Consider the following 72,089-nt stretch of genomic DNA (forward strand, 5'->3'; position numbering starts at 1 on the left):
GGGGTGTTGCACTTTCTGGGGCACTCTTTTACCTACCTGGACCCTCACAGCTGTCCCTGCAGCCGATTAGGAGCTGACGCGGGACGCTGTAAGGGAAGCCGCCATCTTGGGTGAGGCGCCGGGTTGCGGACCAGTTGGTTATTCCGCTCCGCCCTCGCCACTACTTAAACGCTGCTCTCTGAGCCCCCCCCCCCTTGATTTGTTGCTAATTGTGCCCTGAGGCGGAAGCCGGGGCATTAGGCCATTGTTTATGCTACTTGTTGCTCGATTTGCTGCTATTGCTAATTTTGCACAACTTCATTTTAAAATTGCTTTCAGGGGGTGTTGCACTTTCTGGGGCACTCTTTTACCTACCTGGACCCTCACAGCTGTCCCTGCAGCCGATTAGGAGCTGACGCGGGACGCTGTAAGGGAAGCCGCCATCTTGGGTGAGGCGCCGGGTTGCGGACCAGTTGGTTATTCCGCTCCGCCCTCGCCACTACTTAAACGCTGCTCTCCGAGCCCCCCCTTGATTTGTTGCTAATTGTGCCCTGAGGCGGAACCTGGGGCATTAGGCAATTGTTTATGCTACTTGTTGCTCGATTTGCTGCTATTGCTAATTTTGCACAACTTCATTTTAAAATTGCTTTTAGGGCGTGTTGCACTTTCTGGGGCACTCTTTACCTACCTGGACCCTCACAGCTGTCCCTGCAGCCGATTAGGAGCTGACGCGGGACGCTGTAAGGGAAGCCGCCATCTTGGGTGAGGCACCGGGTTGCGGACCAGTTGGTTATTCCGCTCCACCCTCTTCCGCCATTTATGGAGAAGATTTCAGTCCGCGCGGCGGGCGAGCCGAAGGCGCGCCAAAGGCGTGCCCTTCTGCGCCCGTCCGCGCCCAGAAGGGTCCAGGGGCCATATCCCCTGGCCAAATTGCTGATCCGTCCCTAAGACTCACTTATAGCGCTAACCTGCTGCGTTCCTACAGGCCCCATTGCAATGCGAACTGCTCTATGTTTAGTCTAACCAGCAAATCCTGCCAGTCCTGCTCAGGCTGCTAATTGTCACTTGATGTCCCTCAGCTATGTCGTAATTGTACACCTCAACCGCTGATTATCCCTGAAGCTTCATACAATTTCCATAGCATGAACTGTCGATCCTTACCCAAGCACAAACGTGAGATCTTTGACCTCTTAAATGATGAACAGCCTGACGCTCTCTTCATTACTGAATCGTGGCTTCACGATGGCTCTGGCCCAGACATCGCAGAAGCACTGCCGGCCAACTATGCCATTGTCAGGTGTGATAGGGTGGTAAAATTTGGAGGTGGCATTGCTATTATTTTTAAAAATATATATCAATGTCTACTGGATTGTATTGCCTTACACAACTGTGAAGCCGCATCTTTCAAGCTTGTTCTTCACTCCAAAACCTCGCTGACCGGCATTTTAATTTATCGCCCCTGTCAATGACTGGGCCTTTCACTTGTCTGAACTCATTGCTTCTTTTCTGACTAAATCCAGTACTCTCTTAGTTGTGGGTGACCTCAACATTCATTTAGACGATCCTAGCAATAGCACAGCCAGAACCCTGATTGCCGATTTTCAGGCTATGAATGTTACCCTTCATAATTTCGGACCCACACATAAAGGTGGTCACTTACTAGATCCCATTTTCTCAAATCTGCCTGACCTGAAATGTTACCCGGCTCTGCCTGTCCTTTGGTCAGATCACTATTTTTTCAGCTTCAGGATTACGTCCAGGATTACCTCAGCTCTGTACAAAGGTTTTCACGCGGAAAGTAGGAGGGCTTGGAAAAAATTGAACATCTGTTCTTTGAACAAGGTTCTAGCAGCTCACTTTCCCGCTGAACTGCTGGTGTCGACGGATGCGGAAACTGCAGCCTCAGTGATGGACTCCTGGTTAAAAAATGCTATCGACATTTGTCTCCCTACTTCTTTAAAGAAGGATACGCCTCACAAGACTCCAGGCCCTTGGTACACAGAGATGCTAAAAATGGAGAAATCTTTTTGCAAAAGGCTGGAGCGCATTTGGCGTAAAGACTATTCAAAGCTGGCAGCTTTTGCTTACAGAAGTGCTTTAAAAACTTACCACAAAGCTTGTGCCTCTACCAGGGCCAACTTTGTGGCGAAGTCCATAGCAGATGCCATTGACAAATCCAAAGTTTTGTTTGGCCTAGTCAAAAACCTTGCAGGGTCTCTCACTACAGTAAAAGCTCCCCCCCTATCGAGTCGTAGATGTGATGATATTGCCCAGTTCTTTATAAACAAGGTGGATAAGATTCACCAGGACATCTCCATTTGTAATCACGGAAATAATCCTATGGCTCACTCCACTCTCGTAAAGAAGGCCACTCGGCACGCGGCCCCTATCCTCTGCCCCTTACAAACCTGGCCCGACTTACAGCCTGATGGTCTCCATGAATTGCTCTGTAAAATAAAATCTGGTTCCCCTCTGGATCCCTTACCTATTGCCGTACTTAGGTCTCTTGACCCCCCGCAATTGTCAGCAATTTGCTCCACATTGAATCTATTGTTTAACACTGCCACAGTCCCTGCCATTTGGAAACACGCTATGGTCACACCACTTCTGAAAAAGCCATCTGCAGACCCCGAACTCCTTTCAAATTGCCGCCCCATCTCACTGTTACCTGCCTTTTCTAAGGTTCTTGAACGTCACATCCATCGCCACCTCACCCAGTTTGTGACCTCAAACAACTTACTTCACCCCTCGCAGTCAGGGTTCTGGTCAGGTTTCTCTATGGAAACAACTTTGCTGGGCATCACGGAGAACCTTCAGTCCCTGCTTGACAGAGGGGAGACTGCCACGCTGATACTACTTGATCTCAGCGCGGCATTCGATACCATCTCACACAAAATCCTCCTGGAAGCCTTAGCCACCATGGGCGTGGAAAGATCAGCCCTGGGCTGGCTGGCCTCCTTTCTTGCTGATCGCACTTTTCAAATTTCTTCCCAAGCCGCCACCTCCAATATCTATCCCTAGCCTCACGGTGTCCCTCAAGGTTCCATTCTTAGTCCCCTACTTTTCAATCGTTATGTCACCCCTTTGGCCCATATAGCAGACAGCGTCAGTCTTACCCTATTTACGTACACTGATGACTCGCAGATTGTTTTCTCACTCACTAAGTCTGACAAAGCTTCCACCTCTCCCCTTCTGGTTGGACTTGGAGAAATAGTCAAGTGGATGGACTATAACCTTCTCAAGTTGAATGGGGGTAAGACGGAGGTTCTTTTCCTGGGGCATAAACCTGACCTATGGACTTCAAGACATTGGCCTGTAGAACTTGGCCCTCTACCAGTACCTGTGGAACAGGTTCGAAATCTGGGTGTTGTTATTGATAGGAACCTGACAATGCAATGCCAAGTCAGCAAGGTATCATCCACATGTTTCACCATCTTACGCTGGTTGAGAAAGATCTTTTGGATGCTGCCAGAGGACACCCAGAGGTCGGTGGTGAATGCCTTGGTCACCTCCCGGTTGGACTATGGCAACATACTCTACCTGGGGGCGGCCAAGGCAGCCACGCGACGCCTACAGTTGGTGCAAAACGCTGCAGCTCGCCTTCTTAGCGGCTGCCGCAAAACCGACCACATATCTGGCTATCTTCGAGAGCTTCATTGGTTGAAGGTGGAAAACCGAGTAAAGTTCAAGGCGCTTACCTATATGCATAAGATCAGGCAGTAGGTGGCACCTAGTTATCTGCAGACCTTGGTGAAAGTGCATTCCCCTACCCGTTCCCTTCGTTCCTCTTCCCAAATTCTCTTCTCTGTGCCTAGGGTCAAACTCTCCAGGATGGGAGGCCATTCTTTTGCCTATTTGGGGCCTAAGCTATGGAATTCTCTCCCTCTGATCATTCGGTCGGAGGACAGCCACACTCGCTTTCGCAAAGCCGTTAAGACATGGCTTTTAGACCAATAACTGCATCGGCCTCTTCCATTTTCTATTAGTCTCACAATCTTAGCGCCGGGAAACCCTCTGGGGTAGCTGTCGCGCTATACAAACTCAAATAATAAATAAATAAATAAATCTAAATCTGCTTGCCAGTCCAGAAGAAATCTTGAAGAAGCTACAAGCAGGGGGAATCTCCTCTCCTCTATGCTGTACGTGCTTGTGCCCCTTCTCTGATCACTTGGGAGTGCCAGTTAACCGCTGAGGACCAGAGTGGCTGAGGCGGCACTCTGTACTATTGTGTAGCGGAGCATAGACACAGATTTCAGGAGATTCATCATCATTGTCAACATGTGTGAAACAAGGGGCAAGCACGGGCTGCAGCCAAATTAAGGATGTATACAGAAGGTTAGCATGATGCGGATATCATAGCTGAACTAACGACAGAGGACCAATTTGAGGGGGGTCTGAGATAGTCATTAACTCTTGTCTAATTTCTAAAATACATCAGGCATCCATCATTGAGGGTGGTGCTATGCTGGCTGATCAGCACAACAGCACTACCCTAGGAGACAGGGCCTTGAGTACCAGAAAAGGCAAGAAACCGACTGCAGAGGGATCCACAGCACCATCACCACCTTTTTCATCTAAAAATAATCAAGCACTATTATCCAAAGGCTAACAGCAATACTATTCCAGACTATTTTGTGAGCAATATAGAGAACTCTCAATAGATATTTCCCTAGTTGTTGCTTTACCCCTGTTGGTGCAATATGAGTAAATCGGATTTGACAGTTTAAACCAGAGCTCCATAGTTGATAAGGCCCTAATACCAATAACACAAGTTCCTGATTCAGCATGGGAAGCATTGGAAATGGCGAGATGTATGTCTATCGAGTCAAGGCATCACACAGAAACTGCCCCCAACCCACAAGTGGCAGTGTGGAATGGGCAGAAGTGCATCAGATTCATGTGTCCCTCATCTCACCCCAAAGGATGTTATTTATGTTTCAAGCAGATCAATGGATTAGCCAATTAAAGATATAATCAACCTAGAGGAGGCATCTTGCAGTTCGGTGTTGAAAAGATGTAAGTACACCTTAAGGCCCATATTATCCTGTTGAGCTTGGTGCATTTCTGTTTCTACTTCACTCATAGCAATTACTGCTGTATTTGAAAGAATTGGTTCTCCTAGTGGATCTTGACTCAGTGGAATAGAACGTAGACTGTCTTGAGAACTGTCTCTAGCAATCTCAGCTACAATAGTAGCTTCTTGTTAAATCTCTTCATTCAACATTTGTAGATAATTTAGAAAACCTGTGTATTCAATGCTACCTTTACATGCATTAAAAGAATCTTCATACGACTGAAACTCTCCAAGTAATTTCATTTCAGTATGCCAAGGCCTGAAGAGTTGCAGAAGTGCTCAATAGTAAAATTCCCTTTTGTCTGAAGTATCGCAACTCAGTTTCCTGTGATTAATTACATTTCCTTCACTATGTCTCACCAAACATCCATCAGAACCAATCACTGCGCATTTCTCTTCATTTATGTTCTCTGTAATATTTCTTTTAAAGCTGTAGTATTGCAGGACTTCATTGAGATATATGTTTTCAAGATAGGGACTTCTTTTAGGATACTACGTATTTAACATTATCTGTCCTTTCCGGTTCATTTAATGCTAATTATTCGATTTCTTGTATAGATTTAAGTACTCGATTTCGTGTTGCAGCAAGACCTAGACTAACCCAAATGATTCCTCTTGACTTTGAATATAAACATGCAGAGGTCAACCGATCCGAACATTAGTATGATCCAATCTCTCGATGGGACAGCATCTTCAAACTAAAGCTGTACAATTTCTTACTAAGAATCTTCTCTTGGGAGGAGGAGCTTTGCGCGCATCCGAGATGGCCGCGTGAGCACAGGGCTCCCGAGACCCTCGCCACCTCCCGCAGCTATCCTGAATTTTATCCTGATTATGATGACGGGTTATTGAAGACGCAACTCAGCTGATATAATAGCTGCTTCCAGAAATCTCGAATCGTCATGGTGCCCAGGCAGTAGTTGAACAACATCGGCCTGCGGGGCTCTGTCCACAACCTTGGAGTTAACTTTCGGTTTCGTTTTTGGTTCATTGGCCTCCTCTTATCTCAGGACTGCTCTGGTAGCCCGGGGTACAGCCTGCACTCCGCAACCCCACTGTGGGCCAACTGCTGAGTGTTTATGGTTGTGGTGATATCCCGCTGAAATTCGCTTTTGGAGAACCCGGTGGGTGAATTTTGTGGAGCCATTTTCACCAGGTCTCAAAGGCCCCTCCAGGGCGCCACATCTACTATGACGGGCAAACCCGATAGCGAGAAATGAAAGACCAAGACCATTCACCGGGTGGGCACTATTCAATCGAATGTTATGGATCGCTATACCCATCCTAAGGGGTCCCCCGGTGGTGCGAGCAGGTCTCTGAAAGTGGCAGGGGATGGCACAGCTGCGCCGGATGATTTGACTCTACAGGATGTCATGGGCGCCATTGCTAGTATGAAGACTTCCATTGGCCAGCAGTATGAGGCTCCGGCCCTCAAGCTCAACAGTGTGGCAATCGACGTCAACCTGATCAGGGTGGACTTATCAAAGACTAACGAGAAAGTCAAATCTTTAGACATGAGGACCTCCAGCCTTACGACTGATGTATCCGATTTGCAGAATGAGGTTCGCAACCTACGATCCTCCAATGATCTCTTTGCTCGTCGGCTGGAGGATTTTGAAAGTCGGGCCAGACGCAATAATATACGTATTATTGGGGTCCCTGAAAAATCGGAAGAACCAGCTGCAGATCTCCTCGTCGAGGACCTCATCCTAAATCACCTCGCCCCCAAAGGCCTGAGAAACTTCTTTGCTGTGGAACGTGCTCACAGAGTGCCGGGCGGGAAGCCGAAGCAGGGTGCCCCCCCACGGCCTATCATCACCCGAATGTTCAATTTCAGAGATAGAGACTCTATCCTGCAGGCATCAAGGGTGGGCGGCCCCACGAAGTTCGTAAATACAACTGTGAGCTTCTACCCAGACTTCACCCAGTTCGTTCAGAAGCAAAGGATGGGGTTTCAAGGGGTGAAGCGACGGCTGAGGGACTTGGGTATGAAATACGCGATGCTTTTCCCAACTCGGCTATGTGTTGAATACGAGGATCGGACGTTTTTCTTTGATCGCCCTGAGAGTGTGAGTGACTGGCTTGATGCACTGCCTACGCAGCGTGATCGCACGGAAAAATCTGGAGGAGCTGACGGTGGCCCGATGGAGCAGGAATGAGAAGTGGTTTTTGGTTTCCGGAATCTGACTATAACTGCAGCTGTGGTTCGATGACTTTTACATTTGTGTTATTTATGGTGGATACCCAGGGGTGGCGGGGGGAGTGAGACTCTTTCCTCCTCTGGGTTTCTTTTTGTATACTAGTTTAATGTTAGGGCGACAGGCACACTGCAAGTTGGGGTGGCTTTTGAGTCTAACGCAGGGGTGCAGGGTGGGGGGAGTTGTATCGGGTACTTTTCGGGGGGCGGGGGTGGGGGTTAGAGTGTGTTTCATGTTTTCTCAAGGCAACGTATTGTTCTATTTCTGGATCTGGGATTTTTGTTCGCTATGGGGTGGATTCTGCTTTCACTACCGGGATGGGGGGTAGGGGGTTGAAGTTACTATGTTGGAATGTTAATGGGTTGGGGGATAGGATAAAACGTGGGGTAGTGTTGCAACTATTGAGACGCCTCTCCCCTGATATAGTGTTGTTGCAAAAGACACATTTGATTGGAAACACATGCCATGCTATGAATCAACGAGGATATCGTCTTGTTGCGCACTCCAGATTCACTACTGGTTCTAGGGGGGGTGGGTATCCTAGTTAGGAGCTCCCTCCCCCTGGAGGTAGATGACATCATCCTCGATGACAGGGGGCGCTATGCTGCTCTCACTGGTAGGTGGGAGGGGAAGACTGTTTCATTGCTTTCTGTCTGTGTCCCACCTGGTCTGCAATCCACGACTTTCGCTGATTTGGGGAGAGTAGTTCTGGGACTTCCAGAAGGCATTCTGGTGATGGGTGGAGATTTTAATTCTGTTGTATCTGGCAGGGAAGACCGCTACCCCCCCCAGGGACCTCACGAGATCACAATCTTGGCTGAGCGGCTTTCTGGAGACGCTGGGACTGGTAGATTGTTGGAGGCTGCTGCATCCGGGACAGGCGCAATACACCTTCCACTCTGGTGCTCACGGTAGTCACTCCAGACTTGACTATGTCTTGATGCCAGCTGCACAGGCCTTGTCAGTTAGGGAAGTTAGGCACCTGTCTCGGGGTATTTCCGATCACTCCCCACTGTGGCTCTTGATGGACACGAGGTCGGGGGCTGAGGGTCGTGTGGCCCTGATTAATCCTTGGTATTTCTGTAACCCCAAAACCCGGGTTGAGTTGGTCAAGTCTCTGGATCAGTATTTCACTGAGAATGTGGGATCTGTGTCCTCACCTGTTTCACTGCGGGAGGCTTTCAAGACGGTCATTCGTGGACAGGCGCTATCATTAATCGCTTGTGCCAAGAAAAGCAAAAATAAAGCTGTGGTCCGCCTCGAGACCGAAATAGCTGAGCTGGAAGGGGATTTGGAGCTGGGTATCACACCTGATAAGGTTCATGTCCTCAGTCTTAAACATCTTGACTATAGGGAATTGGTAACAGACGCTGCTAGAGTTATGAGTAGAGATCAGCAGGGACGGCAGTATGATGTGGGAGACAAGGCTGGGAAACTGATCGCTTGGTTAGATAATCCAATCCAATCCAATCAGAAATTTGTATAGCGCACTATTCACCCAGAGGGTCTCAAGGCGCTTCGGGGAGAGGAGTTTGCTACTGATCGAACAACCAGGTCTTGAGTTGCTTCCTGAAGGAGAGGTGGTTCTGGGTACGACGGAGGTGGGAGGGCAGGGAATTCCAGGTCTTAGCCACCAGGTAGGAGAAGGATCTACCTCCCATGGTGGATCTTCGAATGCGTGGAATCGCGGCGAGGGCTTGGTTGGACGAACGCAGTTGGCGGGTGGGGGTGTAGAAGGTCAGGCGGTTGTTAAGGTATCTGGGTCCTAGGTCGTGGAGGGCCTTGTGTGCATGAGTGAGGAGACGGAACGTGATCCTCTTGCTGACGGGGAGCCAGTGCAGGTCTCTCAGGTGTCCGGATATGTGGTTGTGTCGAGGTATGTCCAGGATGAGTCGTGCGGAGGCGTTCTGAATGCGTTGAAGTCTTTCCTGCAGTTTGGCAGTGGTTCCGGTGTAGAGGGTGTTTCCGTAGTCCAGGCGGCTGGTGACAAGTGCTTGGGTGACCGTCTTCCTTGTTTCGATCTGGATCCATCGGAAGATCTTTCGGAGCATGCGTAGGATGTTAAAACATGATGATGAGACGGCGTTAACTTGTCTGGTCATCGAGAGGGAGGAGTCTAGGATGAAGCCCAGGTTTCGTGCATGGTCCGTTGGTGTGGGTGCGCTGCCTAGGGCCGGGGGCCACCAGGATTCGTCCCAGGCAGAGGGGGATGATCCCAGGATGAGGACTTCCGTCTTGTCTGAGTTCAGTTTTAGGCGGCTGTTCTTCATCCGCTCGGCTACTTCTTTCATCCCTTCGTGTAGGTTGGTTCTGGCGGTGGTTTGGTCTTTGGTGAGGGAGAGGATAAGCTGGGTGTCGTCGGCGTAGGAGATGATGTTGAGGTTGTGTTGGCGTGCGATGGATGCGAGGGGGTTCATGTAGACGTTGAAGAGAGTGGGGCTGAGCGATGAACCATGTGGTACGCCGCAGATGACTTCGGTGGCCTCTGATCTGAACGGGGAGAGGCGGACTCTCTGAGTTCTTCCGGCGAGGAACGAGATGATCCAGTCCAGTGCCTTATCTTGTATCCCGATGTTGCTGAGGCATTGAATTAAGGTTTGGTGACAGACCGTGTCGAACGCTGCGGAGAGGTCCAGGAGGATGAGGGCCACTGTTTCCCCATTGTCGAGTAGGGTTCGGATGTCGTCTGTGGCTGCGATGAGGGCGGTCTCGGTGCTGTGGTTGGCTCGGAAACCGGACTGTGAGGGGTCGAGGGAACCGTTGGACTCGAGGAAGGCGGCGAGCTGACTGTTGACGGTCTTCTCTATGACTTTGGGGGGGAAAGGGAGGAGCGAGATGGGGCGGTAGTTCTTAAGTTCGGTGGGGTCTGCTGAAGGTGTCTTCAGGAGGGCGCTGAGCTCGGCATGCTTCCAGCTTTCCGGGAAGGTGGCGGTGTTGAAGGAGCAGTTGATGATGTCCCGGAGTTGAGGGGCGATGACGGAGTCAACCTTGTTGAAGATGTGGTGGGGGCATGGGTCGGTTGGCGATCCGGAGTGGATGGTGTTCATCGTGCGGATGGTGTCTTCGGTGCTGATCGGGATCCAGGCGCGGAGGGAGGTGGTGGGGGGGTTCGATTCTGTGGGTGGGGGAGTGGTCTGGTCGCCGAAGCTGTTGTGTATGTCTGCGATCTTGCTGTGGAAAAACGAGGCAAGAGAGTCGCAGAGGTCTTGTGAGGGAATGATGTCGTTGTTGCCGGCGCTGGGGTTGGTGAGCTCTTTGACGATGCTGAAGAGTTCCTTGCTGTTGTGGGCATTATTGTCTAGACGCTCCCTGAATGCTGACTTCTTGGTGGTGCGGATCAGCTGGTGGTGTTTGCGGGTGGCGTGTTTGAGGCCGGTCATGTTGTCTGTGGTTGGGTTTCTTCGCCAGGCTTTCTCGAGGGCGCGGCAGTTCTTTTTGGAGTTCTTGAGGTCGTCGTTGAACCAGGAGGCTTTTTTGCTTCCTGGTTTGTTGGGACGGTTTTTCAGGGGTGCTAGGTCGTCAGCGCAGTTGGTGATCCACTGTGCGAGGTTGTTGGCTGCTTAATTGGGGTCCATTGATCTGGCAGGAAGGGTTCTGGTTTAGTGATGTGGTGAGCTGGGCGGTGGTAATTTTGTTCCAGCTTCTGCGGGGGACCTGTTGTGGGTGGTGGTGGGTCGTGGTCTTTCTGAAGCTGAAGTGGACGCAGCTGTGGTCTGTCCAGTGGAGTCCCGTGGAGTGGTTGAAGGAGTTGTGCTTGCTGGAGGAGAAGATTGGGTCGAGCGTGTGTCCGGCGTAGTGGGTGGGGGTGTTCACCAGTTGTTGGAGTCCGAGATTGGCGAGGTTGTCCAGCAGGGTGGTGGTGTTCCTGTTGTTGTTATTCTACAGGTGGAAGTTGAGGTCCCCTAGGAGAATGTAGTCATCGGAGGGGAGGGCGTGTGGGCTGACAAAGTCAGCGATGTCTTCGCTGAATTGTGTGCGGGGTCCTGGGGGTCTGTAAATGAGGGTGCCTCTGAGTGTGGTCTTGGGGTCGGTGTGTATCTGGAAGTGTAGGTGTTCGGCGGCTGTGAGGGTGTCGTCGGAGCTGGTCGTGATGCGGATGGTGTTCTTGTGGACGATGGCGATGCCTCCTCCTGTTTGATTGATGCGGTCCCTTCGGATGATCTTGTAACCGTCAGGGATGGCTATGGCGATGTCGGGTGCTGATGAGGCGTTCATCCAGGTTTCAGTGAGAAAGGCGACGTCCGGAGTTGTGGAGTCGAGTAGGTTCCATAGTTCAATGGCGTGTCTGTGGACCGAGCGGGTGTTGAGCAGGATGCACTTCAGGTGGTTGATGTTGGAGCTCCGCTTGGCGTGAGCGGATGCAGTGTAGGTCTTGATGCAGCAGAACTTGCAGAATTGGCAGGTGAAGGGTCCATGGGTGAGTCCTGGGTTGGCTCGGTAGCAGTCGGGGAGCCGGCCGGTGTTGAGTGCAGTGAGGGTGGCGGCGTCGTACGTTTGGCGGGTGGGATGGCCTCTGCGGGGTCCAGGGGGTCTGGTGCTGGGCGGTCCAGGCGCGGACGGGCGCAGACGGGCTTACCTTTGGCGCGCCTTCGGCGTGTTTAGTGCGTGCCCGCTGCGCGTATGCAACTCTGCCATAAGTGGAGAGTTGAGGGGGCGGAGCGAGGGAGGAGCAGCTAGGAGGCGGGAGCGGGGTGGCGAGTGGGGAGGGGATCGGTCCGGAGATGCTGGAGGGAGCAGGGGTGGGGCCGCGGGGGAGCAGCGGCAGGGAGCGGGAGGAGAGATGGGCTAAGGGCACAACAATGCAATAATAATGGCACAGGCGAGATCGGGGGCACAACCAAGGAGGTCGCTGGCACAAATACCAAAACAATGCAATAATAATGGCACAGAATGCAGGAGATACAGTGCGAATACGATATCAGGCACACCAAGGCAATATGGATACGATACCAGGCACAATGGCACAGAATGCAGGAGATACAGTGCGAATAGGATATCAGGCACACCAAGGCACACCAAGGAGGGCCGCGCGGCGGGTGGAGCGACCGGTTCTGACCAGGTCAGGACGGTCACAGCTCCTCGCCTCGCGGGTATTGCCTTATGTTGTCAGTGGGAGGGAGGAGCAGCTGGGAGGCGGGAGCGGGGTGGCAAGTGGGGAAGGGATCGATCCGGAGATGCTGGAGGGAGCGGGGGTGGGGCCGCGGGGCAGCAGCGGCAGGGAGCGGGGAGGAGAGACGGGCTAAGGGCACAACAATGCAATAATAATGGCACAGGCGATATCGGGGGCACAACCAAGGAGGTCGCTGGCACAAATACCAAAACAATGCAATAATAATGGCACAGAATGCAGGAGATACAGTGCGAATACGATAGCAGGCACACCAAGGCAATATGGATACGATACCAGGCACAATGGCACAGAATGCAGGAGATACAGTGCGAATACGATATCAGGCACACCAAGGCACACCAAGGAGGGCCGCGCAGCGGGTGGAGCGCCTGTGATTGAGGGAACTGATGGAGTGCGAGTGACTGACCCTGTTGAGATCGTTGAGTGTTTTGCTGAACATTTTCGTGAAGTGTATTCCCCGGTTTCCGATAGACCTGAGGAAGATTCACATCAACTATTATGAGACATTACGTTGCCTTGCTTATCGGATTCGGACAGGGACCTGATGGACGCAGCACTTTCAGTTGACGAGGTGGCCCTCGCTATTCGATCCGTCCGTTCGGGAAAAGCTATGGGCCCAAATGGTCTCCCCATTGAGCTTCACAAGCTGCGTCCTGACACAATGGCGCCGTATCTTTGTGATATGTTTCTGGAATCGCGAGACATCAGCTCCCTCCCCCGTGATCAGCGACTTGCCACCATCGTGGTGATTCACAAGGAAGGGAAGCCGCGGGATCACTGCGCTTCTTATAGGCCTATTTCGCTGCTAAATGTTGAGCCCAAGATCCTCGCAAAGTTGCTCGCTAACCGCTTGATAAAAGTCATCGGTGACCTGATCCATCCGGATCAGTCTGGTTTCATTCCACATCGTAATACAGCATTGAACTTGCGGCGCATGCATGGCGTTCTCGCGAGAGCAGCGTCACTGCGGGAACCGGCCATCTTGGCTTCCTTGGATGCTACAATGGCCTTTGATACAGTGGAATGGCCGTATCTTTGGGCCACCCTTGCAAAGTTTGGTTTTGGTCCCGGTTTCATTGGTCGGGTGAAACTTTTGTATTCAGAACCATTAGCCCAGATTGTGGTGAACGGTCGAGTTTCTGAGTCCTTTGTTCTTGGGAGGGGCACGTGGCAGGGATGTCCATTGTCCCCGCTTCTTTTTGCCCTCGCCTTGGAACCTCTTGCGGCTTGGCTGCGGTGGGAGCCATCGATGAAGAGTATCCGTTGGACCCCAGACTTTGAGGATCGAATATCACTCTATGCAGACGACATCTTGTTGTATCTCACGTCACCTCGGAAGTCGCTGATTGTACTGTTTGATGTTCTGAACTTGTTCGGGAGGAACTCCGGCCTTGTGATTAATTGAACTAAGTCCTGTGTCTATGTACTCTCTGGTGACGCTCCTTCTTTGCCCCGAGGTTGCGACATGCAGGTGATGAAGATGGGATTCAAGTATTTGGGGGTCTTTATTACATTAGACCCCGGGGTCCGTTATGATCGTAATCTGGTCCTCCGCTCCAACGGTTAAAATCTGACGTTGTGGCCTGGCGTAAACTGCCATTGTCCCCCCTCGGGCGTGCAGCCCTTTTTAAAATGATGTCCTTGCCGTGGTTTTTATACGCGCTTCAGAATACGTTTGATGTCATTCCGGCGAGCTATTTCCGGGAGGTGGAGAGTCTGCAGAGGCGGCTGATATGGGACGGGCGTTCGCGTATCGCCCTCGCCAAACTGACGCTTCCCTGGTACGACGGCGGTATCACACTTCTGGATATTAGGAGATACTTTTGGGCCTCTCAGATGGGGGCTATTAATCATACAATGTACGGTCTTGCGTTAAATCCTGCATTTGAAATGGATAGGTGGCTGCTACCGGGTGGTGAATATAACAGGGCGATCTATTCCAGAACTGCAGGACGGATACTTTCGGGACCCACTAAGATAGCGGTTCGAGTGTGGCAATGTGCGAATGCGGCAATGGGATGGAGTGATCGACTGACCCGGGCGACTCCGCTCTATGCGTCTGACAGACTGGGCGGCTTGTGGCAGACGAAAGGTTTCGAGAAATGGGATATGATCGGTATTTGTAGGGTGAGTTATCTCTGGGCTAAGGGTAGGATTAAGACCTTTGAGGAGTTGAAGGTAGAATATGAGCTGAGTGATAAGGAGTTCTTCCGTTATTTACAGATTCGCCGCGCGTTAAGTTCGGTTTTTCCTGAAGGTACTGTTATCCCGGAATCATCTCCACTCGAAGATCGGGTGCTTGACAGATATGTTCCCGACAGCACTATTTCTTTGATATATAAGAAATTGATTAACGATCGAGTTGACCTGTTGGCGCACCTTAGAGAGGTCTGGACCAGTGACGGTCTAGAGTTGGATGACGAGGACTGGCAATCGGCGATATACTCGCCTAAGGAGGTGGCGATTCCGGCCCGTCTCCGACTCGTACAGCTTAAGATCCTGCATCGGATTTATGTGACTGGCCCTCGACTGATTCGTATGGGTTATGCTGTGGATGGGTTGTGTAAGCGTGGATGCGGTTTACTTGGTACGTTCCTTCACATAATTTGGGAGTGTCCGGAAGTGGCAGTCTTCTGGAGTCGAGTGCATGCAGTGATGGAGGAGGTCAAGAGTGTTGCGCTGTTGCCTGAAGCCAGGCGTTGTTTGTTGAATGTTTGGGGACCAACTGATTGTGATGTTGCGCAGACCCAGTGGGCGACCCTTGGGAATATCGTTGCCAAGAGAGATATCGCGCAGCTGTGGGGTTCCAGGAGACCGCCCACGGTCTCAGCATGGAAGGAGAACATGGACTGGTGTATGTTTAGAGAGAAGACGGTGTATGTGGCGCGTGGCAGACCTAAGAAGTGGGGAAAAATCTGGGACCAATGGAACTCCTACCGGGGTGATATATGTACGCCTCCTCTCACTGATATCCAGGATGTTCCTCTTTCCCCCTGACCCGACATTCCTAGTGTTGTTTAAACCTCAATGTGTTGTGACTCTGATTTCCCCTCTGCCCCCCCCTTCGCATTGATGATTTGTATCAAATTGTAATGCACTTTTCTTCCTCCCTGAACGCAGGTCCAGCTGTATTGCTTTTTATTTGCCTTGTTTGTTTATGTTTTATTAATAATAAAAAGAGTTTTAAAAAAAAAGAATCTTCTCTTGGGAAATTCCTTCTCATATTTCTTTCAACTCTGTCTTTTCCGATTTTGTTATGTATGACGTAATATATCGAGCAACAGCAATGGGGTTATCTGCAACATAGTGGATATCCATATTTGCATTAAACATCGAAAAAATCACTGGATTATAATCATTAATGTACTTTGATTGTTCATTTTTTTTTTTAATTGTAAGTATTTTGGAGATTTTCTAGTGCTAGTTTGCCTCACTGCTGACATGAAACTGTTGACTCTTCCTTTGGATATTACTGGATGTGGAAATCCAAAACGACATTTGGTATAAAACTTTTCCTTTGATTTGTATTTCCTCCGACAGTATTTGCCACATCGATGAGTTTGAAATCGTAAAACGTGTTGTCTTAAGGTATTTTCTTTTCTTGTTTTTTGGTATAGCACATGTAACACAGTCCTAAATAAAAGATACAGCAGTCTCAGCGGAATCAGTTCCAAACTTAGGTGCATCTTTGATCCATAAAAGCATATGTATATGAGGAGCATCTCTAACTTTGTACTCCTTTCTCCCCAAAAAAATCTATTACTTCTCCATTAGGTGGGTTGTTTTTATTGCAGATAAAAGAAACCATAGCTTTAAACCTATTATTAAAATATCTGCACACATTTACTGGATCCAAGGAACACAGCTTTCCAGCTGTTTTGAATTCAATGTTTTTAATATTTGAATTTGATTCTAGAAGAACTTCAAGTAAATCGTTCAATGCATATTCAGCAAAGCTTAGCGTGACAAACCATGTAGGGATTCCTAAGTTCCCTAGCATACATTTAAGTTCTCCATGATGACAATACCAATACTCATTAGTACCACGTTGACATGCCATCAAATGAAGTAATTGAGATCCTAAATGATCATCTCTCTGTTCTACTTTGTCCATGAATTCCTTTGCAGAAACATGTTTAAGATGAGCTCCTGTTTTTAATATGTGGTTCACTGCATATGAAAGTCCAGACAAGTCACTTTCAAACAAAAGATAAAATATATATGGAATTCATTGTCAAAATCTTGGATCTTCTAAGTATAATCTTGTTGTGCGATATTCTGATGCTGGAATCTGTACTGGTCGTTCGTCATATCATCCACCTTTTTCAGTAGGGAAGTGCTGTGGAAAACAACGAGCTTCCAAACTTCTTTCCCAAACACTCATGGGAGTTCCCTTTACTTTCTTCATTTGGAATAATTCAATTGTATTTACAATCACTTCCTTTGAATGTAAAGGTGTACACTATAATGTTCATACATTTCTTCAATTTTGGAGATGAGTACTTTTACAATTTGGCCACTTGAAATTTCACTATCATCAACTAAATCGATTTCTTCTTCTTCCACATTGATTTTTGTGAGATATAGCGTAGCCTTTTGCACTTTGCTGACGTCTACTAATTCTTGCCATATTTTCCGACTCTTAGTAGGAACACCATTAACTAGAATAACTACAGCTTCAGTGTCCTCTTTCTCTACACCAATAGTTTCAAGATTTTTTTAAAAATCTAAAGGTGAAGGCACCACTCTTCCTTTTAATCCTCTTTGTAACTCTGATGGAGGCAGCTTACCTGTTTTAGGCTCCACACGAATGATAGCTTGAAAGGGGTGCACAGATTGAATCAGAATGGACTCATACGTGTTCAAATCTACCAGTTCTATGGGAATAGTGACCAACTCTAGGTTATTATGTACAGCTCTAGCTGGCATTTTGTTCTCGTCTAATTTGGCATAACAATATTTTCAAATACGTTGATCACTACCCAACTCAAAGCAATCTTCCACCAACAAATAAGCTCCAAATCCCTTCCACTTATCATTGTTTTCTTTTTCACTTTTAAAACACAGATCAACATTCCTAGTTTGATTTCTATAGTGAGTTGGTCGACAAAAAATACAAACATAGTTTGGTCTTTCACAACAAATTACCTTAAACTTTGTAATTTCTTCTTCAAACTTCTCAGTACTACTATCTTCCATGCCTTCTTCAGCACCTACACCTATCAAACTCTCACTTTCTCTACACTGTTTTTCAGGACCAAAAGAACGAAACTCTATTTTATCACAATCTTTTTTTTACATCTGATACTGACCCATGCAAAAGAGCAATGTTTACGTCACTTAAAATTATTGCAGGACTTTTTACATAGTACAATCTTCTTACTAACTTCCGCATTTGAGAGTGATATACTGCTAAAATGATGAAAAACACTGACACACTTTTCTAGAAAGACAAGCCAGAGAATGACCTTGCACACCAGTATTTTTTCTCACTTTACAGGGATCTAGTCCTTGCAAAATCTTAATCTTTTGTTTCTTACTTTTTTTTAGTATACTCTCGTGAGAATTTTGGTAAAATATCAATAGTCTCCGGTCTTATACTACAAATACTACTACAATCCCACAAATACACTGGAGCTTGTGTACATCTCCCTTTGACTTATTCAGCTACCTCTTCTTCTACATCTCCGGGAACCATCTTTTCTTTTTCAATTGTACAACCATTCTTCACTTCATAAGCACACCCACTGGTATCAACTGCGTGAACTAATGTATTGTTTTGAAAATAGCTCTCTTCATTAAAACTAGGTTCTAAACGAGAAGAGTGCTTCCATTCACCCGAAAGAAATTTGCAAAAGTTAGTTCTGTTGATTATTCTTTTCCATTTACATTTGTCATTCATAGAATGAATTGGTTTATCCAAAGTTTGCATTCTTTTAAGAACTAATATTAACAATCTTCTTTTCCATTCAAAAGCCTTTTCAACTTTACTTTCGATCTCATGATTCTTTTTATAAAATGCAGATCTTCTTTATATTTTTTCAAATGTCTTAGTACATTTTTTTTTTTGAAAATTTTTATTGAAGGTATTTGCAGTCCCTTAAATCAGATACAAAAAGTATAAATCTCACAGAAGTACACTATCATTCTTTCCAATATAACATATTATTGCAGAAAGTTACTTGAAATACAGTCCCCAAATCTGTTCGAACTTTTTTATCCCCCCAACCCGTTTTGCATACATTTGTTCGCATTTCATGACCCTTTTCATTTTATCAAACCACTCCTGAAACACCGAACTTGTGATGAACGCCAGTTCTGCAATAATAGTGATCTAGCAACTGCCATTACAATATAAACCAATTTTGCCAAATAAATTGAAAGTTTACAATCAGGATCGAAGCCAAACAATAGTATTTTTACGTTGCATGGAATTGAAATCGCATAATAGGTTTTTGGAAAAACAAAAATTTCATCCCAAAAAGACTTAATTTTTGGACAGTAAGTCATAATGTGAGACCAATTTGCTGGGTCACATTGAAAGCATCTAAAACAATTGGCAGACGTATTATCATACATTTTGGCAACAATTGCAGGAGTGCGGTACAAAAGCCATTTGCTAAAAAATAACATTCTATGCCAGTTGGCGCCACGTAATGAACCAAAGTAAAAATTATTAATAGTTTTCCATATATCGATAGATAACACTAAATTTTCCTGTGTATGCCATTTTCGTATAGCTTTAGAGCTCAACTCTTCCTACCGACTCAGTGCCAAGCAATGTTTCCATTCCCCAGGTTTCTTTATGACGACATTTACAAAGACATCTTCTGCCAATGGAGAAGAAATACTAATATAACTGGGGTCTAGTTGCGCCAGAGTTTTGTAGTTTGCAGTGTAGGACCCGATTAACAAAAAGTTGCCAGGAATCAAACGTGTCATTGCATCGACAGCTAACCAGGACCCATTCCCCATAAAATCGGCTAACGTTTTAAACCCTGCGCGGCCCCAGTTTACAATAACTATGGGTTCAATTTTGATCCTTAGAAAGGCGAAAGCACCAATTAGGGGAGTTGTTAAGTTGAAGAGGGGGAGGGAATATCTCTTAAGCATGGCATTTCGTCGTTTAAAAAACCAATTCAGGGTCTTGTATCGAACAAATTTAGGTGATTTGAGCACAAGAAGGCGGGATGGGATCTGAACTTCTAAACATATTAACTCAAGGAAAAAAATTATAAATAAGCCCACACCACGGATTGTATTTTTAAATCTATCTAAGTACTGCGCAAAGTATGCGTAATAATAATCTTTTAAATTTGGTAATGAGAGGCCTCCATATTCAGTTTCTTCGTATAAAGTCCGTATGTCAATTCTAGGCTTTTTTTTGCCCAGACAAATGCGGAAAACATAGATTCTACTCTGGAGAAAAAGAGCCAGGCAAAAAGACTGAAATGGTGGAAAATAAAAAGTAAAAAAGGGGAAGTATTGACATTTTAATCAGAGCAATTCGACCGAGAATAGATAACGGTAATGAATCCCAACGAGCAAACATTAAGTGGACCTTTCGAAGCAAGGGGACAAAATTAAGTGTATATAAATCCTGAATTGCAGGAGAAAATAAGATCCCCAAGTATCTTTTAGGTTTTGAATTAATACAGCCATACAGATCTGGATGTAATACTGGGTCTGCTCCCCCATAAACCAGAATTTCGGTCTTTTTTTTATTAATTCGATAGCCCCCTAAAGCCTCAAATTCTTCAAAAATCTGAAGAGCCTGTGTCTGTGATTGAAGATCCGGTTGAATTAATAACATAATGTCATCCACGTATAATTTTATCTTAGCCATAGAAATGACCGGGGGAACTATCTCTACACAATTTCGAATAGCTACAGCAAGTGGTTCAATGAAAAAGGCGAAAAGAATAGGAGACAAAGGGCAATCTTGCCTAGTTCCCCGCTGAACTAAAATTGAACCCGCTGAAAGTTTATTAATGATTATATTAGCTGTGGCACCAGTGTACAGATTCTGTATTAAATTAATGATTTGTTGTGGGATCCCAAAATTTTTCAAAATAATAAAAAGTGTGTCCCAAACCACCAAATCAAAAGCTTTTTCAGCATCTAATAGTAGAACTAAAGCCTGTATCCCCCGTGACTCAAAGTAATCTAGTGCCTCAATCAAAAAATGTGTATTTGTAAATAATTGCCTTCCTATAATGAACCCGTTTTGATCGGGGTGAATCAAATCCGCCGTGATATTATTAAAACGAAGTGAAAATAATTTGGTAGCAATTTTATAATCCGAGTTTAATAACGTGATCGGTCTGTATGAGTTAGGGTCCTTAGGTTCTTTCCCCTTTTAAAAAAAACTAACAACCGTACCTTCATGAAAAGATTCGGGAACTTGTCCACCATCGAGCATAGAATTTAATAATAACAGAAACAGATCACCAAAGGAACTAAAAAAAAACTTGAAAAACTCAGCAGGAAAGCCATCAGGGCCGCAGGCCTTACCCAATGGAAGATCCTTTACAACTAATTTCAATTCCTCCCTGGAAAATGGACTTTGCATAATTAGTTGATCTTCTAAAGATAGACTGGGAAGTACATGTCTCCCCAGAAAATCAGACAAATTTTGATGGTCGATGGAATACTGTGTACCATAGATTTTATGATAGTGGGAGAACATTATTGAACTTATTTCTGCCTGATCAGATGTCTCAATATGAGTAACTGGACTTTTTAACGAATGAATCATATTCGTAGCAGCTTGTTCTTTCACCTGCCAGGCTAAAAATGTCCCCGTAAAGTTACTTTCTTCATAGACTTTTTGAGATTGTCTACGAAAAACCTCTTCGCTGTAGGAAAAATAATGGGCACTAAGGGGCCGATTAGGATCGCGGACGGACTCAAGTCCCTCAGGAGGAGGGAACGTCCGCAGGGGCTGCGGCGTTCCCTCCGAGCAGATTAGGATGTGACAGCCAGGGTGGTGGTCACATCCTCTATCTTTCACATTGCGGCGGGTGCAGCTTCAAGCTGCACCCACCGCAAGGTTAAAAATGCATGCATTGCATTTGCATGCACAAAGCGGCAGACACCGCACAGAGCCTGCTGCTGTGTGCACGCAAATGCAGGGGGGTACCATAGGTACCCCCATGTGCATTCCCCCTTCGCCCAGGGGGCCCGCAACAGGCCCCCGAAGTGAAAGTCCGTATGCTCTTCCATGGCGGAAAAGCGGCCGCGAAAAAGCATGTTTTTACCACCATCCTAATATGCCTGGCGGTGTCTGATAGACACCGCCAGCCATGTTAGAGCTTTTCCGCCGCGGTCGGAAGGCGACCGCGGCCGAAAAGTTGCGGATGGACTTCCTGACCCCCAGCCATCCTAATCTGGCGGAGGGTCTTTGAAAGCTCCGCAGAGGTTTTTCCGCATCTTCTGGGCCGGTGGACACTTCCGCCGGCCCGGAGGATGCGGAAAAACCGCAATCCTAATCGGCCCCTAAGTACCCGCTTAGCTTCACTAAGTTGTTTCTGAACATTACAAGTTGGATTGCAGTATCGTTGTGTTGTTAGGTCCTGAATTTTTTGTAACAGAGAATTCCTAATATTTTTAACGGCGAGCCACTCAACCGCATCTTTGCTTATGACTATACCCCGAATAAAAGCCTTCAGGGAGTCCCAAATAATATGTATAGGGGCGGTACCTGTGTTTTGGACAATGAAATCTGTAATCTCTACTTTGAGTGCAGTAACCCAGTTTATCTCCTGTAAATATACTTTATTAAAGATCCATCGTTTAGGAATTTTAATATTGTCTCCCACAACAAAATAATTTTCTGAGAAAAAAAATTAAGCTGTCTGGAGGCCAGAAAAAAATCAATACGGGAGGATGATTTAAACCTGCCCGACCAACAAGTAAAATCAGTTTCCGTGTATTTTTCAAGTGCCATGGGTCACATAAATCGAATATTGACATGTAATTTAACATAGTCCTAAGGGATGTAGGTTTAGACTGTCTCTTGGCGGATGTAGTAGAGTCTAAAATAGGGTTCATAAGTATATTAAAATTGGCACCTATAACAATATCCCCTCCCACCAATAACAAAGACTGAAACATAGCGTCATAAATCTGAGGATTATCCTCTATAGGAGCGTAAAAGCTGACAAAGGTAATAGGCCTTTGTCAATTTTTGAAGCAACACGAAGCCCAACACCAACGACCTAGACCATCCTGTTCCGTCTGAATAATATCAACCTCCAAGTTTTTATTCAAAAAAAGAGCGGCTCCTCGTTGTGAACTAATGGCGCACGAAAAACCCCGGAACTGAGCCCATGTTTTGAACATCGTAAAATCCTCCTTTTTAGAAGCGGAGAGATGAGTCTCCTGCAACATTATAACAGCGGGATTCTCAGTCCTAATCCATGACTCTATAGCTCGCATTTTTTTCCTATTATTGAGGCCATTGACATTAAACGAAATTAATTTCAGCCCCCCATTAATAGACATAATACATAATACAATACATCAAACATTACGACATCCTTAATAGCACAGTACCAACTTTTCCATAGACATCTGAAATCCTTACGAAATACTCTTTCACCAAAAACATTCCTACTGCAAAAAACTTCCATATTTTCACCTTTTTTATCTGAACCTCCCATATCCCCACCCCAGACTTCACCTGTGGCCATCTTTCTGCTGCCCTCATCCACGCCGGCCACTGAGGACTTAGTATATTTTGTACTACTCTACTTTTTCACATTCGATTTCTAATATTATGAAACTCTTTCATTCTTTTTCCCACATTTATTGTTACCTCATTTGGTAAGTTTCCATTAATTTGTCCTTTTTAAATTTCATTTGTCTTCTTTCTAATAGTAATCTTTCTATTTTCAGCATTTGTAAAACTTTTCTAGTTCTTGAAAGTCTTTTAATAAAATCTGTTGTTATCTTACCACAATCCTTTTTTTTTGCCCCATGTTGTAGTTTATCTAATTCCTGCTGTTGTCTTTTCTTTAAATATTACTGTTTCTTTTCTTCTTTCTCTTTTTGGCTTTTTTTGTCATGGCACAGCTTTCTTAATAATAAAGAATAATATCTGAAAAGAAAAATACAAAAATTGTTTACTGTTGTTAAAATAATTACATAGTAATATTCTTGTCTATTACTTAAGAAACACATTCTATTTAAAAGCTACAAACAAATGCATACATGTTTTTGGGAATATGGTCACAATTACAAATCAGCTGAAAAATAAGTGAAGAGAGGTGCAGAAAAAACAAATGCAGTAGCAATGTCTGAATGATTACAGTACTAAATCATTCAAGGAGAGCAACTGTAGTGCTTGGGGGAATATGTAACTACACGACTTATACATTTAGTGATCCCATAAGTGCATAGATAGTGCCTAAATGATTGCATCAGTGCAGCAGTAATGCCTGAGTGATTACAGCACTGCATATGTAGTGCCTGCATCATTCTAAGAGTGCATGACGAGTTCTTGGGTGTTTTTATAACTGCATTAGAGTTGGGCCTAGCAAATACTATACATATTGATAAAAGCACACATACATATGTCTCTACATTTTGAAATCATCATCCTATCTAAAAGAAATATGTATACAATATTTCTGAAATATAGCAAATCTTAGAAACTGAGACATGTACTAGATCTGGCTAAGTGATTCCAAAACACCATGGGTAGTGCTTGGGTGAATCTATGAATGGATGGGTAGTCCCTGGATAATTGCAGACGAAGATGGATAGAGACTAGCTAATTTCATGAGTGCCAACATACACAATGACAGCATGGATACGTGTATGAAAAGCAGCTGAAGGGATAGGTGAGTCATTGAGTACTGCCTAGGTGAATAGATGAATGTAACAGAAAGGCATGGGTGATTCGACAACTGCAAAGGTACTGTTTAGGTTATTACATGACTGCATAGGTCCAGCCTGCCCGATTGCATGACTGTAGGGAAAGTACATAACTATAACCTGGGTGATTACATGCCTGCAGGGCGGCTATCTGGGGGACTACTGAAGTACATAACAAGAGAGTGGGTGCTTTTATAAGTTCATGAGTACCACCTGGATGATTACTGAACTTTCTAAGATACTGCCTGACTGATTACAGGAGTGCAAAGGTAGTGACGGGATGTTTTAAAAAAGTACATGAGTACTGGCTGAATGATTACACAAGTACAAGAAAAGTGCATATGTGATTGAACGAGTACAAGGGGATTAAAGGACTACATGTGTAACACGTCAGCATTTGCATGACTGCAGGGATAATGTCTGTGGATTTACATGACTACATAGAAAGTGACTGGGTGATTTTATAAGTGCAGGTGTAATTCATGGGTGGTTTCAGTACTACTGAGGTAGAGCCTGGATAAATAGGAGTCTGGGAAACCAGTGCCTGGGTGATTTCACAACAGCATGACTGCTGGTTGTGTGATTACATGAGTGCAAAGGTAGTGCCTCCATGAATCAAGGAGTGCAGCAGTAGTGGCTGGGGTATTATATAACTACATGACTTATACATTAGTGATTCCATAAGTGCATAGATAGTGCCTGAATGATTGCATCAGTGCAGCAGGAATACCTTAGTGATTACAGCACTGCATATGTAATGCCTGCATCATTCTAAGAGTGCTTGACACGTTTTTTTATAACTGCATGCGAGTTGGGCCTAGCCAAATACTAAGCAGCAGACTATTACATGACTCAACTATAAGACTGTCTAGATTATTAAAACAACAAACTTACAAATTCAAGAAAACCTGTAAAAATATGCAGCATCTTTCAACTATACCTTTCAACAGGCTACAAATAAAGAAGCCTAATTAATAACACTTTCTATTAACATCATTGAAACCACACATTTGTCCTCCATATTCACAAATCTATGTAACAATTATGTGGCATCATTCAAGTATTCCTTTCTACAGACTAGAAAAAAGAAGCCTAATTAGCAACACCTTATATGAGCATGCTTAAAAGTACACTTTTGTACTGCATCTTCACCTTTCTATTTAAAATTATGCGGCATCAATCAACTATACCTTTCTCCAGAGTAGGAAAAAAGAAGCCTAATTATTAACAACTTTTATGAGCATCTTTCAAAGCAGACGTTTGTGCTGCATCTACACCTTAGTATCTAAAATTATGCTGCATCATTCAACTATACATTTGTACAGACTACAAAAAAAGAAGCCTGATTAATACCACCTTATATCAGCATCTTTGAAACCACATGTTTGTGCTGCATCTTCACCATTCTATCTAAAATTATGTGGCATAATTCAACTATACCTTTGTACAGACTAGAAAAAAAGATGCCTAATTGACAATACCTTAAATAAGCGTCTTTCAAACCACAATTTTGTGCTGCATCTTCAGCATTCTATCTAAAAATATGCAGCATCATTCTACTATACATTTATACAGACCACATGAAAGAAGTCTAATTAAGAACAGCTTATGTAAGCATATTTCAAACCACACTTTTATGCTGCATCTTCACCATTCTACTAGTACTCACACTCTTGACCCTAACACATAAAAAGCAACAACAGGTCTTTTTTATACAACATGCAACTTAAGTTAATGATTAATGTTTTACCTTTAAAAATAAAGCTAACACATAATACACCTCACTAATTTATAACTTACCTTCCACATTGATTTGTAGAACATGAAATATCAGATACTCAGAAAGGATGTTCTTTTGCACACAATCAATATAATGCACTGCTCTCAGCAAGGCAAAAACAATAATGGCAAAGTTTCCCTCTCTTTCTCCACAGATATACATGTAAGTAACAAATCACATTGCTTCCCAGATTATTTCAAACTCAAAAACACATTTCTATTAGTTACACATATCAACACTTACCAACGGACTTCTAAAAGAACCCAAACTATTTCTACAATATTTTGGAGCCACGATTCCACCGTGCAGCAAAGCGATGGAACCGCGAATCCATACGGGAACTCAAAAATATATTACAAATACATTTTCCATTTTTTTTATTAACACACCACTTCTAAAGATAGCACTGACTTGGGAAATCTCACTATAATAACATATTACTTTTATATTATTAACAAATTCACATTTTAAAGCCACAGTTAACTTTCAACCCTACCCCCATTCTGCTTAATGCCTGTTTCCATAGTAACAGTTCATGGAACATTCAACTGAACTCACAGGTCACAAGTTCAGCATATTTTCAAGTTCACCACACAATGTTGCAAGTACAAACAGCAAGTGTGGTTGACTTTCCAAAAAATGAGCTTATCCTATCTAAAGTGCCTTTCAAAAATGTTTTTGCTAACCAATAAAAAGCTTTTTAAAGACAGTAACATGCACCCTATTTTTGAATGTACAATGCTCTTAAACAGCCAATCAATTCTCTACTTTTTAAAAACAGCGTTTTGTCCACCATTTTACATAACTCTCATTCTACCAACTGAATTCCTCAACTACAGAAATCTTTTAATTACTTCCAGACGCTTCAAGATGCTCACAGTATGGATTGTTGGGCACAGGTACACAAGGTATGCTGAACACAGAGTTATTTACAAAGACCTAGCTTTGCAAAATGTGGACATTACATGGATTGCACAAAGAGAATTAAAGTGGCACCAATTGATGCCTTTGGTAAAAATTTCTTTGCATCTCCAACCCCCTGACCTCATCTTTGTCCACTGTGGTGGCAATGACCAAGGCACATTGACTGTTGTAGGTCTGGAAATGCAAATGAAGGACACCATTGCACAATTGATGTTGCTTTTACCTCAAACTGTCTTTGTATACTCTAACGTCTGCCAAATACAGAAATGGAAGTGGTCAAATCAATTCTGTCCACAGATTGAGAAAGCCAGAACAAATGTCAATAAAGCTGTTTCTGCTCATCTAAGAGACCATAGGATGGTCTCCACACATAAAAACAATCTCCATTTTGATATGAAGGGCATCTACAAGAGTGATGGAGTGCACTTTACAGACCATGGAAACAGAGTCTTTCTCAGCAACCTAAAGCTCTGCATCCGCACTTACATGCAGTTACAACACACTCCCAATAAACACAAGGGCTCTTTTTAGAACCAGCCTATAACCCAACAGTGAATCTTAACTATTAAAAACATACATATTTTTGTCTTTGTACTATGTTACTTGAAGTTGCGAACCCATCGCGTTTACACTGGAGGCTCTGCTGGAAGCGATGGAATCGCGAATTCAAAAACGCGAATCCATAAAAAAATGCCCCTCTTTTAAATACTATAATTCTGCCCTGGGGACCCCATCCCCCAAGGCATGTTATTGGGTACCATGGGGGGAGCCCCAATGCCCCCACAGTGCCAGCCGCTACCTGCCTCCTGCACGAGTTTGCTTTTGGACAAGGGGAGCTGCTGACATGCAGCTTTCCTTGCCCAAAACCACTCTGTTTTGGTTTTTGGAGGTGAGAGAAGATGTCCTGCTCTCGCCTCCAAAAACCAAAGCAAGTTTGCTACGACAGGGCAGGAGCCGAGCTGGCCCTGGGCGGTGGCGGTCCCCAGGGCCATAAAGGGCTCCAGGAGGGGGGCCCGCAGCCCCACTCCCTCATTTCTAATGACCGGGGTAGTGGTGGTCCCCGGGGCTGCGGGGGTCCGTAAGGGATCCCCAAATTTCAATATTTAGTGCCCCGGGAGGTCCCTGCTATATAATTTGGAATTGCCCCTGGAACCTGGCCCACCCAGGGGCTCAACAATTATGAAGCGTGGTCGTATTCTTTTTACCCAGACCTCTTTTCTTGTTTTTTAATGTTGTTTTCACTGTTTTCTTGTGACTCGGTAACCAAGTCAGATAATGGTTACCAACACTTCCTGGTATGGAGTGTTGGCAGCCAATCAAAATGAAGCTCTCAGTGCTCAGATATATGAAGTTTGAACGGAATTACGCCAAATTTGGCAAAGAGGTAGTCCTCAGTTCAGGCTTGTGCCTTTTGCTTATATGGTGTCAATCTGTTCAGTAGTTCCTGAGAAAATTACAGTTAAAGGCATTTTTATACCTATGGGCGAGGTGGATCCGCGGAGTGTGCGAGGATTGTCATCGTACCATAAGCGCACCCTTCCAATCACGCGCTGAATGATAATTGGCTGTCAAGTGGTTGTCAACATTCGAAACCAGGAACTATTGGCAGCCATTTTGTGCCTCGGTAGAAGCGAGGCTGAGGAAGTCAGTGGAATATGTGTGCAGGGTAGAAACAATTTTACCCTCTAGACCTGCTTAGGGGGTCTCAGAAGGACCCCCAGGGCCCCCAATTGTTTTTTTAAAACCCGTCAGGTGCATATAGGGTGCACGTACTGTGCCGTAAAATAAATAAAATACAACAGAATTTTTTTTTTATAATTAGTCCCCGGGGGGGATAAATACAGAGGGCAAAATTATTAAATTTCATGGGGGCCCAGAGGGGCCCCCCAGCCTCGGGGATCATCACCCCTGGGGCTAAAAATAACAAAAATGGTGGGGGGAGGGGTCGAAGGTCCTCAAAGCCGCGGAGACCACCACCCCTGGGGCTTTATGTATTGTGGGAGGGAGAATGCATGGCCTCCCTCCTGGAGCACTCGAGGGTCCCGTTACCTCCCCGGGGCTACAAAAAAAAGGTTGGGGAGCTGCAATGTCTCCAAAGCCCCAGGGACCACTACCACCGGGGCTTTATGTATTGTGGGAGGGCCGGCTCCTGCAGTGTCCTGGGGTGTCCATCCCACTCTCCCATAGCAAGGAAATCTGTTCTCTCTTTCAAAATCTAAATCAGATTGCTTTTCCAAATGGGGAGCTGCATGTTAGTACCTCCCCATGTGGAAAAGTAATGCCGGCTCCCAAACACGTAAAAGTTGTGCACCAAAGGAGCTGGAGTCACGCATCCTACAGATTATGAATCGTGCATGGGGAAATGCTAACTTGCATGTGGAAATGCAATCTGGTTTGGATTTTGAAAGTGGAACAGATTTCAATGCTGTGTCTTTCAAAATGCGAACTAAGTTTGCAATGGGAGGGCGGAAACAGCAGTGTCCCGGGGGTAGGCACCCCGGACACTTCAGGAGCTGGCCCTGGGTGTGGCGGTCCCCAGGGCCCTTGAGGGCTCCAGGTGGAGGGCCACGCAGCCTGCCGCCCACAATACACAAATCCCCGGGAGGGTGGTGGTTCCTGGGGCTTGAGGGGCGCCGTTGCGGCCCACACACTTCTAGTTTTGCAGGGGGGCCATGGACGCAAAAGTGGCGCAAGGGGGTTGTAATCTGGTACACAGTGTTCTGTTTTACTTTGCTTTCCTTTCTGTAATGTAGAGGATCCAGGGTATATATAACGGTTTCTGTACAGTCAGTACCTTTTAACCCTACCCACAAATGGCTTTCTGCCTGTTACCATAGTAACAGTTCATGGAACACTTACGTGAGCACAGAGGTTAGAAATTCACTACACTATGTTGCTAATGGAAAAAGTTACTGTGCTGGAGTTTTAAAACTTTTCCATAGGAACTGTTAGTCATAGCTATAGACTCTGGTAAAGATCTGGTAAAGAGTTAGCCTCAGAATTATACTTCAAATTATCAATATCATTTCTATTGGGGAGACGTATATACTTTTTTAAAATTAACTTTTATTGAAACAACGATAAATAACTGGAAACATAACTTAAAGATAACAATATATTAAATAACTAGAAACAGAACTTTAACAAAACAATATAATAAACAAAATATGATATGGACTGCAAAAGAAGTACTGTAGGTAATCTGCAAAACGAAAATGAAAAGTAGTGTTTAAAATTAGATCGATGTGACTAAATGAGGCCAAACATTACAAGTCAAGGTAACACTTGGCGATATTTCCTTATTTTTAGGTATGCAGTGTGCCTGATACATTTCACTTGTCTTATAGGCCCATGTTCAAGAGGTGTCTGTATGAAAGTGCCTACTGCATCAGATTTACACTATAGATCAACAGGTCTTTAAAATGATTCAGAGATGAGACAGAATTAGGTGAGAGATCAAGTCATGCAGGACAATATTCTTTGGGGCTTATTAACAAGACCTGCGCCACTTTTGTGTTACTTTTCTCATGTTGAAAGTGACGCAAAATTAACGCAAGGGGCTTGTAAATAAGCTATTTTACTTCTAATGCATTTAATCAGAGGAATTGTATATCTAGGCCGCTCTGCTTACCTTGTGTAAAAACTGTGACCAACAGAGTTCACAACTTGAACTCAGCTTTGGTTCTACACGTCAGAGTAGATAGCAGCATCCATAACTTTAAAAGAGAAAGATAAACAATGTGAGAGAGAGTGAGAGAGAGAAAGAAAGAAAAAACCACATTAAAAGTGTGAGAGAGAGAAAGTTATAGATGGAGCAGTTAATACTGGAGAAAATACTCGTAGCTCACCTTTTGCCTCCGTTGTGTGTCCAAGCACGTGCTGGTTCATAGTGCACCCTCCAGCTTAGTGATCTGGAAGATAGTATATAGAGTTAGTAATAGCATAGTACATACAACTGAACATGTATATTTTTGGTTTATTTATTTGGACACTCGGGATACTATATAGCAACAAGTGCCACTGTAATGAGGTGTCTGTGTGCTGTTTTTTCCAAAGTAGTATATCCCATGCATTCCCACTGCATAGCGGTGAGGTCTCAATATTGGGTATCTAGACTGTTGCACCCCATTGACTCGCAGAGTCCGGAGGTGAGTGTTTTTCTTGGGAAGTCACAGGCAGATTTAGAAGCTCCTTGCGCCACTTTTCCTATGTTAAAAGTGACACAAAAGTGGCGCAATGGGCTCGTACATCTGCCCCTCAAACTGTTGTTACCTATCTATTCTCACTGCCCAGAGGTAATTGTACATTCCTACGCAGTGAAGCTGCTCCACACTATCCACTCTCTCCTTTCATAGATGACTTGTCATTGTTTTGGAAACAAGCTTCTTTGCTCACCTTGTGCCATTGGCCTAATTCAAATAGGGCACACTACGTGTCGAAGCAGCCTTCTCAGAAGTTGTTATGATGGCCACGCATCATCGCAGAATCCTCAAACACTGAGTGTTAGAGGTGTTGGGGGGACGCCAATTTGTGAAACACAACCTGTAAGATAAAAAGGTAATTAACATTGTGTGTCATTTTTTTATCAAAGGAGAGAGGAAGTGAGAGAGCGACTGCAAAGAATATTCACAGCTTACCTTTTTGTCAGTGGTGTGTTTTTCACCACGTGCCGGGACATAAGGCACCCTGAAGCTCTACATCTAAAAGATAGTAAAAGAAAGATGTTATGATTGGTATTTGTAACTATCTTAATGTGGAGTTGAATAACATTGCCCTTTCACACACAGTCCCTCTCGCATTTAAAAACAACTATCTGTATAGTTTATATACCTAGATGTTTGACCGATTATAAAAACGTTCCTGCTATTGGAAAAAAATATATATACATGCAATAAGATACACTATATAGGACTGCATATGCCTAAATCGCTGCGTTGCTTTTTTGTATTCAGTCTGCTGCACCCCGTCAACTTCCTCCGATTCGCACCTAGGTCTCATTGCTCACCTTTTTGTGGACAGGACACCTTCTACATCAATCAGTCCCGCTCTGCCACCAAGAAATCTGACATATGGTGCTGAGTCTTGATATCGGTATGGCTATCGACATACTCGTGCACCCATCATCATCATTACAGGTTCTTCACCCGCTCAGTCCTTCCGGTACCACTAAATCAGTAACCAAAGAGGTCAGGCATGTGGTGGTGGGCCCCTTGATCAGTGGTTTGGGCCTACATGAGGTGTCTGAACCACCAGGACGGACCATCACAGCGCTTACGATGGGAGCAACTCTAAAGTGGCGTACAGCACATGCGCCCCGTCTTTTTTTATAGGTATGGTCACGTGTGTAGTGACGGATACGCTGGATGGGTGTGGTGTAGGTGTATACCAGCCATGAGGGGTGTGTGTGTGCCATTCTGACAACTAGACCTTGATCTAAGAAATCACTACAATGGAAATCTGGGCAATGTTGCATTTTTGTTTTTTCCTGGAAGCGTAAGTGGTTTTGGCTGGCCTGACGTATGCCAGTGCTGCGCCAGGCTCTGAACCATGATCCCGGAGCTATGGGCATGATTCCGTTGTTAGCTGTATGATGTATGTATGTATGTATAGGCATTTATATAGCGCACTACTTACCCGTAGGGTCCCAAGGCGCTTCGACCGCTGCGAAACCCTTCCTGGTTTCCCTGAGAGATGGTCCCTTAATGGGTATCTCCAGGGTGAGACCAGGCATCCCCGGCGGTCTGGTGGGGCCGTTAGTGAAGATGAGGCAAGCTAATGCCCAGAGTTGCCGAGTGTGATCGCTGATCAGAGTGGGAACCGAGGCGAGAGAATTATCGAGTCCGCTGACCCTGGTCCAGAAACCTGCCGCGCCGGGAATCGAACCCTGGTCCCGGGCCGTCCTCTGCTCTCGGGTCTGCCGCCTCTAACCAGTGAGCCACACTACTTCACAAGTAAAATGAAAGTGAAATGAATGAAAATTCAAGTGATTCGGGTGTCCGTTTTGTAGTGCTGACGTCACCCGGGTCTTAAGAGCAAATGTGTCATTATATCTGTAAAGTTCCACAAATTGGCCAACATGGAAGGTACGGGGTATCACTGACTCTATATTCGTTCTTTGTTGCATTCATAAAAGATGGTGGACATGACGTATTTCTTCGATTATGAATGTTTATTGTACATTCAGTGGAGTGTTGTAGCTGTAGTAATACAGGGCTGTGAAAGCTTTAAGTTGTAGCTTTTGGCACATGAAGGGCACCTAATATATATACGTATGTGGTCATTCAGGTAGATTGTATAACTTGATGCTGGAAATCAGTGTTCAAGTCTCGGAGTTGTGTCCACATCCTGTTATTGTAAAGTAATGACGTTATGTACGCGTGCCTGAAAATGTATTGTAAATACGGTGCTCATGTAAATAGCTACTATAGATTTGGGTTGATTTTGCGCTATATAAATATGTTTAAAAAAAAAAGAAGGAATAGCCCACACTGACTGTCACAGGTAAGATGGTTGCATATGCTATTTATAACACAATATAATGTGGTAGGGCGGAGGAGCAGCATTTTACAAACACAATAAATACACAGACACAGATAGATAGTTGAAGTGGATACAGGCACGTGTGTTCAACTCCATTTTATTACGTTGTTGTTGGTAACAAGTAGAATAGTAATCATGATATCATATAAGAATATTTATTCATAAATGGTTTATGACTTCTGCTGTACAAAGGAAGGAGCATTGTATGTGAAATAATACACAGAAGATTCTATCATAAAGGGTTCATGAGTGCACTGAGGTAGGGGTGGTTTGTGCGAAGCCTGCGATGATGCATGGTCCAGGCAGACCGCACTGGTAAAAATGTGTTTTGACTATTGAATTTTGCCTTAAGAAGGGCACGTGGCAACTATTTACGGTGTACTGAGTTAGTGGTACGTCTGGTGTTTATCATGTGCTCACCCTGCGATTATACGTGGTCTGAGGGGGCTGTACTGAAATCATTCACTGTTGCATACTGGACTATATGAACTTTGAGGGGGGGGAAAGCTAGCATCAATGGTGATCAATTGCTGTGCAAACTAGGTGTACTGATTGCTCCCCATAACAAATGAAAGATTCCACTTCACAAAGTGCATTGTAACGTTTACAAATTGGGGACGTATGTCTGGTAGTGATGTTGAAGATGATATCCCAGAGGTACTTGATATTGCTGGTGGTGGAGGTACATTTTGACGCAATTTTCTACATTCTTTGTTATCATAGTTCACAGACTGCAATGATTGAAGGAGCTTGCGAATACTAGCAGTGCAACAGCACTACTTTTTTCTCTGCTTTAAATAAATCGAGGTTGAATTTAATGCTGTCTGTAGTGTAGATGAAAAGGTAAATTCAAGTTGTGAACCCTACTGTGCACAGTGTACATGGAAGCTAGTAGTCAGTACAGTTATAGAACAATGATTTTTTTCCACTTTTTTTAACAAAATCTGAATACATAGAGTATAATTGTCTCTGCATTAAATAAATCAAGGTTGAATTTCCTACTGTCTATATTGTAGATGCAAAGGTGAATTCAAATTGTAAACCCTGCTGTCCGCATTGTACATCTTAGGGTGGAGTGCATCATCTGCAATTCTGATTGAAGTGGAAGATAGAACATCTATGCAGCGTGCATTTTATTATTCAACTAAATGTATAGGTGATATAAAATAAGTTTTTCAAGGAAGCATAATAAAGGGATATTGTGTAGGGTTTGTTAGGTCTTATACTTAGTTTGGTTTAAACTGAGTTAGTGGTATCTAAAACAAGAAAGTTCTGTGGAGCCTGCGATGATGCGTGGTCCGGGCAGGCTGTACTGATAGTAATGATTTTTGTGGTGTGAATGGTGCCTTAGTAAGGCCACATGATTATCATTTTTGGTGCACTGAGTTACTAGTACTTTTGGTGCTTAGCGTGTACATATTCTGCGATGATGAGTGGTCTGGGGGGAGGGGGGCACAGTAATTGGAGTAATGTCTTTTCTCGATTGAATTCTGCATGAATTCCACTTAAAAATAATAGTATGCCTCATTGCTGACATAAAACTGTTCACTCTTCTTTCCGATGATTTATGATGCAATGAGTTAGTAGTATCTTTGGCACTGACCTTGTACGTACCCTGCGATAATGTGTAATGCAGGGGGGCTGTACTGGGAGCAATGTTTTTGCCTAGTGATTTCTGCTTTAATAAGGCTATGGGGAAATGACTTGTGGTGCTGTGGTTTAGTGGTAATGCAGGGGGGGCTGTACTGGAAGCAATGTTTTCTGACTAGTGAATTCTGCTTTAATAACGCTAAAGGGAAATGTCTTGTGGTGCAGTGATTTAGTGGTACCGAAATAACTCAGCGTGTGTGTACCCTGTGATGATTCATGGTTCATGGGGTCGCAGTGGTATAATGTCTCTTGTCTACTGGAATGCGTTATGTACAATCGTCATTCTATCTGAAAAAATCTGAACACATATAGTACAATTGTCTATGCATTAAATTAATCAAGGTTGAATTCCTTATTGTCCGTAGTATACATGCAAAGGTGACTTCAGGTTGTGAACCCTGCTGTCTGCAGAGTACATTGAAGGCTGTAGTTGACACAGACAACGAGCAATGCTTTTTTTGTCACATACTTTAACAAAATCTGACAACACAGTAGTATTTTTCTGCCTTAAATATATTGAGACTGAATTTTATGTTGTCTGTAGTGCTTATGTGCCACTGGTATCAAGCAGTAAACTCTTTTGATAGCAGTGTACATTTGAAAACAGAACTCACTACAGTCATTGAGGAATGTTTCTTGTGGCATCCTTTAACAAAATAGTCTTTGCCTTACATAAAACAAGGATATCTTGAATGCTGTCCGTAGTGTAGATGGAAAGCTGAATTCAAGTTGTGAACCCTGTTGTACGCACTGTAGATTGAAGGCAGTAGTCGACACAAACATTGATGAATGGGTTTTTGTCACAGTTGACAGAATCTGAGGACACAGTGCCTTAAATAAATCGAGACTGATTTAAATGTTGTCTGTAGTGCTGGTGCGCTTCTGGTATCAAGTAGTGAACTCTGTAGATCTCAGTGTAAATTTCAAGGCAGTACCCAGTTCAGACATTGAGGCATGTTTTTTGGCGCATCATTTAAAAAAAAGTCTCTGTCTTACATAAATCAAGCCTAATTTCAATGCTGTCCGTAGTGTTGATGCAAAGCTGAATTCAAGTTGTGAACCCTGCTGTCCGCAGTGTACATTGAAGGCTGTAGTCAGCACAGTTATAGATGAATGTTTTTGTCACATCCTTTTACAAAATCAGAAGACATAGAGTTCAATTTTCTCTACCTTAAATAAAGCAAGGCTGGATTCAATGCTGTCCGTAGTGTTGATGAAAAACTGAATTCAAGTTGTGAACCCTGCTGTCCGCAATGTACATTGAAGGCTGTAGTCAGCACAGTTATAGATGAATGCTTTTTGTCACATCGTTTTACAAAATCGGAAGACATAGAGTTCAATTGTCTCTACCTTTAATAAAGCAAGGCTGGATTCAATGCTGTCCATAGTGTTGATGCAAAGCTGAATTCAAGTTGTGAACCCTGCTGTCCGCAGTGTAGAGCGAAGGCTGTAGTCAGCACAGTTATAGACAAATGCTTTTTGTCACATACTGTTACAAAATCGGAAGACATAGATTCCAATTGTCTCTACCTTAAATAAATCAATGTTGGATTCAACGCTGTCCGTAGTGCAGATGCAAAGCTGATTTTAAGTTGTGCACCCTGCTGTCCGCAATGGAGATCAAAGGCAGTAGACGATAGAGACATAAGTCTGCGGGTGCTATGGCGTTGAGTTCGGAATGGGCCTGTATCGAGGAGGCACGTGGTCATGGCGGCAGCCACGTGGCAGGGTGAGGACCTTCGCTGCGGCAGAGTCTCTTGTCTTTGCAGAAGTGAACCACACCCAAGGTGTAGCCTAATTATTTATAGTCTACATTGACGTTGTTTACGTTGGACTAGCCCACTCCGCTTCTGTTTCAAAGGGGGGAGTGAACACAGCTACATAAACAAAATATTCTCCAGTGTCTGAGATAATATAGTTGCGTCCATTAATCAGTACACTACACGTATCAATGGCATATGTACACACTGAAAAGATTTTGATTTCTGTAGTGAATTGTGTATAGTATTTCACCTGTAGTCTTAGCGTTGTGTACATTATTGTTGATCTCCGAGTTCTTGCCCTTATACATACTTGTTTGCCACATCTTTGTACATTGAGCTAGCGGACTGTTGAGGGGATATATTATTTTTGAAATGTTTGTTGTCCTGTTTTACGCTGCCTTTGAGGTAGTAGCGTGGAGGGGTCCATGGGGGTGGTTGTAGTGGTAGTGGCACTGAGTATTGTGATTTTTTTGGGTGTCATAAGTGTATAATTAGAACCTCTATTACATATTGCTCTTTAAACATGGGTGTGAGTTGGATGTAATTCACGCAGTATATATTCGACGTTCTTACAGTAGTAAAATGTTGATGTTAAGTTGTTAGTGGTAAGTGGAACTATTGCCTGATTTTTTAGGTAGCATTGCAGATTTGTTTTCATGTTGAAAATATGGGGAAGTGGTCAACATTATAAGTAGGAATTGTCATTTAAAAAAAAAAAATTAATTCACTGAAAAACCATATGTTTCAAGCAGGTTATAGTTAGGAATTAGCATTTAAAAAACCTTAGAAATTCACTGAAAAAAACATAGGTTTAGGGGTGTTATAGTTAGCTGTACATTTTACTCATACAAAACCATTGAAATTCCTCCGTTATAGTTAGTTGTACTAACTAAAACTCGCGCGCCCGCAATCCACTGGTGATGATGTCACATATTACATCACTCATGACATGGTCAGTGACATCACTCATGACATCACTGATGACATCTCAAATAACATCACTGATGACATCATCCAGTGAATGTGTGTCTTTCTGAAAAAATAAATATTTTTTTATATGTATATCTAAAGGTCCATGGAAGAATGAATGGGTAAATACGTGTCTAAATGGATGATTTTTTGGTAAAATTGATTGTGTAACTGACTTATTAAGTGTATCTTAGTGAATAGATGTATTAGCGAGTAATGTTTAAATATTTAAATATCTGTATCAGTGTCTCACTTTGTGTATAAGTGCCTGCATGGGTTGTTGAATAGCTAAATGAGTGTGTATATGGGTTATTAGTTGTTTTTTTGAGTATCAGTATGAGTGTCTGAATAGTTTGGTGGGGGATATTACTTAGCGTAAAGGTGCATGAATGAGTGACTCACTGTTTGTATGTGTTTTGAAGACAGCATGTGTGCAGGACCGTATGGGTGGATGACTGTGTGTATGGGTGTGTTAGTGTCTTTATGAGTAACTACATATGTTTTAAACTAGTATATGTGAGTATTGATGTATATAGGTGAGTATATGTGAGAGTGAGAGTTCCTGTATAAATAAGTATGTGTTTCTATAAGTTATTTTTTAAGAGAGTAAGCATGTGTACATTTCTGTAGAAGTAAGTGTAGTGGTGTGTGTATAGCTGTATATGCAAGTAAATGGATTGATAGTTTATTTCCATGTGTGAGTATGTGTGTAAGTTACTCTATGGATGAGTATTGGTGTGTAACAAGATGTATAGGTGTTTAAGGAACATATGATGAGTGAGTACATGTATGAGTGACTATATAGAACTGTTGGTGAATGAGTGGATGTGTACGTAGATGTTGGAATTACTGAAAAGGTTGTTGTAACTGGTATTGGTATCTCCATATTTTAAAAATTTAGTTTCTATTTTTGAATGTGTCTATCAAAGGTTATATTACGCTGAGAAGAGGTCTGCCACTGTTTCACAAGGATGATGTTATCAGTGATGTCATGAGTGATGTCATTTGAGATGTCATCAGTGATGTCATGAGTGATGTCACTGACCATGTCATGAGTGATGTAATATGTGACGTCATCAGCAGTGCATTGCGGGCGCGCGAGTTATAGTTAGCTGAACTAACTATAACAGGGGAATTTCAAAGGTTTTGTATGAGTGAAATGTCCAGCTAACTATAACATGTGTGAAACCTATGGTTTTTGCAATGGATTTGCAAGGTTTTTTAAATGCTAATTCCTAACTATATCGTGTGTGAAACCTATGGTTTTTTCAGTGAATTTCAAAGGTTTTGTAAATGATAATTATTAAATGTATTAATTATTATATTTCTTTCTTTCTTTTTATACTAATTTCTTACATTTGTAATATAAATATTTATATATATTTTATTTTTTAATTTTAATTCATATTCTAAATGTAAAATAATAACAAAACTAAATTGAAAAAATATTTGTTTTATTAATAATTTTTTTCCCAATATATTAAAATTGAATTCTATATAATTCCTTTTTTATAGTTTTTTTGGGGTAATCGTACCGTACGCGTACGGTAACGGAATTACACTAAATTTGGCAGAGGGGTAGAGTTCAGTTTGCAGATTGTGCTTTTTGGTAAATGGTGTAAATCTGTATAGTAGTTCCTGAGAAAACCCCTATAGACTATGCATGTAGTGTTCTATGCACCAGGAAACTTGTCTTTTATGCCTTCAATTCCCCAATATGTATCCTTACACTTCCACAACACTATCACACTTCTTTTTCAGTATTGTAGTGACCATACAGCACTATGTGCTTATCTATACACTGTTCTAAAAGAATCCATTCACTACATTAAAACACTAATCAGCAGATGTACAATAAGTGGTACATCCCCAGAGATATGCCAGTTATTGTGTACTGTGATATCACCTCCTTCTGGCGCAGGGCTTTTTTAATGTGATGCACCTTCCAGATGTGTCACATTGTAAATACTACACACCATGGCACATCTTTTGCACCACCAATGCATCACAAAAGTGACGCAACGGCTGTGTTAAAAGAGGCACAAGGGGGTTGTAAATCCATCCATAACACATAGAAATTCATCCAAGCAGTTTCACCAGCAGTGCAAATTGAAGCATAGACTTGTAACATATTTATGTGCATATGTTACATTCGAGTGCTTCAGAGGTACTACAGTATACTATAGGTAAACTGCTTATAGATTTATGCTGTAGCAGTTCCTTATAGCTCTGCACTTTCACATTCACCATGCACTAGTAATGTATTCATTCATTCATTTATGAACTACACATTCATTCTGAAATATAGTTCTTTCTTTGACCAGGACACAAGAGGGAGGAATCGCGGATTGCGAAAGCATCCACTTTTCCCTTCAAATTACATCAAACAAATCCCTCTCTGGTATTTTTATATACCGCCCGCCCGGAAGCCTAGGAAATTTCATAGGCTCATTGCTGGAGACTACAATTACTTCTTGCACCGAGACATCCAATTTTATGCTACTAGGAGATCTCAATCTCCATTTTGATGATCGCACTGATAAAACCGCTAACGACCTAATATCAGAACTGAAGGCATTTGACCTTGATTTAAAAAACTCTGAGGCGACGCATGACAAAGGACATCTTTTAGATCCTATTTTTACCAATATCCCTAGAATAAAAATCTCACCCTCACTCCCACTCAAATGGACCGATCACTCTCTCATTCCGTTCACATGGCAAGCCAACTCAGATACCCCCCAAGTTCAAGTATTTAGATCCCAGGAGAGAATATAGTCCAAACTCTCATTTGAGAACTGGACTCAGGAATTAATACAATCTGCCCCTCTTGCGGACCCTGACCCTGTGAAAGCAGACGCTAACTTTACTAGGTGGCTAACCACCACTCTTGACTCAGTAGCACCCAAGAAAAATCTAAAGAAAAAAAGCAAAATCTTCAAATCCCCATGGTACTCTCAAGAATTGAGGAACTTAAGAAAAATATGTAAAAACCTGGAACGGAAATGGAGGAAGGATTGGGACCCCCTCAACAAAGAGAAATACAAAATAGCCATGAGGGCCTATAAATCCGCCCGGAAAACTGCCCAAGCCTCTTTCTTTGAAGAGAAAATTAAATTCGCCTCCAACTCGTCCCGGGAGACTTATAAAATAGTAAAGGAGTTACTTAAAATACCTGACCCCCCTTCAACACAAGAATTTACGGTCACCAGATGCAATCAAATAGCAGCTTTCTTTGAGAGCAAAATAACAAATATTTTACAATCCCTCCCGCCAAAATCTGACAGCAATACCCTTACGGCTTCTACTGACACAACTATAGGACCCACCCTGGACAGTTTTAACATGATTTCTAATGAAGACTTCCAGAAGGCCCTAACTGGCTTGAAAAGTGGATCCCCGAATGATCCAGCCCCTATTCACATCATTCAACAGGTGGGACCTACTATCTCCTATCTGGCCACTGATCTTATCAATGCCTCATTTAACCAAGGAGTGGTTCCCCCTAATTGGAAACACGCAATAGTTAAAGCTCTGCAGAAGAAACCAGGATTGGACCCCCATGATTTGTCTAACCTTCGACCAATCTCTCTTCTGCCAGGTTTGAGTAAGATTGCCGAGAAGGCCGTCAATCAACAACTTTCGGCCTTCCTAGAAACCAACAATCTGCTTCGCCCCTCTTAAACAGGTTTCCGCCCGGGTCAGGGGACCGAAACCGCTCTTTTGACAGTAGTCGAAGAAGCTAGATGCATCTTGGATTCAGGAGGATCGGTTTTACTGATCATTCTGGATCTAAGCGCTGCATTCGACACCGTAGATCACAGGACCCTGATCCAGCGACTCCTTAATTTGGGGGTGAGAGATACCGCATTATGCTGGCTCACATCCTTCCTAAAGGATAGAACCTTTCAGGTTTGTGAAGGAAATGTGCGATCCAAGCTTCTCCCCCTCCAGTGTGGGGTTCCCCAGGGCTCTTCATTGAGCCCTACATTATTTAACCTTTATATGGCCCCCCTGGAGGATGTGGTCATCCCCTTTGGGATCAAGGCCGTCACATACGCTGACGACACCCAGATGGTCGTCTCATTCTCATTAGAAAGAGACAAACTTAGAAATCTGCATGACTGTCTTGTAGGAATCCATAGCTGGATGTGTGACTCAAGACTTAAATTAAATGGCTCAAAAACAGAGCTCATGCTTCTGGGTCATCAATTAACATCTTTTCCCATCGCGATGTGGCCACCATGTCTAGGAGCCCTTCCACAACCCAAGACGGAACTCAAAAGCTTGGGGTTCTGGTTGGAGCAAGACCTCTCTCTGCAAACTCAGGCCAAAAAGACTGCTGGTACATGTGTGGGCCTACTCCGCTCAGCTAGGAAGATTCTCCCTCTCCTCCCCTCACAGTCCCAAAAATTGCTCATTCAAGGGCTCATCTTGACTAGATTAGATTACAGCAACGCCCTCTTCATGGCCGCCCCAGAATCCACTGTCAACATCCTCCAGCGAACTCAAAACGCAGCAGCGAGGCTACTTACAGGCACCGCTCGCAGAGCATCAGCAAAACCAGCGCTTAGAGCTCTCCATTGGTTGCCGATCCGTGAAAGATTCAAATTTAAGGCCCTATGTATTACTCACAGATCACTGCAGGGTAAAGGTCCCCCTATGCTGAGGACTATGCTCTATCCCTACAAACCCGCCAGGTCCCTGCGCTCATCTCAAGGCAACTTGGCCACTGTGCACAGAGTCAAGAAGGCCCGTAGGGGAGGGCGACGGTTTTCGGTCACAGCTGCAACCTTGTGGAACTCTCTTCCAACTCGGATGCGCTCGGAACCTAACCATATGAAATTTCGTAGATTGCTGAAGACCTACCTTTTCCCGCAATAACTCATAATCCCCCCTTCTCCCTTCCGCTTCTCCTCAGTTATCCATTGCACTCACAGCGCTGGGACGCTTCCGGGCAGCCATGCGCTTTATAAATCCTTTTACATTACATTTTACATTACATTACATTACCAGTGAAGGTAGCTCTAAAAAGAACTGTTTTTTTTGTGTTTTTAGTTTTCTACTTTTTTGTGTTTTAAAAACTAAGAAAATGGAACTGGAACCCAAAAAGTGTCCAACAGGAACAAAAGAATGAAAAAAAAACTAATGTGGAGGACAGCGATGCTCCTGCTTCCTGATTTTTATCAGGTCAATAGACTGTTACCCATAACACAAAAGTTTATCGCAATAAATGCATAGAATTTGAACTTCACCAAAATCAGGATCAATATGTGGGTGTGGACTGCTTCTTGAAAATGCTGCTGCAGCAGTTGATGTGCTTGGTGCAGTAGCAGGTGGGTTGTCCTGCATCCTCCGTGTTGCAGCTCGTGCAAAGTTGTTGGGGTGCAAGTTCTTCACGTGTCACACCATATTTGCTGTGCCAAAGGAGGACTTTTTGGATGGATCACCCCTTGAAATTTTACAGGTTACTTTTGGAGCATTAACCTTTTTTTGCCCTTCCAAATTAGAGCTTCTTCTTTGGAGGTTCTTCAGGAATGAAATCTCCCTCTGAAGAATGACTGGAAGATGAGTCCATTGCTGTTATTATGGTGATCTTCCTTCTATTTGACAGGATTCTCAGAAGAGATGCTTCCTCTTAGAAAGTCAAAGTAGAATGATTAAAATGGGCCGGAACTTTCAACAGTTGGAATAGGAAGTGCTATGAACCAATCAAATCTCTTCTTTTAAAGTCACATGGCTTTGCGAACGCTTACGGTGGGCTTACGGTGCTCTTACGATGCGAGTACGCATGACATTCCACTGCGATTTGTGTAATTGCTTTTAAAAGTAATATACGATTGTTAAATGTTTAAAAAAACAATTTTCAGAATTACCCTAGATAATGTGTTCTGTTAGTATGTACATTAAATACATAAATATATGTTTTTAAACAATTAAAAACATTCACGCCTTTCGCGTACGGGGCGCCGTACATGACGTCACACGGAAGCTTTGATGCGACGCGTAACGTCAAAGCGTATTCGTAGCGTATGCATGGGTACGTGCTTAGTATGATTAGCAGTACAAAGTATGGTGCGATCATCTTCTCAGTGTCAAATCAGAGCACAGGGTGCGCTATGAGAATGGATACAAGTGGTCACTCATTGCAGATCCGATTCTGGGCCTGCCTCTGCGCACATGATAAACCCGCCCCGTTTGTCTCTGTTGTTAATTGTTGGTGCACACACTCACTCTTGCACATGCACGGTGCACGCCCGTCCACACTCCCCAGATGTCACCACCTAGATTTCTTGCTATTACTAAGCCTGGAAGCCAATACATTAGCCAATGGGAGGACCCCCAGGGCCGTCATTCTTGTAGAGTGCGAAAACGCTACCAATGGCGGCCCTGGGCTTGGTTCGGTCAGCCCCTGCGGTTCCCATATTATGCGGGCACTGACGTGCCTGTGCTGCGGTGACAGACAGACTGTCATCTTCGTTGATTGTACTACGAACTGTTTGCTCGAGCGGAGGAGGACTCGTGACACTCGACGTGGTGTCACTGCTGCTGCCACCCAGCCAGGCCACCATAGGTGCAGTACCGGCGGCACCCACATCCCAGCCCACCCCAGGCCCAGCCAAAGCATCAGCCTTTGAAGACAAGACAAGAGACGACAGAAGCAAAGGTAGGAGAAGCCGCTGTAAATTGTACCTGCATGATAGTATTTTTTTTTACTGCATCACGTGGCCCTCCCAGCTCTGTTTTGCTTCATTTTTGCGTGCCACATGCTTTGTGCTTCACAGTATTTGCTCCCTCCTAATCCTCCCGTGACTTTTAATATTTATTGCTGCCTCACGTGGCCTTCCCAGGCCTCTATTCTTATTGATCGTAATTGGTTGATCAGAATATTTCCTTCTGCGTCACGGGGCCCTCCTAGGCCATTTTTAAATGAATTGTGCGTGCATGAATTTCTGTGTCGTATTTTTGAACGGTGTCACCTGATTTAACCTGTATTGTTATAAATTGTGCGTTCATAATAGTATTATTTGTTTTACTGCGTTACATGGCCCTCCCAGCTCTGTTTTGCTTTATTTTTGTGCGCCACATGCTTTGAGCTTCTTCGTATTTGTTGTCTCCTAATTCTCCTGTGACTTTTAATATTTATTACTGCCTCATGTGGCCTTCCCTGGTCTCTATTTTTATTGATAGTACTTGGATGCGTCAGCGGGCACTTCTAGGCCTTTTCTTTAATTAATTATGCGTGCATGAATTTCTATGTCGTATTTCTAAAGTGTGTCACGTGCTTTCGTGTCTGTTCTTATAAATTTGACGTGCTTGATGGTATTTTTTTCTATGTCATGTGGCCCTCTCAGCTCTGTTTTGCTTCATTTTTGTGAGGTACATGCTTTGTGGTTCATCGTATTTGCTCCCTCCTAATTCTCCCATGACTTTTAACATTTATTACTGCCTCACGTGGGCTTCCCAGGCCTCTATTCTTATTAATCGTACTTGGATGATCCTAATATTTAATTTCTTCTGCGTCACGGGGCCCTCCTAGGCCTTTCTTTAATAAATTATGCGTGCATGAGTTTCTGTGTCGTATTATTGAAGTCTGCAACATGCTATCGTGTCTGTTCTCACAAATTTTACGTGCTTGATGGTATTTTTTTCTGCGTTAAGTGGCCCTCCCAGCTCTGTTTTGCTTTATTTTTGTGGGATACATGCTTTGTGGTTCATCGTATTTGCTCCCTCATAATTCTCCCATGACTTTTAATATTTATTGTTGCATCACGTGGCCCTCACAGGCCTCTATTCTTTTAAATCGTGCGTGCATGGTTGTAATAGTTATTGCTGCGTCACATGGCCCTCCCAGACCTCTTTTCTTATAAATCGTGCGGGCCATAACCCCAAAGTTAATGTACGTTTTCTCTCGCTCAGGAAATTGCTTCCTCGCATGTAATGGTAGGTATTTCCTCTCCCTCACTTAAAGTTTGTGGGCGGATTGAGCTGTGAAGACTGAGTGACAGTTGTTTTAGTAATTGTGTATTCAGACACCTTTATAGTTATTTATGTCTTTGTAATTGAATGTGAGCACGTAAAATGTGTTCTTTACATCTATCATGGAATTCTCTTCATTTTTTTCCAGTTTATCTTTATTTGAAATAGAAATGGATGCCACTAAGTACCAAGAGGTTCTGGATTATGTAAGCCGTAATGTGTATCCTGATGGTTTCACTAAAGTCCAGAAGTATGGATCGAGCGTGAAAGGTAATCTATTAAAGGGTACCTTTTTTATGGTAATGGGACATCATTTAGATGTGTGGTGTAATAATGTTCCAGTTACCTAGCCATAAATATTAATTCTTAGTGTTTAGCAATCTCAGCAACAGTATCATCCTGTATATTGCTGGGAAAATATTGCTCTTCTGCTTTTCGGGTAAATATTCATTTCTATATGTGACTTTTCAGTGTTACAGGTGCAAAGGAATATTGAAAGTTAGTGATTCTTTGAATTAATGTTTAAGAGTAGAATCGAGTAACGTTTAGAGGACTATGACAAATGTAAGATGTTTTTCAAAGGAAGTTGGTTTATTTTGAATATATATTGCATTGATATTCACGTTTTCGAATAGTTGTAAGTCTAAACGTATGTATTTGGGTTCTAATGTAAAGTTATTCATCATTGCATTTTTAACTCTACAGGTACTGTTTGAGAAAATAGACATTGTTCTTTGCCCGACAAATACTGGCTGTCATTGGATACTTCTGGTAAGTGCAAGTTTTTCAACATTTATCAGTCCGTTTTCAAAGTTATTGGTTGAAAATATGACTGGTTGTAATAGTTTAAACTGTCTACATTTTTTTTCAAATATTTTAAAGGCTAATATTTTTAAATAATTTTGTAATGTATCTAGAGTACACATCTGTACCATAAAATGTAGACACTCCATACTAAAAATCTTATTTCTATAATGCTTTTTTATAGATTTTGAAACCTTTAACCAAGACAATAATCATTCATGATTCACTGAGTAACAAAATTCAGACCTATCAAGAGTTTTTATTAAATTGAAGGTAACTTTTCCCTAAAAAAATGTCCGTTATCTCTTTATTATTTCTTATATTGCATAAATATAAAATTGTCAATATGATTTCTCTTTATGAAATTAAAAAAAGCTAAATATTTAACAGAACCATTCATATGTCTCTAAAGGGTTTTCCTACAGTAATTGAAACATCCCGACTAGACCAATGACAGTTAGTCATAGAATGTAATCAAAAACAACAGGACAGCTACAATTGTGGTATTTTTTGCATGCTGGTAATGATACTTCCATTATGTTTTTTTAAAATCTTAATATCTTAAAGATACATTACTTTATCTTAATAGCTTACTTCTTTACAATACTCTTAAATAACAAAGAGGGTTTTCAGGGATAACATTTATGAACATCTACCGAACGAATCTATAGTGCCCGTCCAAGGCAGCTATTGCTATTCGCATATGATTTTGTCTGACCACTACTATGGTCCTAACACGGTTGTTCTGAAACCTATGATTGCTTTTCAACCCCAATCCTAATGCAAATTTTTTTTATTGTTATTTTTATTATGTTTGTGAGTTTTCAATTATGTTCGTTGTCTAGCCATTACAATTTCTTTTGAACAGTTGTGACAGTCTCATTTCTTTGATTTGAAAACACTTGGAAACATGTACAATATATTGCAAATTAAGTTTTCAATGGTGAGCATTGCTATTATAATGCACTAATGTACATCTTTTTACATTTAGAGTCTGTTGAAAAGTATTGTGGTGTCTGCAATCAAAAAGCTTCAGCCAAGTCAAGTCAAATGATCTTTATTCGGAATAAAAACATCCATAAAAGTACATACAAAAAACAATAAAAACAATATGATACAATAATGACATCTGGAAAACAGTCTAAGAACAGTCAAACATAATCAAATTTCAATTTCATATCTACACGCAAATTTGTCCCTTCATATTATAATAAAAACAGCTTTATACACAATTTAAAAATATGCAACTAAAAGATTCTCTAAAGCGCATAGAAAGAAGTGCAGTGTGCAATTATTCTACCTCAATATTTAAAGTGGCTCGTGATCTGACGGCAGCTTTAAGGAAGCAGCTCACCCTGAATATAACTTCATCTGATCCCAGTAGTAAAAAAGACCTCAATGCTAATTTAAAATTAGTCAATTCATGTTTTCTACAATAAGGCATTAAATAATGGACGGAAAGTTTTTTATAAAAACCACAAAAGAACAAGAAATGCATAAGGCTCTGTTTCATATTAGGGTTACATGGACAATTTAGAGTTTCTAGATGTTTATTGTAACCCAAAGGGAAATTTAGTAAATTTACTATACTCCCATCTCGGAAACGAAACAGTAAACCCCTATTCCACCTGCCAAGGTGCAGACGTAAGTACCTATATGGTGGGCCAGGATGTTTAATGTGGGGTTCAGAATAGCCCATATATTTTGTAACAGTGCATTTAGTCAAGTTCTTCCTTTCCCGCTCCTCTCTATACAAATCATATAGTGCCCTAAGAATAATGGTCTTATGGGAACGATTTATTAAACTTGGTATAGTAAACAGAGAACCCTGCCCTACACTTTCAAGGCAATCTTTTACCGCTTTTAACCATGGTATACAGAGTGCCCTATCGCATTTTAAGCAATCTAAAATTATTTCGCGGGTCAGGATGGCAGCCGGGTTATTCCATATCCTTAGCCAGAAGAGTGCTGGTCTGGATCTTACAAAGTCCTCTATGTGTGAGATGTTTAATTCGTTATGGCACACATAGTTAGGGGAACAAATGACCCCACCCAGCACCTTCCGGCAGAACCTATTTTCTTCCATTTGGATATGGGAGCAGTTTGTGTAACCCCAGACCTCGGCGCCATAAGTGCCAGTTGGCATGCATTGGGTTTGATAGATCTTAACTAGTGGTGTAATTACGTCTGCGTAGTTGGGTTGTCTCAAAGAGATAACACAATTTATGGCTTTACCCAACTTATTCCTAGCATAAGATACATGTGCATGCCACGAACCAGTGTTTGAAAATAGCAACCCCAAATAGGGGAAAGTACTGGTACTTTTCAAGACATTTGACCCTGATTCAATCTCGGCAATTTTATAATTTTTAGGGCCACAACTCATGATTAAGGATTTTTTAAAATTAGTTGTCAGGCCTAAATCGGCCATAAAAAGAACAAATCCTGAAATTAGAGTGTGGAGTGCCTTGGGGGTGCGGCCCATCAGGACCGCATCATCAGCGTAAAGAAGGGTAGGTATAGGGACTCCATTTACGTAGGGTACATCTTTTGTTAAAATACTCAGAGAGCCGCTTAAATTATTAATATACAAAATAAACAGGAGGGGGGCCAGCACACACCCTTGTCTGACCCCCCTACCAATGCTGATATCGTCAGAAACTTCACCAGATTGATTTATACGCACACGTGCTTTTAAATCACGATGTAAAAAAGCTAAAAAGTGGACCAAATAATCATCTAAACCATACTCAAGGAGGGTGGACCATAGGCGGGAACGATTAACAAAATCAAAAGCGGAACTCAAATCCATAAAGCCAAAATATAAAGGGGATTTCTTAGCAGTGTTATATTTCGCCATAATCAGGCTCAGGTTTAAGCATTGTTCCACCGTTCCAACGCTACTGCGGAAACCAAGCTGGCTGGGATGTAGGATCTTACTCTCATCTGCCCAAGTTCTAATCCTTTTAAATATAACCCGCCCCAAAACTTTCAAAGTGTTATCAATTAACGAAATGGGGCGGTAACACCCCGGATCCAGCCTATCACCCTTCTTAAAAATGGGAACGATTATGCTGCAAGACCATGTTTCTGGAATTTGCCCGTTTGTTAAATTGTTAAAAACATTACATAATAGTGGCGCCCAAAAATCGGGCTCACACTTCAACTGGTCAATCGAGAGCCCATCAGGACCGGGCGCTTTATTTCCAGCACTTTCTGATATGGCATCCTCAACCTCAGATACAGAGATATTAAGTGGGTTTAGGGGGAGTAGAGTCAAAGGAGGGTTGTCTGGTGTTGCATAGATTTTACCAAAATGTTCAACCCAGATAGGACCGGTGATGTTACAATTAATTTCCGTTAAATTAGAGCCTATAGATCTTATCTCCTTTACCTCCTTCCAAAACCCAGTAGTATCTTTCAATTCGGCTGAGCGTGCCAAGGAACCCCAGTGAGTTTTAAGCAGTTCATTTGATCTAGTGCGTAGGGTACATTTGTACTCTGCTCTGAGCAGCCTTATTTGTAGTATATCCCTAGGTTCGGCTTTTAGGGCAGCTCTCAACTTCCTGTTTGCTTTTGAACAAAGGGCATCAAACCATCTAGGTGTTTCCTCAGCTTTACTAGAAGCTGGTCTGGAAATTTCGCCTTTTATTACAGAGCAGAGTTCAGAGAATGATGTAATTATATTAACCCCATAGTCATCAGAACTCAGACAGTTTTCGATCAGAACTGGATGTTTTTTAATAGTTTCAGCTAGGATTCCCCTGTTGTCTGCGCCCTTCCAGATTACCCTCAATTTATCAGTTGAGACTTTCAAGTTTTTAGCACCTATTTCGTTTCGTAAACACTTGCCCCTCACAAGTGATAGGTGAATGACAATCGGGTAATGGTCGCTATAAATTTTACATACCACTTCAGCCCTTATTAGAGCATTAGCGACTGGAGGTGAAACGAAAACATAATCAATTGTAGTGCCGCCCCCATGGCCAATGAAAGTGGGAAATGGGGCGGCGCTGTTTTCCATACCTACATATTCCATACAATTTACAAGGTTTCTAGTTGCGAGAAGATTTGACAGTTCTGTACCTCTTTTGCATGGAGGATTTCTTGGATGTATATGAGCATTAAAGTCCCCTCCTAGGCAGATGCCATCAAATTTCCCGTATTTCTGTCCATCCATAATTTCGTCAATAAAATCAAATAAAAGAATAAAATTATGATTAGGTTGGGACAAAAAGTCATTGTTATAGAAATTGATCAGACATAACCTTGTCCTCTGGGTATAAGATAATGCCATGAAGCTGGGACAATTGGTTAGTAGTGTATCAACTTTAACTTCCGCAGTAATTTTTATCCAAATAGATAATCCACCGCTTGGACGACCAAACGGGGGGGCTAAGACAGTCCTATTATGGCAGCTGTACTCCTCAAATAACAAGTCATCGGTACACCAGGTTTCCAGGAACATTAGTACATCATGACAGTTGACCCAGTCCTTCCAAGAAGTGATTTCCATCTTGGCCTTCAGACCGGCAATATTCCAGCTAAGAATTTTTTAAATATTATCTAGACTCGAACAAGGGCCCTGATCAGATCCTGAAACAAGTTTTACTATAGTATGCCCCTGTTGTTCACATGGTGTACTAAGTAAAAAAGTCTTTGGTGTTAACAGAAATGCCTCAGGAAGTATTTCCACTGACTGGTCGATAGCAGAGCACACAGAAACCGGTTCAGTGGTAGTGGAGGGCAGTCAATCCAATGTTTCCAGATCGTGGAATATTGCAAACCTATTATGTAACGGAAAAACTGGTGGGGGCTGCATCATTTTGTGTGGGGGACGGTAGAAGTAATTTAGCGGTAAGGGGGTCACCACTGTAGATGTACCATGTCGAGCAAAGTTTTTATTCAGCAAGAATTTTGCAGTGCCCGGGTTTCTAAAGTTGATTACAATACAGTCCCCATTAATGTTTTTGAAAAGAGGACCAACCCAGGTTACTCGCCTTGTAGATAAGATCTCTTTAGAAATGTCATAACCCACCCCCTTATGCTTCGTTAGCCAGTCTATACACTTGTTGTGCAATTGAACCCACGATTCTCCTTGTCCTTCCCTAAGGGGTGGAATACCGGCCAGAACTAGAACATAAGGACAAGCCTCAGGTAAAAGATGTAAGGCAGGGCCTTGATGTTTAACAGGCCTAGTGTCTTCATGCGAGATCTTATTATAGCGCTGGCTAGAATTCAAGGGGGCCTTCTGCACTGTATTAGTGCATGTCGCTAAATTACTCTTATTGTTTTTCATTAATGTTCCATTTGCAGCGGTAGAGGGAGCAGAAGATTTAGTCGAGGAATCAGAAACGCTGGTAACGTTACTTGGAGGCAAAGGGGGTTTGGTTGATGAGTCAGGCAGGTTACTACCTCTTATGCTTTTGCTTTTGGTGACCGCAGATGTAGTAGACGGTGATAGATTAGTAGCAGCCTGTGGTTCCCTAACCATATTATTGCCATGATCTCCACCAGTAAGAACACGGGTGGTGGATTCCAAATCCTTTAGCAGACGTTCTACTCTTATTTTGTCCAAGCTCACAATGCCTTTTCTCTTGACATCATCATTTTTAATTAGGTTTTCCAGTCTGTCAAGTCTTCTAAAAATATTATTAAATTGTTTGTTCATTTGACCTTCAAGCTGTTTAAAAATAGTATCTGCAATAGTCTCAATGAGATTCCCCTCTGATTTGGAGTGGTAACTGTTTATATTGGGGAGTTCAGTCTGGGTGGAAATTGACATAGAATTTAAGTCCTCGTTGTTTATGACTACGACATCACCCAGATGAGATTGTTCCTGCACAGATACATTATGTTGGATCAACTTATGTTTCTTCCCCCTATTCCACATACTTTGTGGTGTTGGTTGGTTTACGCTCCTTAGTGGCTGCTTCCTTTTGTTATGTGTTAGTTTTACAGGGCCCCTCTTTCTCTTAGCTACAACGTTCTCAGACGCCTTAATAGTAGCCTCTGTAGATGTTAATAACGGGGTAGGGTCAGGAGCTACATCTGAGGCTGTGTATGTAACAGTATTTTCATCGTCCAGAACAATGGGCACAGTAACAACAGGATGTGATGGTTTAACCACAATAACTTCCGGAATTACATGAGTGTTGGCGTTTAAACAACTCGTGGCATTTTGTTTGTTAATATTCATTCAGCAATTTATACGGAAAACTTTATGGTAAGGATCTTTTCTGAGTTGCGTCCACCATGTTGGTTCGCTGGCTATGCACCCTTCTTAGTAATGAACTCAACACCACTTTGCCACTGACTGAGGACAGTTCACTATGTTTACTATGTAAATAAATTTAAGTTTGCATAACAAAAAGCCATTGACCTTTATACAATTCAAATAGAGTAACAAATTCATTTTCACGTTCTTCCCAACAGGCTCAATATTTAGAATGCTGCTGATGGGTCCACTTTGAATGTATCAAAAGGAATGCAAGATCTTACTTACCTTTTTCAGGTTACAAATGTAACAAATGTATGTATTAAGAAAATAAAGATGTGATTGCATGCCAGCTGTAAAATTACATGTTCTGCATACTCCTGGTATCTAGTGTTGTGTCCGGATTTTCATAAGTAGTATTTCTTTGAAGACGTCTTTCAAGTTGTGAGTAAGGTCACTACTCTTCTTCTTTTTTTATTCTGTGTGGACATCGACTCCATTGTTTCTATTCACACACGAGTTTGATAATGGAGTAAGTATGTGTAACATAGAGTTGTCAATGCATATGTGAAATAAATAATAACATGAAACAACCACAGCTGTTGGCGGGGTAGGCAGGAGAACACATGTTAATCAATAGCTCAACATTCCAAGAATGGATGCTGTCGCTGATAATGTCCCAGATATTGACACTGTTTGCAGTTTCTTACATAAGTCAACAGCCCGAAGCAGACATTTTAAGAAGTTTACAAAAACCGAGCTGATCAACAACTAAATTGTTGTACTTCTTCAATTTGATTAAATTTGATTTTCAAAAATTCAATACCATCCATATTTCGATAATTAACGAAATCAACAACTTTATCCATTGTTCCATTTACTAAATCTTTTTCCACATTCAAATTACGTCATGAAATTACCCGACAGTTTATACATGCATATAGATTCTTTTCTAAACCAGCAGTTTTAGATATCAATTTCACTAAAGAATCCAATTTCCTCTTAAACTTTTCTGTCAAAATAATAGTGATTCCTTCATGATCTATTTTATCAATAGTTTCCAATTTTATTATTTCTTCATTTTCCAACTTTAAAATGTCTTCATTGAATATAGAACATTCATGCAATGTTAGCATTAACCAGATTACAGATTTGTTTTCTGCAATTCTCATATATATTTTCTCAGGAAGGATATTTTCATTTGGAAACAAATTGGAAAGTAATCGTCTCTGTAAAGTTTCTTTGCCATTTTCAGTCACTTTTCCAATTCTTATATCTTGTAGAATAGTTCCATAATCAGCATCATTTGCTTGTCGCATATTTCTAATAAGTTCCTGATATTCAAAATATAACCAAATGTTAACATTTCCAATGCTATATTACATTGTTTACTTATACTACCTGTGGAGCATGACAACAATTTGGAATACCACAACCTATCTGGACAAGCTTGTTGTGAAGTTTCAAGAGCCTTGAGGAAAATGAAATTTCTCATTATTGATGATGTAAGCATGGTATCAAACTTAATGCTTGCCTTTGTGCATTTAAGAATGCAGCAAATTCTTAAAACAGAGTATGACATATTAGTCTCGATTTATTTAAGGCAGAGACAATTGTACTATGTCCTCAGATTCTGTTAACTGTACAAAATAGCATTCATCGATGTTTGTGTCGAGTAGTACCTTTGATCTACAATGCGGACAGGAAGGTTCACAACTTCAATTTAGCTTTACATCTACACTACGGACAGCATTCAATTTAGCCTTGATTTATGTAAGGCAGAGACAATTTTGTTAATGGATGCCCAAAAAAACGTTCCTCAATGGCTGTACTAAGTACTGCCTTCAAACGTACACTGCGATAAACAGAGTTTACCGCTTGGTACCAGGAGCGCATCAGTACTACGGACAACATGGAATTTAGTCTTGATTTATTTAAGGCAGAGACAATTGTACTATGCCCTCAGATTCTGCTAACTTTACAAAATAGCATTCATCGATGTTTGTGTCGAGTAGTACCTTCGATCTACATTGCAGACAGCAGGGTTCACAACTTCAATTCAGCTTTGGATATAAATTTGTCTTCAGTATCTGTGCTGAGCACTGTCTTCAATCAATTCTGCGCTCAGTACAGTTGACAACTAGATACCAAGAGTGCCAGCACTACAGAAAACATTCAATACAATCTTGATTTATTTAAAACAGAGACAATTACACAATGTCCTCAGATTTTCTTAAAGTTTGAACAGTAGGAAATTCAGCCTTCATTTATTTAATACAGAGACAATTCTACTTTATGTCTTCACTTTTTGTTTAAATAAGTGACAAAAAGCATTTGTCTATGTCTGTTAACAACTGCCTTCAGTCTACACTGCGCAGGGAAAGTACAAGCTCAGCGCCAAAGATACTACTTACTCCGTACATCATAAATCATCACCAAGAAGAGTGAACAGTTTTATGTCACAGTGAAACATACTGTCCCTTTTAAATGGAATTGATGCAGAATTCAGTCGACTAAAGACATTACTTCACTTACTGTGCCTCCCCCCCCGACCACGCATCATCACAGGGTACGTTCAAGCTCAGCGCCAAAGGGATTACTAACTCAGTGCACCACAAATCATCACCAGGTCTCTGTATTGAATGAGATGACTTATTTGGAAAAAATATATCATATTTTTAGGAGATATACTTCAACTTACTTCTGTGACTGGACAACCTATATTTATAGACAACTTGATTTTAAAGACTTTGCTACCAATGCGTCCTGCTTGGACCATGCATCATCGCAGACTCCACAGAACTTTGTTGCTTCACATGCCACTAACTCGTTCCACCACTTATCATTGCTGCATTCACACACACTAAATTACCAATATTGTGCAGCTGTAATCACTGTCACGTAGTCATGGGCTCTTGCTAACTGCTGCCTCCTGCCATCACCACATAGCCGTATTTAACTGATTCTTCATTCATTACGTATAAAGTGCAGTACCAAATAAAGTAGCCTCCCTCAAACCTACACAAAATCGCCAATTGCCCTTACTAAGCCAGAATTCACAAGACAAAAAACATTACTATCAGTACGTCCTGCCCGGACCACACTTCTTCGCAAGCTCCACAGAACCTTGTTGTTTCAGGTACCAACTCAGTGGAAACCAAATTAAGTAGAATACCTATTTCATATTCTGATTCAAACTCAAGGCCCTTTATCGAGCCTTTTTGTTGTAAGAACTACCCCGGCCGAAGGCAGTGGGAAATTTGCACACTTGCTGCCTTTCTTGGCTAGGGTTATCAATTATTGTTCAATTTCATATTTTGATTAAAAGTCAAGGCCCTTTATCGAGCCTTTTTGTTGTAGCTACTACCCCAGCCGAAGGTTAATCCTCCAAAAGTAACCTGTAACATTTGCTAAACAACTCTTTCAAGGGCTGATCCATCCAAAAAATACTCTTTTGGCACAGCAAATATAGTGCAACACGTGAAGAACTTGCACCACATCAACTTTGCATGAGCTGCAACGCAGAGATTGCTGGAAACCCACTTGCTGCTGCACCAAGCACATCAACTGCTGCAACAGCATCTTCGGCAAGCAGTCCATACTCACATATTGATCTTGATATTGGTAAACTTACATTTCTATGCATTTATTGCGATGAACTTTGTATGTTACGTGAAACAGTCTATCAACCTCATAAAAAACAGGAAACAGGAGCATCGCTGTCCTCAACATTAGTCATTAGACATTTATCGACCTTTTTTGTTGTAACAACTACCCCGGCCGAAGGCAGTGGGATTTTGCACACTTGCTGCCTTTCTTGGCTGGGGTTATCAATTATTGTTCAATTTCATATTCTGATTCAAAGTCAAGGCCCTTTATCAAGCCTTTTTCTGTAACTACTTCCCCGGCTAAAGGCAGTGGGTAATTTGCACTCTTGCAGCCTTTCTTATTTTTTACATTATTCAACTTCCACTCAATCAACACATCATCCACACATACACACACCTACTTGCTGCCTTTTTGGACAGGGGTTATCAATTATTGTTCAATTTCATATTCCTATTCAAAGTGCAGGTCCTTTATCGAGCCTTTTTGTTGTAGCTACTACCCCGGCCGAAGGCAGTGGGAAATTTGCACACTTGCTGCCTTTCTTGGCTGGGGTTATCAATTATTGTTCAATTTCATATTCTGATTCAAAGTCAAGGCCCTTTATCGAGCCTTTTTGTTGTAGCTACTACCCCGGGCGAAGGCAGTGGGAAATTTGCACACTTGCTGCCTTTCTTGGCTGGGGTTATCAATTATTGTTTAATTTCATATTCTGATTCAAAATCAAGGCCCTTTATCGAGCCTTTTTGTTGTAGCTACTACCCCGGCCAAAGGCAGTGGGAAATGTGCACACTTGCTGCCTTTCTTGGCTGGGGTTATCAATTATTGTTCTTGTAATACAAATTCAAAGTGCAGGCCCTTTATTGAGCCTTCTTGGTAACTATTACCCATGAATGGCGGTACGTAATTTGCGCACTTCCTTCCGTTCATGTACAATGAAAAGCCTATCAAAAGTCTACCAATATTAAAAAAGAGCCAGTATGGGCTATGGTTATCAATTCTTCTGTTTGTTATTCTAATTCAAAGTGCAGGCCCTTTATTGAGCCTTCTTGGTAAATACTACCCGTGAATGGCAGTGGGTAATTTGCTCACTTGCAGCCTTTCTTATTTTTTACATTATTCATATTCCACTCAATCAACACATCATCTACACGTACACACACTTTCTTGGCTATTGTTATCAACTATTCTTCTATTTCAGATCCATATTCAAAATGCAGGCCCTTTATCGAGCCTTTTTGTTGTAGCTACCACCCCGGCCGAAGGCAGTGGGAATTTCGCACACTTGCTGCCTTTCTTGGCTGGGGTTATCAATTATTCTTCCTGCAATTCAACCACAAAATGCAGGCTCTTTATTCAGCCTTCTTGGTAACTACTTCCTGTGAATGACAGTGGGTAATTTCCACACTTGCATCCTTTCTTGCGACGCACAGTCTGTGTAATGAGCTGGGTATCCAAAGATCTACTTCCCTGATAAGGCAGTGGTTACTTTGCACGTCTGCTGCCTTTCTTACTTTTTACCTTATTCATCTTCCATTCAATGAACACATCATCCACACATAGACACACTTACTTGCTGCCTTTCTTGGTTGGGGTTATCAATTACTCTTCACTTTCATATTCTGATTCAAAGTCAAGGCCCTTTATCGAGCAATGTGACTTTAAAAGAAGAGATTTGATTGGTTCATAACACTTCGTATTCCAACTGTTGAAAGATCCCTCCCATTTTATTCATTCTACTTTGACTTTCTAAGAAGAACCATCTCTTCTGAGAATCCTGTCAAATGGAAGGAAAATCACCATAATAACAGGAATGAACTCATCTTCCAGCTATTCTTCAGAAGGAGATTTCATTCCTGAAGAGCCCCCAAAGAAGAAGAGAGAAGTTCTAATTTGGAAGTCATTTGAAGGGCAAAAAAAGGTTAATTCTCCATTAGTAACCCGTAAATTTTGCCAAACAATTCTTTCAAGGGGTGATCCATCTAAAAAATACTCCTTTAGCACAGCGAGTATGGTGCGACATGTCAAGAACTTGCACCCCAATAACTTTGCTAGAGCTGCAACACGGAGGTTACAGGAGAACCCACATGCTGCTGCACTAAGCACTTTGACTGCCGCAGCAACATCTTCAGCAAGCAGTCCACACCCACAGATTGATCCTTATTTCGGTGAAGTTAACATTCTATGCATTTATTGCGATGAACTTTTGTGTTACGGGGAGCAGTCTATCGACCTGATAAAACGCAGGAAGCAGGAGCATCGCTATCCTCGAGAATAGTTTTTTTTACATTATCTTGTAAATGGTATCAACTACCCCAGCCGAAAGCAGTGGCAAATTTGCACACTTGCTGCCTTTCTTGGCTAGGGTTATCAATTATTGTTCAATTTCATATTTTGATTAAAAGTCAAGGCCCTTTATCGAGCCTTTTTGTTGTAGCTACTACACCAGCCGAAGGTTAATCCTCCAAAAGTAACCTGTAACATTTGCTAAACAACTCTTTCAAGGGCTGATCCATCCAAAAAATACTCCTTTGGCACAGCAAATATAGTGCAACACGTGAAGAACTTGCACCACATCAACTTTGCATGAGCTGCAACGCAGAGATTGCTGGAAACCCACTTGCTGCTGCACCAAGCACATCAACTGCTGCAACAGCATCTTCGGCAAGCAGTCCATACTCACATATTGATCTTGATATTGGTAAACTTAAATTTCTATGCATTTATTGCGATGAACTTTGTGTGTTACGTGAAACAGTCTATCAACCTCATAAAAAACAGGAAACTGGAGCATCGCTGTCCTCAACTTTAGTCATTAGACATTTATCGACCTTTTTTGTTGTAACAACTACCCCGGCCGAAGGCAGTGGGATTTTGCACACTTGCTGCCTTTCTTGGCTGGGGTTATCAATTATTGTTCAATTTCAAATTCTGATTCAAAGTCAAGGCCCTTTATCAAGCCTTTTTCTGTAACTACTTCCCCGGCTAAAGGCAGTGGGTAATTTGCACTCTTGCAGCCTTTCTTATTTTTTACATTATTCAACTTCCACTCAATCAACACATTATCCACACATACACACACCTACTTGCTGCCTTTTTGGACAGGGGTTATCAATTATTGTTCAATTTCATATTCCTATTCAAAGTGCAGGCCCTTTATCGAGCCTTTTTGTTGTAGCTACTACCCCGGCCGAAGGCAGTGGGAAATTTGCACACTTGCTGCCTTTCTTGGCTGGGGTTATCAATTATTGTTCAATTTCATATTCTGATTCAAAGTCAAGGCCCTTTATCAAGCCTTTTTGTTGTAGCTACTACCCCGGGCGAAGGCAGTGGGAAATTTGCACACTTGCTGCCTTTCTTGGCTGGGGTTATCAATTATTGTTCAATTTCATATTCTGATTCAAAGTCAAGGCCCTTTATCGAGCCTTTTTGTTGTAGCTACTACCCCGGCCAGAGGCAGTGGGAAATGTGCACACTTGCTGCCTTTCTTAGCTGGGGTTATCAATTATTCTTCTTGTAATACAAATTCAAAGTGCAGGCCCTTTATTGAGCCTTCTTGGTAACTATTACCCATGAATGGCGGTAGGTAATTTGCGCACTTCCTTCCGTTCATGTACAATGAAAAGCTTAACAAAAATCTACCAATATTAAAAAAGAGCCAGTATGGGCTATGGTTATCAATTCTTCTGTTTGTTATTCTAATTCAAAGTGCAGACCCTTTATTGAGCCTTCTTGGTAAATACTACCCGTGAATGGCAGTGGGTAATTTGCTCACTTGCAGCCTTTCTTATTTTTTACATTATTCATATTCCACTCAATCAACACATCATCTACACGTACACACACTTTCTTGGCTATTGTTATCAACTATTCTTCTATTTCAGATCCGTATTCAAAATGCAGGCCCTTTATCGAGCCTTTTTGTTGTAGCTACCACCCCGGCCGAAGGCAGTGGGAATTTCGCACACTTGCTGCCTTTCTTGGCTGGGGTTATCAATTATTCTTCCTGCAATTCAAATACAAAATGCAGGCCCTTTATTCAGCCTTCTTGGTAACTACTTCCCGTGAATGGCTGTGGGTCATTTCCACACTTGCATCCTTTCTTGCGACGCACAGTCTGTATAATGAGCTGGGTATCCAAAGATCTACTTCCCTGATAAGGCAGTGGTTACTTTGCACGTCTGCAGCCTTTCTTACTTTTTACCTTATTCATCTTCCATTCAATGAACACATCATCCACACATAGACACACTTACTTGCTGCCTTTCTTGGTTGGGGTTATCAATTACTCTTCACTTTCATATTCTGATTCAAAGTCAAGGCCCTTTATCGAGCCTTTTTCATGTTGATACTACCCGGGCAGAAGGCAGTGGAAAATATGCTCACTTTCTGCCTTTCTTCGCGGGGGTTATCAATTATTGTTCAATTTCATATTCTGATTCAAAGTCTTGGCCCTTTATCGAGCCTTTTTGTTGTAGCTACTACCCCGGGCCAAAGGCAGTGGGAAATGTGCGCACTTGCTGCCTTTCTTGGCTGGGGTTATCAACTATTGTTCAATTTCATATTCTGATTCAAACTCATGGCCCTTTATTGAGCCTTTTTGTTGTAACTACTTCTCTGGCTAAAGGCAGTGGGTAATTTGCACACTTGCAGCCTTTCCTATTTTTTATATTATTCATCTTCCACTCAATCAACACATCATCTACACAAAGGCACACCTACTTGCAGCCTTTCTTGGCTATGGTTATCAACTATTCTTCTATTTCATATCAGTATTCAAAGTGCGGGCCCTTTATCGTGCCTTTTTGTTGTAGCTACTACCCCGGCCAAAGGCAGTAGGAAATTTGCACACTTGCTGTCTTTCTTGGCTGGGGTTATCAATTAGTCTAAAAGTAATTCAAATTCAAAGTGCAGGCCCTTTATTGAGCCTTCTTGGTAACTACTACCCGTGAATGGCAGTGGGTAATTTGCGCACTTGCTTGCCTCCTTAGATGTAGTGCCGGTTTCTCAGGCTCCCACAGGGAATCCGACTCACAGTCTATAATGGCCTAGAAAACTAAACACCCACTTCCTTTACAAGGCAGTGGGTAGTTTGCGCGTCTGCTGCCTTTCTTAATTTCATCTTCCACTCAATCAACACATCATCCACACATATACACACTTACTTGCTGCCTTTTTTGACTGGGGTTATCAATTATTCTTGAATTTCATATTCTGATTCAAAGTCAAGGCCCTTTGTCGAGCCTTTTTGTTATAGCTACTACCTCGGCCAAACACAACACGACATGGCAGGACTATGAAAAGCATCTAAATCTACAGCACTACATGCCTAAAAGAAATGCTTACTGTGTAAGTGACATTTTCCATCTGTAAGACATAAGATCTGTAAATAGAAAAGAAACATGTTCTTAGTGAAGTGAAATGCGTTTTTGTGATATATTGAAACTAAGTTTGGGAGTAAAATCCGTTTCGTTCACGGAATTTGCGGATTTTTGACAAATTTGTGTTCTGCGAATCGCGCAAATTAGCCCAAAAATCCACAATTCGCAAGCTGGCGGATTTTTTTGCTTGGTCGCGCTTGAAAAATACAATATCGCGCGCGCGGCGTTGACTTACCGTGATTCTGAGTTCGCTGAGTTGTTTTTCTACCGGTTTGCGTGTACTGCACCATTTTGGATCTTGCTGCGTGATCGCGCAAGAGTTTTTCGACCGCGAGTACGTCATCCCTGCCCGCCATCTTGCACAGCGAGAGTTTGACAATGGGAGTACGTCATAAGGGCCCGCGATCACGCATCGCGGGAGTAAACAATTCCGAACACGTAGATGCGGCGCGCAGCTAACTTCCCGAGGAAGATTTGAACAGCTCGCTTTCCCAAACAAAAATTGCAATTCTGCACAGGAAATCCACCGCAGGCAGCATAAACCTTCTGAAAATGATGATTTTGATAAGAATAACTCCTCAGATTGACATTTGGCTGGCATACAATGGATGAAAGCAAGGTAAACTGGGTGCAGGCCTGAGCACACTGCCTGGCTTCAAAATGGCTCCTTGAGCCTTCACCCCACCACATGGCCAGGCCCTGCCTGTACCAGGCCTCAAAATGGCCGCCACCCACATGGCCAGGCCCCAACAACACCCAAAAAAGTCGAAAAACACACACAAATCAGTCATCGTTCATCATCAGTTCCAGGAAGAAGTTCTGCTGCGGTGTGTGCTATGGTACAGGAGGCCAGAGAGGTCATCTCCAAAAAGACCACACTATCATTTGGGAGGTGCATTTGAGGAAGATCCGGGAATCCACAAGTACAACAAATCCAAATGTATCCATTCATATTGCATCTGATGATGACGAGGGGCTGATCGTGCAGGGGGGAAGTAAAGAAGCGACAGACATTTTTTCTGGTACACCCAGTACCCCTGGCAGCAGCACTGCAGTGGTAGCGCCCACACCCTCCACCCCAGCAACATGTATGAGGCACACTAAAAGTCTGGGAGAGACACCAATTCGAAAAAGTACCTCAATGAGCCTAACTGGGTTGAAGAAGTCTGGATCATCATCATCACATATGAAAACGGTCCAGACCACCATTAAAAGCATGTTTTGGTCGGAGGCGCCATTTGAACGCAACCACCCAACGGCACGTCTGTATAAAGCAAAGCTGGCTAAAATGATAGCGCTAAACATTCTCCCTTCTTCTTTCGTGGAGGGGGTGGGTTTTCTAGAATTTGTGGCAACAGTCTGCCCTAAATGGAAGGTTCCTAGCCGGTCCTATTTTGCCAGAGTTGCGGTTCCAGCACTACATGAAGATGTGCTGGAAGTGATTGAGTCAGCTTTGCAGAAGAGTGCTGTTCACACTATCCACCTGACAACAGACATGTGGACCAGTTGCCAAGCCGTGGATTACATGTGCATCACTGCACACTGGGTCTCTTTTGCAGCGGTTAGAGAAAAGATGTCTACAGGTGTTGACCATGCCACAATTTATAAAGCGAGTCGGAAACATGCAACAGTAGCCATGTTTGCTATGGAGAAATATCATACTGCATTAAACATTTAGGATGAGTTTAAGAGTAAGGTCTCTAAATGGCTGGTGCCAAGAAGTCGCATGATTGGTTATGTTTCCACGGATAATGGCAGTAATATAGTTGGCCATGCATGATGGTGGCTACTTCAGAGTGCCGTGTTTGGCGCACTGCATTAACATTGTTGTTCAAGATTTCTTGAAAAGAGAAAACACAGCCAGCAAGTTACTGACCACCTGCCGAAGAATCTGCACACATTTCAGCCATTCTTTTAAGGCCCGGAAGAAGATGAGGCTCATTCAACGTAGCAGTGGACTGCCAGTCAAAGGACTTATCCAGGAGGTGGCAACACGTTGGAACTCAACCTACTACATGCTTGAACGTTTGTTTGAGCAGTACAAGGTAATCAATGAGTATGTCAATAGCATTAACATACGTTCTGCTCCTTTGAAAGACATGTGGCTAGAGCCGGAGAAATGGGACCTAGTTAAAAGCCTGACAGACATGCTTCATCCTTTTGAGGTCTTCACCCGTGAAGTCAGCAGGGAAGACTGTAGTTTGGGCAAATCTATCCCATTGTTGTTCATGCTAAAGTAATAACTGAAGGCGGTGTCTTCAACGTTACGAGCTGATGTTTACAAACAAGACGCATATCGGTTGGCGTAGAGCTTATTAAGCCGCCTACTTGTCAATGAAAGGCCTAAAATAATACATTCAGAACAACATTACATTTGTGCCACTATTCTGGATCCACGGTACAAAAAGGCACTGACCAGCAAAGTATTCATTTCTTTTTGATGAAGAAGATGTTTCAACGTACAAACATTGGCCAGCTGTGTCAGCCACTCGGTTCGAAAAAGAGCGGCAGGAAATTGAAGGAAACACCACAAGTACTACTGAAGCAGCAGGCCATTCGGCATCAAGGTCCACTTCTGTGGCCGAAGGCAGTCACTTTCCCTCACAGCCATTACCGACAGAAGCAACAGTATCCTCGTCATTATCACCTGCACCAGGCCCAGCTATAATATTGTCGGAAGCGGATTGGATAACTCGGCAAGGGTTTGCTCGCTTCAGTGCTGATGCAAAGGTAACACATGTTACGCAAAAATGTCCTTGGACTCAGTGTGTAGACAACATTGAGTTTGCCAATAACATACCATGATGATGATGATGAGTCTTGATGATTAAAGTTACATATTATCTTTATTCTTTACACAGTCACTCACTAGGATGGATGGATCATCATCATTGTCGGTTTACGGAAGACATATGGCCGTTTCGTGAGTGGCAAACAACAACAGGTAAACAAGTCAACAACAACTACAGCAGACCTACATGTCTGTCTAGTCGTGGTATGGGAGTGGTCGAGCCAGTGTAGTGTATGGTATGCTACATCATCAGGGTGGTTCACTCAGTGGTGCCTGCCTTGACCGTCTGCATGGCCCTATCCTTGAAAAGGAGACTCAGAGTACGCACTTTATAAATGATGCCTGTATGTAATACTGTCGCCTCTGAAAGTGTTATTTTTGCACTACACACCTTACCTTATATTTTTTCTCAATGCTGTTTTAATATCCCTTCCTGTTTTTCAATTGCAGGCCGGCTTTTACCTTGTGCCATGGGAACAACATCAATCCGGAATTCCGCATCCACCAGGCAGGCAGTGGACAGTGTGTCTGGTCACCAAGATTGATCAACAGAGCGTCAGATGGAATGGAGGAGTACCGTGAATAAGAGGAATGGCTCGATGCATGCAACTTCCCTAATTGAACAGGACAACAACACCATACAGTTACAGTATCCTTTCCTCTTCACTTCTCCTTATCTTTTAAATAACTTATTGTTGTGAACTTCTATGAGTGCGACTCTCTGCTTCAAATTCATCCCTACAGCTATTTCATAACTTTCTTTGCTATTTTTAAAACTAATGTAATGTACTACTAAGTCATTCTCTCTCTGAGTGAAATTGCGTAATTACACCAGCCATGTACTGTCTAATAGTTTAGTACTACTTAGTAAGTTGTAGTTAGTACTACTTTTCAGTAACCGAACCATCCATTTAGCAAACAACTTCATGCATGCAGTTCCTTTATGTACCTTAAAAGATTTATGGATATCTTCGTATCCAAAGAATTGTTTTTCTTCATTTATTGTTTGTCCATGCTGTGTTTTTTTCCTCTCTCCACAAAACTTTCCCCAAAAACCCCATTCTCATCCAACTTTCAAACCCTAACCCTCTTCCCCCGGGCTGTGTGGTTTTCATTGAGGAGTGACTAAATGACAGCAATAATTCCACACACTTGCTGGGGAGGATAAGGTGCAAGCAACCCCCTCAAATCAATTTTAAGGCAGCTAGATGAATCGTAGGATATTGTAATTCTGCTTAAAAAAACACCAATGAGTATTTTACTATTTTCAAATCAATTGAGAATTTCATGCCCACCATCGATTGGATCCATCGTCAACATCCTCCTCCTACATGTCAAGACTCGTTACGCTGCTGTGTCACTGTTCTTGTTGTAGCCATAATCATCCATGCAATTTTTTTTCCCATACTTATCTTCAGCATTGCTTAGGCTACACATATACTGTTCCTTCTAATACTCCTCTCAGGCCACTCAATGTCTCTTTTTTTCCTTTGTTTTTCATATGCTGCTACTGCTAGTGAGGTACTAGTCCTACTACCACCGGTACCACTCCTACTACCACCACAACAATGGAATTTGTGTCCTGGATGAATTTCATGGGCAAATGTAATCAACATTTGTCATGCATCCAGCGCTGTGCCTAGCTCTATTCTCAAACATGAATCACAGGTAAGATAAGCATTTTGGGGAGGTAGAATAATGGACTAGGACTCGGAGAAGAGGAGAGACTGACAGTAGTACTAGTAAAGTACTAGTAGGCTAATTGAATTCACTAACTCTGTTAGTGGGACTTTTGTACATTTTTGGACGTTTTAGATAATTCATGCTGGTAAGTTTGAGGAAACCAAACGTGCAGTAACCCCCGCCCACCACCACAAAAAATAATATGAACACATACACTATGTTGAAGTATGTTAAATAAATAAAGATATATTTACCCTAACAAAAATGAACTAGTCCAAAGACCCAAACCACCCCCCTACCTAACCCCAACAACTGTCCATGAATGTGCCACAAAAAGTCCCTAATTCCCAACTCCCAATTCCCACCCCCCAACAGTAATTAAAAAAGGGGCAAGGGACACAATCACTTTCGGTGGTGTCCTGTGGACAGGTGGTGCCACAGCTCTTTGCGGAGGTCCCAGAGCGGGTGCTGCTGCTTCCCCACCGTGCGCTCCAGGTAGTCCACTCGGCGGCGTAGCCGGCACAGGCGTGCCATCCAGGCTCTGGGGGGACAGCTGCTGGTGTTGTTGCAGCTAAGCGGCGGCGGCGGGAGGCTGTCAGACCACAGCGCCGTACTGGAGGCTGCTGGCTGGTGGACCAGGGGGCACCCATACAGGCAGTCATCTTTTCTTTCTCCTCCAACCATCCTTGCTTCAAGCAGCCATGCTTCTGATTCTTTCCTATCAGCCACCTCTGCATGCATTCAAAAAACACGTATCATTCTTTACAGTCATAAATGTTACGACTCGCTCGTCCTTCCTTACACCCTTTTTTCCCTTTTAGTTCATCACATCCCTCAAGTTCATCTGATCTGACTTGGATTCACAATAAAAGTTTCACAGCTGAGTTGAAGTCAAATAGAGGGGGCCATTGCTTACTCGAGAACTACCGCCGCTAATGCTATGGCTAAGTCAAGGGTGACTGTCTTCTCCGTGATTGGCAAAAATGTAGTTCTAAATTAGTAACTGTTCATAACAGTACATTGTACTTCTACTAGTGTACCGTCTACTGTACAGTACATCATACACCCCTTTGCGAGCCTACTCTAAAATGTCAATAAGTAAGGAGTATAATAACTTACCACCGTCCGCCGCTGCTGAGCCATCCCCCACAGCAGCTCCTCCTGCTTGTGGCGCCGCCGCATCCGCCCCTGGAGTGGTCCCCTACGTGCGGCTGGCCCCGGCACTGGTGGTGGGAAGTGCCACATCCGATGTTGTGATGACGCCTAGAAAAAACATGTCATATTTTTAGATGCCATGCACCACCCCCTAATTCGTCTCGTAATGGAAGAGAAAATGATAATACATTAACAATTTTTAATTATTGGGACTGAAAAAAGTTATGGTTTTGGGGAGAGTGTTAACTTATATGGTTAGCCATAACATGCAACACTTTTTGGCACAACTGATGAATGCTTGCTTTTTAACGTGCAACATTTTTCTAATTACAGACAGAACCACCTACTCCTCATCATCACCATCAGGAAGACTTGAAGTTCCAACAAGGTGAGGGCTCCCAAGTGCTAGGGAAGGGTGTTTAAACTTTAACGTCATTTATCACCACTGCTCACTGGGAATACTGCGCTATTAATATTAAAGAAATAGTTTTTGTATTTCTTATTTGAAAATAAAACTTTAAAACTAAAAAACACTGTGTGGTTTTTGTTCACGAGTGAGTGAGCGAAAGGGTTTGCAGTTGCACTACTGCACTTTGCAAGCATGCTTCCGTGACTCTGATAGGTCAGTACTCGGTAGTCTTCTTCTGTTCTTCTGGGTCGTATAATCATTGGTCAGACACACTAGATAGTTGGTCAAGGGATTGGGGGTTCAACTTCTGTTCTGACTGAGGTATGTGGAAAGTCGAACTGCACCTATCATTAACAATGTCCTATTTCTCTTGTCCATACTTCTGTATGTACAGAATAGTCCCTGAAACACTAGCGGTATGGTATATGCTACTATCAAATCAAAAAGCCAACTACTAGCGTATTATTGGGGGACATTGACATTTTTTTGTTGGAAATTGTCAAACCACTAACATTAAGAAGACTGGAATAGACAGCAAGGGCAACCCAGAGTACTGCACTCAGTGCCTCTAGAGCTATCGCTGGATCAGAGTTTTTTTAACACCGTTTGCCGACTGGGCAAGCTTAGCTGCCTACACAGACCGACTCATAATAAAATTAGTAAATAGTAGTAGCACAGAGAGTGATGGTAGAGGCAGTATAAGAATGTAGAAACAGTCTACAAGAAGATCAAAGACTATTTTGTAAAAAATAGAATTAGGAAACAGTTTGGAATGAATAGGAGCTGTAAATGTTAGGGAAGTATAATTATCAATATTAACAACAGAACTACTTACTGGGGCCAGCAGAAGAACCTGCAGAGGACCGATCCTGCCCACCTTGTTCTGCCGGAGTCTCGGGTGTGGTCTTCTCCTTGCCCCTGGGAGGTGCTGATGATCATGAAATAAACACAAACATGAATGATTGTTTTTTTTTTAAATATTTGATTTCTTTGACCACAATCTAAAATTATCTCGGGGAAACAAATTACCAACAATTGCACTACATGTATTGATTGACCTATCTGATCTGGTAAACTAGGATAGATAGTACAGTATTGCTGGATTCGCAGACCGTCTACTTGGAAAGTTATGTAAATCACTAACTAAACCAACAACAAAAAGGTCCTACTACGACTGCCAGTACTCAGCACCACGCGACGTGACAGACACAGTCCATCATCATGATTACAGACCACTAAAAAATGTCCTACTACTAAATAACAAGGCATAATAAACTCAACCTATCAATCCACCACTATCTCTTCTTAGTGGCAGCAGGAGTACAAAGGAAGGACTACACTTGAGTCTCTAGTCTCTCTAGCATTACGCAGTTCTGCTCAAATGAGCACAAAGTTGAAACAAGTAAGCATTGGAACAACACCACTGAGCAGGCAAGCACCTGCAATCACAGAAGCTATTTAAACATTAATTTACCTGCAATGTAATCGAATCGGCAGCATTCTTGCTATTCAGGAAAAACATATATTAGCAATATAACACAGAGCAGAAGAAAACAAAGTAGTTATTAAATAGCTACTCACCAAGGCCAGGGATCTCCACTCCTAGCAGGTGTAGCGGGTCCTGCTCCCGGTCAAGTAGGTCAGCCCACCGGTGCGTCGCCTGATGGTTGGTGCGCCGGACCCCCGACTCCCTACGCATGGCCCGGCACACCTTATCCCACAGCTGGCGACGATCCCGGAGGCCATACCCTGAACTGGGCCTGCCCCCTGCTGCCACGGTCTTGGGGAGGTGAAGATCTCCCTGGCTACTACTTGCTCCCCCCTTAATCGCCCGCAAGGGAGCCGGGTAAGGGGTGCGGGACCCTTCCCCTTCTTCTTCCCGGCTCCCTTTGCCATGGTCCTGGAAAGGAATGGAAAAAGTAATAGAAAGAGAATGTAGAAAAAGTAAATAAAAGAGAAGAGTTTAAAAAGTAGTTTTAAAGTAAGCAAAAGTAGAAAAAAACACAAAATATAGATGTAGAAAAAGAGAGGGATAGATAATGGGTAAAAAAAGATTAAAAAAAGTTCAAAGAAACAAAGGATTGCAAAGATTAGGGGAGGATTGAAAAAGCATGCCCAGAACCATAGCAATGAATAAAAAGCAAGATGGCCGCACCCATTGAGGACCGCATTGGTAAGTTTGTGCGATATTTCCCCCGCGAGCACGCAAAAACGCACGCGACCACGCAATCGCGCCCCGCCCACAACGTGAGAATGCAACTAGTGCCCGGAAACCCAAATAGGCAACGCAAACAAGATGGCCACGCCCATGTACGACCGCATGGGTAACTTCGCGGTCGGCGTGCTGAAAGCGGCCCGCGAACCCGCAAAGTGCTCCGCGAACACGAAAAAAAAATCACTAATTCGCGGATTATGCTGAACGCGAATTTGCATTCACGTACTGGGAATTCACAAATTTCGCCCAAACTTAATTGAAACTATTTTCACAACTTCTTTACTGTTGTTTGTTGTTTTTTTGCTCCTCATGTTCAATATTTTAAGCTACACTGCAATTATTTTCACAACTTCATTACTGTAATATCGAGGTTTGTGGTGCTCAAATAAAATACTTTGCGATACCTTGAAACTATTTTTAAAACTAGTTTACTATAATATCAGTGTTTCAACTGCTTTCATAAAACATTTTTGGATACATTGCAACTATTCTAAAAAATGATTTACTGTAATATCAGTGTTTGAGCTGGTAACAGAAAATAAATGTGATACATTGTGCTGTGTGGCTCACTACAATATTAAAACAGAAGTGTGATAGTGTTTGCTGGAAGTGTAAAGATACAGACTGGGGTATTGAAGGTATAAAACACAAGTTTGATGGTGCATGGAAGAGTGCATGCATAGTCTATAGGGGTTTGAAGCATTCCATGCCCTACGGCCCACTTTGCATCATGAGTACTTCAGTACTAGCTGAATGATTACAATTCGGCAAGAAGAGTGTCTCATACCATTATTATTATATAATAATAAATGTATTCTTGTAACATCTCATAATTTAATAGAGCTTCTAAAATAATTTCATCAAGTATTTCCTTTTCCTGATTATCAATTTCAAAAGGCATATGATCATACTCGATGTCATCTAATGCTTCCACAAAATCCGCATCCAAGGTTTCGTCTAGGAAATCACAACTGATATCTGCAGCATTCATTTCTTCCTCTTCATTCTCGCTACTTACAAAAAAGTATGTCCAGCTCTTCTATGACACTGTTACTAACTTCTAAACCGTCTTCCAAACTGTTATGTTGATTTTCCATACTGAATTTCTTATGTTGTAGGTCCTTGTACAAAAACATAAACACTTCATTTTATCCTTACTGTAATATCAGCATATGTGGTGATTCTCATAAAATAAATTAAATATTTATCTTGGAAATGAAGCAACAATAATTTGTACTTGAGTGTATATTATTTTGAAAACATTCGAAAAATAAATACAATAAATACAGTGTCACTATTCATTGTGTCAAGTGCTTTATTTAGGATATACAGGAATATGTTACCTTTGATTGTAATGACTTACAAACCAAAACAAGATAGAACACTGCAACTAAAGCACATTACATGATGGTACAAAGCATGTCATTGGAATGTTGGGTATTAGGATAACATACACAACTCACATATAAAATGATTTCAGAAACTTGCTACTTTTTCGATGATAAGGATTACTAATATCTTTCCAAGAGGATTTGAATATTTAAAAGGGTAAACTAAGAAGTAAAGAACAGAGGTAAGAGGTTACATCTCAGCATGCAAGAATGGATGAAAAGGGTGGTCCAAGGTCTGCATGTCCAATCGCCAGTGGAGACGTTTCGAGGGCGGGTACACTCAAGGTGTCCTATAATGTGCAATATGTTGTGGCGGGACCACCACACAGAATGCACAAGAGCAGATAAAATGATGGATTGTATGTGCTTGGACTATGATGAGAATACACTGTTGGAGGACCACGTCAAGTGCAGAGATTAAATACTTAAGACATAGTAAATGAGGAGGCAACAAGGGCCAGGAGGGTCTAAGAGTGGTACAGCCTAGGTTTCTTAACCCCTGTCCTACCAATTGTGTTGCAAGCTTAAAACAGTGAGGACAGGAGTGCCTTACTTTGACTCCCCCCATT

The sequence above is a fragment of the Lissotriton helveticus genome, chromosome 12, assembly GCF_964261635.1.
Source record: "Lissotriton helveticus chromosome 12, aLisHel1.1, whole genome shotgun sequence".
Classification (NCBI taxonomy): domain Eukaryota; kingdom Metazoa; phylum Chordata; class Amphibia; order Caudata; family Salamandridae; genus Lissotriton; species Lissotriton helveticus.